Consider the following 72,089-nt stretch of genomic DNA (forward strand, 5'->3'; position numbering starts at 1 on the left):
CAACGCCCCCTACTACTCCCACCGCTGGCCAGGCCATCCCTCTACTCACCCACACCCCCTGTTATTGTGCGGCAACGGCAGCCTCACACCGCAGCAAACCAGTGAACCCTCATACTCCTCTACGCGTGGGCATCCACTGCCGCGTCTTCCCCGGCTCCGCGTCGTCCCCTTCCTAGGCCTCGCCGTCGTCCACCGCCCTGGTGCTCTCGGTGCGGCGTGGTCAACGTGGTCAAGGAACGACTTCCATCAGACGTGGACTATACGTGGAGAGGCTGACAACTAGGTCCACGGCCGCAGCAAGGAAGTGCCTCCTTATTACGCGCAAAATACTTATTCCTCCACCTGACAGCGGGGACCCACCGGACGGGCCATCGTATTTTAAAAAAAATGAATCCCCCTGACTGCTGGGACCCACCAGCTACATCTTCGCATGCAAGGAAGTGCGTCCCGGCAAAAAAATTTTTTGCCCCCCTGACTGCTCGGACCCACCAGCTACATCTTTGCAGGCAAGCAAGTGCCTGACAGTCGAGGCCCACCTGGTCGAAGCGTACACAGCGTTGTCATTCTAGTCACGAACATGTATGTACATACTGGTCGATGTAGAGGAGCGCACGTGTCGTAGTAGAGGCGCGCACGTAGCATGTACACGTACGTACATCGACCAGTGTGGAAGAAAGGAAATACGGCCACGTACGTACATGCGGGCAGGGTCTCGAACGCCTACTCGCGCATACGTACGGCCAGGGCTCGTGTACATGGCTGGGTCGGAACGGAGAAACAACAACGTCGTCGTGTTCATGGGGAGTCAATCGGCTGGGTCAGAACGGAATACATCGTCGTGTTCATCGGGAGGGCTTGAATGGAACAACCGATGGAAACGAGGCCTAGCGTACCGCAGAACGGAGGAAACGGCCTTGTGTTCGACCAGCCACGTTCGAAACGGGATCCTGTTCATCGGGAGGGGTCTGGCGTACCACAAAACGGAGGAAACAGACCTCCTATGGTCGAAATAGGGGTCCTGTTGATCGGGAGGGGTGTGGCGTACCGCAAAACGGAGGAAACAGACTTGTGTTGGAGCGCTACGGTCGAAACGGGGGTCCTGTTCATCGGGAGGGGTGTGGCGTACCAAAAACGGGACTCCACGGGATACTGTTCATCTCCACCGTCGACCCCCTCTAGCCTCCACGGGCTACTGTTCATCCACCGTCGACCTCCTCCAGCCTCCACCTGTGACTGTTCATCCACGGGCTCCTGTTCATCCAGCCTCCACCGCGCGCTACTCCACCGGCTACTGTTCAACCAGCCCTCTCCACGGGCTCCTGTTCAACCACCCCTCCACGGGCTACTGTTCATCCTGCCCTCCACCGTCTACTGTTCATCCAGCCCTCCATGGGGTGGTCCTGTTCATCCAGCCCTCCACGGGGTCCTGTTCATCCAGCCCCAACCGGCTCGATCGATCAGGGTCCTGTTCATCCAGAGGCAACACCACAGGGTCATGTTCATCCACCCCCACCGGGGACTGTTCATCCAAACCCCCCAGCAACGCTCACTGTTCATCCAGAGGCAGCATCGATCGGCTTCAGTTAGCAGCAGTAGCGAAGGAATCACTCGACCTGGTTCAGTTAACAGCCATCGATCGATCGCTCGGGTTCAGTAACGCGTAGCCTGCAGTGCAATCGCTCGGGTTCAGTTAGAGCCCAACGCCTCGCTCGGGTTCAGTTGCAGCCCAACGCCTCGCACCCATGCGCGTGCGTGTACGAGAGAAACGCGCATCGCTCGGCCCCGACCACCCACCGTAACCGGGAACACCCCGATATTTTCCTCGCCTTCGCTTCTACCACGGTTTTTTTCCATCATGGACGGCCCAAAGAATGTCATGCAGCTGCGTCTCCGGCCCGCCCAGGACGAAAAGCCCATTTTCTCTCATGATTTTTTGTCATAGAAGTAGGACCCCACCACATCTATGATGATACCGGGTTTTGTCACAATTATCGTCATAGAAGTGTCATAAGTATGATAGAAATTTTTTTCGTTCGGCCCAAAATGTCACGGATGTGTCTTTTTTTGTAGTGAATGGAGGTGGTGAACCCCATCCGATATGGTGTCTAGATTGGATCTGGTGGTTCTGGGCTCTGTGGCGGCTGGATGAATATTTCGTCGACTCCCCTAGGGTTTCTGGAATATTGGGGTATTTATAGAGCAAAGAGGGGGTCCAGGGGGCACCCGAGGTGGGCACAAGCCACCAGGGCGCGCCTGGGCCTCCTAGCGCGCCCTGGTGGGTTCTCCCCTCCTCGGGACTCCCCCCAAGTGCGACCAGGGCCCATATCTTCCTTCTGGTCCATAAAAAATCTCCACAAAGTTTTGTGGCATTTGGACTCCGTTTGATATCGATTTCCTGCGATGTAAAAAAACATGGAAAAAACAGCAACTGGCACTTGGCACTATGTCAATAGGTTAGTACCAAAAAATGATATAAAATGACTATAAAATGATTATAAAATATCCAAGATTGATAATATAACAGTATGGAAAAAACAAAAATTATAGATACGTTGGAGACGTATGAGCAAGTCAAACAAGCGCAAGAGAGACACCGCCGGTGAGGAAACAACCCCGCCGTGGAACGCAGAACTCCTCCGCCCGTTTTTCTGTTAGCTGTGTGCACGTATGTATCGCTGCCTTTTGTAATCATATGAAAACTATGGAGTCCCCGAACGATGCTCGAGGGCTGCCCTTTCCGACCAAGTTATTGTGCCTCACGCACTTGTGCAAATTTCTCTTAAACCAACCCCACCACCGGTTCGACTCGCTCGACCCGGGGGCTCGGGGGGCTGGCCGGCTTTGTCACCACCTGTCGCCTTCCTTAGCAATTCTTGGCATATTGAGGTCGCCGCGGTCCTCCACTTCGCTCTATGCTACAGAACCGGCTTCGGCTGTCGGTTGGCAAGCAAAATGAGTCAAAGCACGAGCACGCTACAAATACTAAGTTAAGGTCCGCCAGATTGCCCAACCCAGCCCGTCACCTTAAGTTGCCACACGACCGGCTGCTCACCAACCGGCTTCGCCGGATTGCCGCCAGCTGGCCCAGTGGGTGTTTCGCTCGCGCTCAACATTAGAAAAGCCCAAGCACTGCTCATCCCTCTCAAAGGCCGAACTCCTTGTCATGGACCGGAGCCCGGCCGTTTGACTCGCGAGGGGGGAGGCCCAAGAAGGGAAGCAAGCAAGAAAACGGCTTAGAAAACAGAAAGCATGGGTGCAAACATTCACGAAATATTTACATCACAATTTAAAACAGGCCCAAGGCCAGAGTTCATTACACCCAAACACCCCTGGTGGGTGGGTGGACCTGCTACCTAACAGAAATTTCTACTAAGATAAACAGGGCAGCCTCAGGCATCCCCAGCGCCGGGTCGCGCAGCTACCGGCTCCCCCTCGATGGACTCTGGGTTCATCGAGGCACCGGTGTCTTCCTCCTCGGTGTCCCGTTGTCGTAGATGCCCATCTCCTTGGAGCTACCCTCTTGGTCGTCCAGAAGCAGGCCGAAGTCGTTAACGGGCATGATTCCACCATCGTATGTTCGCTCCGGCTGGAACTCGTCGTGGAAGGCGAACCTGGTGATGTAGCTGGCCCGAGCGGTGATCCATCCGGCCTCGACCTGCAGCTGGTGCTCCACGCCGGCTCGCTGGCCCATCAGCTTATCTAGTGCCAGATCCGGATGCCAAGACATCACGAACCTGAGAGCCATCACGGCGCCGGCACGGGCGGCAGAAACACGTGGAGCCAGTCCGGGCCCGCCTCCAACCACCACGCCAGTGGCGTGAAGCTATTCGGCGTAATGGCGCCAGGCCAGAGGGCCACCGTCATCGCCGTGCCAGCCTCGGAGAGCCGCCCCATCTGCTCGCCCAAGACTCGCATACGAGCTTCGGCGGTGGTCACGATCTCCGCGAAGGTCCAGGCAACCTGCGGATCGGTCCCGGAGCCCACGACTCCCTGCAGATCTCGCTGGAAGCGGACGGCCTCCTCCCCCAGCTGGCGCGTCTCCGGGAAGGTCCCTATCAGAAAGAAAAGCAAGACAAATCAGTCACCAAGGGAAAGAAGTCGGCATTCCAACCCGGCAGAATCCAAAGAAAGCACTTATTGGATAAGGATTCTTCCTGGTGTTGGGCCTCATGCAACGTACCGCGCCGCTCCCTGGCGATGGTACGGTCACGCTCCTAAAGCATCTTCTCCAAGTTGGGACCTTGGCAAGGGCCGCCTTCAGCTCGGCGTCCTTGGCCTCGGCCGCCTTCTCGGACTCCTCACGGTGACGAGTCTTCGTCTGACGGGCCTCCTCCGCCATGGTCCCCAACGCCTTTAGGCGTTCCACCTCGGCCTGGAGCTGGCCCTTGTCGTCGGCCAGCTTGTCGCGATGCTGGCCGGTCTCGACAAGGGCCTGCTGGGCCTCCTCGACCTTGGCCGCCTCCGCCTTGAGGCGGTCCACCTCGGCCTGAAGCCGGCTTTTGTCACCTGCCAGCTGCTCCTGCCGCTGGCCGGCTTCGTCGAGCGCCTGCTGGGCCTCGTCGACCTTTGCCGCCTCTGCCTTGAGGCGGTCCACCTCGGCCTCGAGCCGGCTTTTGTCGCCAGCCAGCTGCTCCTGTAGTCGGCCAGCTTCGTCAAGCGCCTGCCGGGCTCCCGCTGCCTCCGCCTTCTCCTCCGAAACCTTGGCTGCAACGGCCGCACGACGAAGATTCAGAAACAAAGAATTACTTTAAGATTCGACCCAACTACTACGTAGTTGGCCCGAATCTCGGGGGCTACACACAGTGGGTGCGCTAGTGCACCCTCACTAAAAAGAGCACGCAAGAAAAATACCTGCGGTGACGCGGAGCTCCTCCTCCTTGGCGGCAAGCTACCCCTTGAGCTGCCGGTGCTTCTCCCGGAGTCGGTTGAAGACACAGACCCAACAGGAGTCCAGTTGCTGCAAGGAACAATGATCAGCACAAGACAGCAGTTTAAGATTCGACCGAACTACTACGTAGTTGGCCCGAATCTCGGGGGCTACACCTAGTGGGTGCGCTATCGTGCCCCCACTGAAAAAAGAAGCAGCAAGAAGGGAGAACTTCCAAACACGGCGCGCTCCAGCTCCCGCGTCCGCTCCACCTTGGACTGGCGTAGGCCTGGTTCCTGTCTGTGCGCCCTCGAAGGCGCTGGCTCACGGCGGCCATTGCCGCCTCCTCCTGGGTCAGAGGCCCGAAGAAGACCTCGATGGGCCCAGCCCGAGCCGGCTAGGATCTGACGGCCCTCTGGCCTGGGCACCAGGGCGTACTCGCCGCTGGCTGCCTCCTCCACGACCGGCGCCCTCTCTAGCGCTCTCTCCGGAACGACGACCGGAGTCGCCTGCGGCGCTGCGGGCGCCCCCTCCGGCGCCGTCCGCGCCGCCTCCTCCAAGACGGCGTCACCGCCGCCTCCTTCGACCTTCGCCCACTCGACCATGTCGGTCCGTGGCGGGGTGTCGTCATCCACGTCCACGACCTCCTGGTCGAGGTCCACCACGTCCGCATGACCACCTTGGTTGTGCTCCTCCTCCGACGACGGCATGAAGACCGTCGCCACCGGCTCCATCCCCGCCGGCATCTTGGGCCATGCAGGCTCCGTGCCGGCACGCGCCCAGCTGCTACGGCACTGACCCAAGCCTGTGCCGACGCCGCCTCCAGCTCCTCCTCGGCCCTTTTCCGGTCCCGCCAGGCCAGGCCCTCGGTGTCGGCCGGGTCCAGGCCGAGGTTCGGATCGGCCATCTCCTCGTCCAGGTCGATGGTGCTGGTCTGGGTCTTCCAGAACACTGCGCGCCCGCGGGACGTGGCATCCGCTGCCGCCAGCGCCAGGGAGATCGGCGACCTGAAACCCGACGAAGTAAACAAGCAAGAACTAAAGGAAGCCGCCCGACAACTCGGATCCGGCAGAAAGAGAATTTACCTGAGCACCGCCGGGACGGCGGGTCTTGCCAGCGTCGCTAGCGGAACGCCGTGCCTCCTCTTGGTGGGCGGTTTCGTGCCAGCCGTCGGGTTTGCCGCGTGCTTCACGGCCGGGCTCCGGGGTGCCACATTGTCCTTCCCGTGCGACCGGCTTCCCGCCGCCGTTCCCCGAGACGACCCGGCTCCAGCCGCGTCGCCGCCTCCACCCGGCACCACTGCACCAGCAACTCACGTCAACAACCCCCGCGCCGCCTCGCGCCCGGCAACTCAAGGAATATAGAATACAAACTTACCCGCGCGGCGCCCTGCGCCAGCTTCGGCGTCCGCCTTCTCCGCCCCCTCGTCGTGGGCCACGGCCTCCGCCGAGCCGGCCCGCACCACCTGCGTCGGCGCTCGGTCATATGGGTGCCGGATGGCGTTCGAAAGCACCTCCCATGTCACGTCGGGACGAACAAGAAGATGGGCGGCGGCAAAATACAGGGACCAGGGACTCACCGCCGGTACCGGGTTCACCTGACTGTAGGGGGGTTTCCCGAACTCCCAATCCTCCTGCAGCCCGACCTTGGAGATGTCGTTGACCCGGTCGGCGACCTGGTCCGCGCCCAGGCGCAGGTTCGACATCCGGTTGGGATCCTGCAGACCGGTCATCAGACCGATGATGTGGGTGCGTTGTTGCAGCGGCGGCACCTGGCGCTTGATGAAGGCGGAGATAAGGTCGGTGCCGGTAAGCCCCTCCCGCTCCTTCATCTCCGTCACGCACTGGCACAAGTTGAGCACCTCCTGTGACGGATTCCGAGGGAAATAGTTCCACTTCTGCTTCCCTTGCGGCCTCACGTCGATGAAGGGCGGCAAGTTGATGCGGTCCGCGCCAAGGTTGTGGACGTAGAAGAAGGAGTTCTGCCATTTCTTGGTAGAATCCTCCAGCGGCATCTTGGAGCAGCCCCGTTCGTCCGCTTGTAGATGACAGCGGCCCCGCAGGAGGACATCTCTCCTGCCTTCGGCCCCTGCTGCTTCAAGGCGAAGAAGTGCACCCAGAGGTCGATCGAGGGCTCGACCCCCAGGTACCCCTCGCACAGGGTTACGAAGCCGGTGAGCTGCAAGATGGCGTTCGCACCGAGATGATGGGGCTGAATCCCGAAGAAATCCAGGAAGGTACGGAAGAAGTGACTCGCAGGGAGGCCAAACTCACGCTTGAAGTGCGAGTAGAAGACGACGCGCTCCGTCCCCTCCGGCCGCGGCTCCTGCTCGCCCTCTGGCAGGTGCGCGGCAACCTCCGTCTCCCTCAGCAAGCGCCTGGTCCCGCGGAGGTACGCGATGTCCCCCATGGTGATGGAGGAGCCCATCCACGAGCCCGATGGAAGCGCCATCGAGGCGAACTGAACCGAAGGAAGAATGAAAAGAGAAGAGTGCTGGTGAAGCTCTGCTCGAAGCAGCGGGCGTCGCAGCGCGCGACGGTCGGAAGAAGCAGAAGGAGGACAAAGAGGCGGGGGAGCGCGAGCGAGAATGATTTCTGCCGCCCCCCTCCTCCCAATTTATAAGCCACGGCTCAAACAAGGGGAAGTGGGATCGTTTGCGCTTTCCCCTCCCACTTCCCCGAAATAAGTGCGCGCGTGCGCATGCAATAACTGCCTCGAGCAGGACAAACGACTCGCGGATGCCGCAATAAATCCGCGCGCGTGGGCTGAGGGCATGCGGTGGCGGGCCCCAGCCCGTCGCTGTCGGGTGGTTGGTGCGACATATGCCAACGGATGGCTTATCATTGTGGGTACCAATAAGACATCGCCGGTGCCTGGAAACGGGATGAGGCGAAGACGTGCAAGCCGGCGGATCTTACCCAGGTTCGGGGCTCTCCGAGGAGATAACACCCCTAGTCCTGCTCTGCGTGGTCTCCGCATGATCACTGGATCAGGAAAGGTAGCTACAATCGCTCCTAGAGCTGTTTGGGTTCAAGGGAGAAGAAGAACAAGGCTAGCTCTACTTCTCTCTATCTATGGTGTGTGTGCTATGCTTAGAAGCCCACCCCTTGCATGGGTGCTCCGGGGGGTTTATATAGGCCTACCCCCCGGGGGTACAATGGTAATCCAACTGGGCGCTGGTCCCAGCCGTCAGTGTCTACGCTCGCCGGCTTCTCCGCCGGCTGTTGGGTCCCGCCGACTGGTGGGTCCCGCCGGCTGCCGGCTTCTTGGTCGACAGGCCGGCCCCACCGCCTAGGGTCTTGTCGGCGGCTGCTTACTGTAGCCTCGCCTCTGATGACGAGGGCTTTGTCGAGGTAAGCGTGGCTACAGTGGGCCGCCTCGGGGGCTCTCACTATAGCCTTACCTCGTCTTGTCTCCTTAATGGGGCTCCTGCTTCGAGGAAGGGAGTAGCCGGCTTCTGGGGGCCGGCTACGCCCTTGGCCAACTGGGAAAGGCCGGGCTGCCTTCACACCTCTCTCTGGCTGAAGGGGCCCGCCGCCCGTGGGCCGTACGGGAGTCTGTTGTGGATGACGTTGAGGCTAGCATGGCTACAGTGCCGAGCCGCACGGGAGACGGCCATCCCGTACGGCCTCCTGTAGCCATGCCCGCCTCGGGCTTCGGGGGTAGTGGGCCGCACTGTGGCCACACCCCGTCTTGTCGCCGTTATGTGGGAGTAGCTTGGGTGGTTGTGGTCTCGGCCGGCTCCTTGGAGTCGGCCACCCTGTGGTTGTCCCGGGGAGAGGTTGCTGAGGCTGGGTCGCCTTCCGGGAGTCGGCTTCAGAGGTAGCCGGCCAGGGAAGGCGGTCCAATGCTTCGAGTGCTTGGAGGCCCGAAGGCCTGATAATTTTTTCAGAAGAACCAGGGGCAGTCGGTTAGGCTACCCGTGTCCATTTACTCCGACAGTAGTCACCGAAGCTGATTGGGCTTCGAGGTGGAGTAGGGGTTGAGAAGCACAATCAGCTTCCTACCTTGACAAGTCGGCAGATGGGAGCCGGCTTTAGTTGGGCGTGCCGCCTTGGTCGAAAACTCCGAAGTCGGAGGGCGGGAGCTCGCTAGCGTGTGCTCCGGGCCACGGGCCGGCCACTTGCCGTCTGCGAACCACGTGGCGTCCCTCGGCCAGAAAGCCTGCCAGCCCAAGCGCGCGACGGGACGTCGCCGCAGGGCGGGGGCCCGCCACGTCCGCGCCCGGGCCCAGGCGCGGATTCTCTGTATCCCGAAACCGCCCGCACGTCCCGTGTGGCAGTTTCGGCTCGCATTTATGCGCAATAATCGCGAGGCGTGGGGGGAGTGGGTGTAGTTAATCCCATGACTCCCCCCCACGTTCGGCTTCCCCGGTCCTGCCTTGCGAAGCTATAAGTAGGGGGAGGTAGAAGGCGGCAGACCCTCGCACGCTCCTCCTACCTCCACCATCTTCTTCGCTCTCCCGTTCTTGCGACAGCGCCTCGCCGCCGCGCCCTTCCACTACCCATTCCTCCGCCGCCGCGCTTGTTTTTGGCATGCCTCCTGCCACGGAGCAGCATGGCGGGGATTGGGATGGCTCCAACGTCCACGATGACCACGTCGAGTTTCTCCGCAACACGCGGCGGTTGCCCGGCGCGGACAAGGTGGAGGTCTGCCTCGCGCCGGCGAAGGAAATCACGCCGGAGCCGCAGGAGGGCGAGCGGGTGGTCTTCCGCTCGCACTTCTTGCGCGGCATCGGCCTTCCAGTGAGCGCCTTCTTCCGCTCCTGGCTCGAATTCTATCAGCTCCAGCCGCACCACCTCACCCCGAATGCGGTGGTGCTGCTGTCGGCCTTCGTCACCCTGTGCGAGGGCTACCTTGGCGTCCTCCCCACCCTCGAGCTCTGGGGGAGTTCTTCCAGTCCAAGCTGGGCACGCGCAGGCAGGGCGTGCCGGCTCAGACTGGCGCCTTCATCGTGTCGCGGAGGTCGGTCGCCGACAACCCCTTCCCCGTCATCCCGCTAATCCAATCGGTGAAGAAGTGGCAGAAGTCGTACTTCTACGTGCGGAACATCGCCCCACGGGGCGACTACATCAACCTGCCGGCTTACGTAGCCGGCCCACCGGCGGGCAGGCTGCCCCAGTGGTCCTTCCGGGCTGTGACTCTGACGCCGGCCGGGTCCGCAGCCGTCGCCCGAGTGCGAGTGATGACCCAGTCGGAGGGCTTGACGGGGGCTGACCTTCTGGCCGCCTTCGTCACGCGCCGGGTTCTTCCGCTCCAGAGCCGTCCTCATCTGATCTGTCAGATGAGCGGCCAGCTCGATCCGAGCCGGATGTGCACCAAGGACATGCCGCACGAGGAGGTCGCCTATATGGTGAACTACCTTGCGAATTGCAAGCTCTCCGAAGAGTGGCAATTCGGCAAGGAGCCATACAGCCGAGCCAATCCACCGCCCACGGTATGCTCTCCCTGTGTCTTCTTTTTCTCTCAACTTCGTTGCCGAGTTCCTCTTGGCCGACTCTAACTTAGTCGGCTTGTTCTTTGACAGAGTCCTCTTCTTCGGCTGGCCGGCGGGTCAGACACGGAGCGTCGATTCGTCCCCGACCGGACGGAACACGATCTGGAGGACCCCGACCTGGGGGCGGCCGGCATGGACGACAACATCGAGCCGGGTGGCGGCCAAGCCGGCGGCGAAGCAGGCGGCTCCGGGCTCGGAGTCACCTTCGACGACTGGCCGGACGACGACGAAGCCGAGGTCGTCCCCGCGCCGCCAGCCGGCTTCTGGGCGCGGCGCGGGCTCCTCCGCTGCACCGCCTGCTCGGGGCGGAGGGCAGAAGCGTCGCGCCGCCCAGGGTCTGTTTGGCAGCCGAACGAAGAAGCCCAGAGGCGGGGCGGCAGCCACCAGGCGGGAAGAGGCGGCCGCAAAGGCGGCTCGCTTCCGCAAGACGGTGAAGCAACCGCAGACCGTGTCGGCGTAAGTTCACTTTCTTTCGTATACTCTTTTTTCTTTCTTTTCTCTGGTGGTTCCTGAACCCTTGTCTTTTTCTTCAACGATCAGAGCTCCGTTGTCGCTTGAGCGGGCGGCTGCCGCCTCCGTCGTTGAGTCGCCGAGGGGCTCTGGGAGCACCACCCGCCGCGTGGACCCCCGTGCCGACCTTCAGGAGGCGACAGAAAGGAACGCGCGGGAGGCGCGGGCGGAGCGAGAGGCGCGGGAGGCGGAGGCACGGAGGGCGGCCGCCGCCCAGGCGGCACGGGAGGAGGAGGCGGCGAAGGCACTCGCCGATGCCGCAGCCAGGGCCCAAGCAGAGGCTGCGGCCGCGGCGGCGGCGGGGGAGGTTTTGATGGTCACCCCGCTGCGCGTCATGGCGCCTGGGGACATGGAGCCCTCGCCAGAGGGAGCCAGCGGCGACCAGCCAGGGCTGGGGGGAAGCGACGACGTCATCATCCTGGAGAGGGCGCCGGTGCCGACCCCGCCAACTGGGGCGGCTCAAGGCGGCCGGCCTGATCCGCCGCCTGCACAGTCGGCGGGGGGCGAGCCGGCCGCGAGGGCTGAGATGGCGGTCCGGATTCCGTCGAGCCGGCGCGCGGGGAAGGCCGCGTCGGAGCCACAGAAGGCCGCGTCGGAGCCGCAGCCGGCCGTGGGCTCCAGCTCGTCGGCCCGGGATGCGGAGGCGGCCAGCGCTACCTCGGGGTGGACGCCAGGCGGAGGGACGGCCGTGGTGAACGTGGCTGCACAGGACGTCCGGACCCGGCTCCAGGGCCAAGCTGCGGCGCTGAGGCAGTTCACCGACGAGTTCCTCGCGACGCGGGCGGCCATCCGGGTTAGTATTCCCATCTTGCTTCTTCTTGATCTTGATTTCTTCTTGATCTTGATTTCTTCCGTGGGGGCGCGTCAGCGCACCCACTGGGTGTAGTCCCCGAGTTCCGAGTCGGCTGCTGAGCAGGCGGCTTGGAACTTCTTGGTGGATTTGCCTTTGCTATTTTTGTTCTTACTTCGGTCTTCTGTCCATCTTGCAGGACTACCACAACCTTCGAGCGGCCGCCTTCAACTCCCAGGCTCGGGAGCTGACTCAGAAGACCGCCGACCTTACTGAGAGCCGAGGTACGTGCTTTGTTCTTTATCTCATGTGGGGGCGCGTCAGCGCACCCACTGGGTGTAGTCCCCGAGATTCGGGCCGACTGCTGAGCAGTCGGGTCGGATCTTCCTTGACGACTTCTTACTGTTCTTCTTTTTCTGCCGTCCCTGCAGCGGCCAACGCCAGTCTGAGGGCACAGCTGGGAGAGTCTCAGACTGCCCTTCGTGCCAAGGATGCCGAGCTCGCCGCCTTGGTGCAGGAGCGCGACCGCCTGGTCAAGAAGCTGGCCGACCAGGAGGAAGGCCACAAGGCGGCCCTGAAGGTGGTGCAGGACCGCGAAGCCGCCCTCCAGGCCGAGTACGAGACGGAGGCGGCTGGCTGGGCTGAGGCCAGGCAGACTCTGGTCTCTGGCTATGGCCAGATCGAAGATCTGGTTGACGGTAAGCCGCCTACCTCTTCGTCCTTTCTTGCCATCTGCCACTTTGGCTCTTTTTCTGATTTTGGTGTTCTTTTCTTCCTTTCTTCTTCTTTCTTGCGCAGAGTATTTCCCTGGCTATTCTACTGCCGCCAACCAGACCATCGAGGCCCGTCGCCAAGCGTGAAGGCAGGCTGGCTTTGAGATCTCGCCAACCGCCGGCCGCTCGCTGGAGGAACAGCTCTTGGCGATCCAGGCCCGCATCCAGCCGGCTCACCGACTGCTCCGCCGGCTTCAGCGAGCCGGGGTGCAGGTCTTGGCCGCCCTCTGGCCCGGCCAAGTGGTTCCTCGCACCCCCAGTCGGACTGCCGACTGGCTGGAGGTGGCAGTCGGCCGCTTCGAAGCTTGGAAGGCCTCGGCGGCTCGCTCCGGTGCCAGGCGGGCGCTGGAGTTCGTCAAGGCCTGGTACCCCGGCCTGAGCCTGGACCAGCTGGCTACCTGGCGGCAGCAAGCCGACACGGAGCTGGAGCCGGCGCGGCCGGCCATCATCCGGCGGGCTTCGGCAATCGCCGACTACACCGACACCAGCGTCTTCGCCCCCGAGGTGGACGACAACGGTGTCGCCCAGCCGGAGGAGTGGTTCGGTCTGAACCCGGCGGACGGCGAAGACTCGGCGGAGGAGATCGACTCCAGCGACGAGGGTGAAGAAGAGGAGGAGGAGGGTGAAGACGCCGAGCCGGCTGGTGGAGCAGCCGGCCAGCCTCAGCCTGACCGCACCTCCAGCACCACGTCGCGCGCGAGTGCGTCGCCTGCCGTGGGTGGTGATCAAGCCGAGACCCGCTAGGCGGCCATTCCTTCAGCCGGCGAGGCCGCCTTCACCGACCAGCTCGGCCTCCGCATCGCGCCTTAGTCTGCTTCTTTTGTTTTCCTGTCTAGTTACTTTTGGAACAAAGTTTGGTTAAGTCTGCACAATTCCACCCACTGGGTGTATTCGAACTTATGTCTGTTGCCAAGCCTGTTGGGGGCTTTATGTGTATATATAACTTATGCATTTGGCCTTTCCTTGTACTTTTGCTTTTTATCCTTCCGCTGTTTCCTTTGCCGCCCTCCCTTGGTTGCCGCCTCCCCAGTCCAACAGTTGCTCTGCAATCTGTAGCTGGAGGAGTGCTTGGCCGATTGGGGGGGGAAGTACTTTAGCTTTGCTGGACTAAAGCTAAGTTTTTAGGAAGCCGGCCAGCCGGCTGTTTTTGACAGCCGGCAGGCATGTTTGGAGGCCGTCTCTTTGCTATATAGGTTCGTTGTTCCTTAGCCATTTTTCGTGTGGGCATCCTTTCTGCCTTGCCTCTTGCTAGTCGGACAGTCGGTTCTTCGAGCTGCGACTTTCAACAAGAGAGGACTCGGGAGCCGGCACACTACTTTTCTGACTTTAGGTAGAACTTTCAATATAGCTCAAGGCGGCCAGTCCCCGGGCCGACTAGTCGAACCCGGTGCCAGACAAGAATTCAAATGTAATAATACATTCATGGATATGACACTTGTCATTCATAGATAAACAAAGGCAGTCCCCGAGTACTGTTCGGGGGGCCTGTTGGTTTGTACTTAATACAAAAGGGGAGCGTGATACATACTGCTTTTCAACTGTAAAATCGTCTTAGGAGGTTTGCGTTCCATGGTCGCTCCGACTCCTTGCCGGAGTCGTCTCTCTTGCGTGCTCTTGGTTTTTGCGCGTCGATCAAGTAGTAGGAGTCGTTGCCGAGTGCCTTGCTGACGACGAAGGGGCCTTCCCAAGGGGCCGAGAGCTTGTGCTGGCCGGCTGTTCGCTGGATCAGCCGGAGCACAAGGTCGCCCTCTTGGAAGGATCTTGGCTTGACCTTGCGGTTGTAGTAGCGACGCAGCCCTTGCTGGTAGATGGCGGACCGGCTGAGTGCTAACAGCCGGCCTTCTTCCAGTAGGTCGACGCCGTCTTCTCGTGCTTCCTTGGCCTCCTCCTCCGTGTACATGGTGATCCGAGGCGAGTCGAACTCGATGTCTGTTGGGATGACGGCCTCGGCACCGTACACGAGGAAGAATGGAGTGAAGCCGGTTGACTTGTTGGGTGTAGTGCGCAGACTCCAAAGGACAGCCGGCAGCTCCTCGAGCCAGCAGCCGGCCGATCGCTCCAGTGGTACAACCAGTCGGGGCTTGATGCCGGAGAGGATGAGTCCATTTGCTCGCTCGACCTGGCCGTTTGACTGCGGGTGGGCAACGGACGCTAAGTCCAGTCGGATGCCCTGCGTCGCGCAGAAACGTGCCAGTGCTCCTTTGGCGAAGTTCGTGCCGTTGTCGGTGATGATGCTGTGCGGCACGCCGTACCGAGTAGTGATGTCGGTGATGAATGTCACGGCAGTCGGCCCGTTCAGCTTCTTAATCGGCTTTGCTTCGATCCACTTTGTGAACTTGTCCACAGCGACCAGTAGATGTGTCAAGCCGCCGCGGGCTGTCTTGAAAGGGCCCACCATGTCCAGTCCCCAGACGGCAAAAGGCCAGGTGAGGGGAATGGTCTTGAGTGCAGAAGCCGGCAGGTGTTGCTTGGAGCTAAAAACTTGGCATCCTCTGCAGCTCTTGACTATTTCTTTAGCATCCTCCAAGGCAGTCGGCCAGAAGAAACCATGGCGGAAAGCCTTGGCCACAAGTGATCTTGAGGCTGCGTGGTGGACGCATTCGCCTTGGTGGATGTCTTTGAGGATTGCCACTCCTTTTTCTGGCTCGACGCAACGCTGGAAGACTCCAGTGACGCTGCGCTTCACAAGCTCTCTGTTGATTATTGTGTATGCTGCGGCTCGTCGTTGCACTAGTCTTGCTGAGATCTCATCAGCCGGCAGCTCTCTGCTGACTAGGAACTTGAGGATGGGCTGGGCCCATGAGGGAGCTGTGACTTCTTCTTCTGTTAATGTGGCCACCATGACTCGGGTGGGTGGGTTGGGGTTGAGTCGGCCACTGCTTCTTGTGTCGTTGCAGTCCCCGGGCCAACTGCTGCAGTCCCCGGGCCGGGTTCTGAAGTCCCCGGGCCGGGTGCAACTACGGCAGTCCCCGGGCCAGTTGTCGAAGTCCCCGTGCCGCCTGCGGGATTTCTCCAGTCGGATCCGGCTGTATCTGGCGCAGGCGGTACGAAGATGGAATCCGACTCTGGAGACGGCTTGATGGACGGCTTGAGGAGGCGCTGGAGGGAGACGCCAGTCGGTATGGCTTGTCGGGTGGAGCCGATCCGTGCTAGGGCATCTGCTTGGTCGTTGTCGGCCCTTGGCACGTGAAGGAACTCGCACCCTTCGAAGTATCCGCTTATCTGCTGGACGAGGAAACGATAGCTCGCCATGTTCGCGTCCTTGGCGTCCCAGTCGCCAGACGATTGCTGGACCACCAAGTCTGAGTCGCCGTAGCACAGGATCCGGCGTATGCCGAGTTCTTTGGCTAGCCGGAGCCCGTGTACGAGCGCCTCGTACTCGGCCACGTTGTTGGAGGCGGCGAAGTGGATCTGCAGCGTGTACTTGAGCTTGTCGCCTTTGGGAGAGGTGAGGACGATGCCGGCTCCCAAGCCGGTGCGCATCTTGGACCCGTCAAAGTGCATCCGCCAATGGGTAGAGTCGGGAGCCGGCGGTAGGTACTGGGTCTCGGCCCAGTCGACGAGGAAGTCGGCCAATGCTTGCGACTTGATGGCGGTGCGGGGTTGATAGAAGATTGTGTAGGGCGCCAATGCAATGGCCCATTTGGCCACCCGGCCGGATGCATCCCGGCTGCCTATGATCTCGGCGAGCGGGGCAGTGCACACGACCGTGATGGGGTGCTCTTGGAAGTAGGGCTTCAGTTTCTTGGCAGCGAAGTACACCCCATAGCACATCTTCTGGTAGTGCGGGTAGTTTTGCTTTGAGCTGGATAGCACTTCGCTGAGATAGTACACCGGCCTCTGGACTAGCTGGGCTCGGCCTTCCTCCGGGCGCTGGACCACAACAACAGTGCTGACGACTCGGCTAGTCGCGGCGATGTAGAGGAGCATGGGCTCCTTCTCAGTCGGCGCAGCCAGGACAGGCGGAGTGGTCAGCATTTTCTTCAACTCATGGAAGGCTTGGTCGGCTTGATCATTCCACTCGAAGTGAGTGGACTTCTTCATGAGTCGGTACAAGGGGAGAGCCTTCTCTCCTAGTCGGCTGATAAAACGATTCAGGGAGGCTAAGCAGCCAGTGAACTTCTGCACATCTCGCAGCTTGGTGGGAATCTCCATCCTCTCGATGGCCTTGATCTTGACGGGGTTGCATTCGATGCCGCGCTCGGAGACCAGGAAGCCCAGCAGCTGGCCGGCTGGCACTCCGAACACGCACTTCTCAGGATTGAGCTTGATTTGGAATCGGCGCAAGTTGGCGAATGTTTCTTTCAGGTCTTCCAGCAAGGTACCGCGCTTCTCTGTCTTCACCACAATGTCGTCTACATAGACGTGGGCATTTCTGCCGAGTTGTTTCAAGAGGCATTTCTGCATGCAACGCTGAAAAGTGGCACCGGCATTTCTCAAGCCGAATGTCATTGTCAGGTAGCAGAAAGCTCCAAAGGGTGTGATGAAGGCAGTCTTCAGGCGGTCAGCCGGGTCCAACTTGATCTGATGGTACCCTGAGTACGCATCCAAAAAACTTAACAGCTCGCATCCGGCTGTGGAGTCTATCACTTGGTCAATCCGTGGCAGAGCAAACGGATCCTTTGGGCAGGCCTTGTTCAGACTGGTGTAGTCTATACACATACGCCACTTGTTATTCTTCTTCAGAACCAGAACTGGGTTGGCAAGCCATTCTGGAAAGAACACTTCCATGATAAAGCCAGCGGCAAGGAGCCGGGCTATCTCTTCTCCCACAATTCTTCGCTTCTCTTCTGACAGTCGGCGGAGGGGTTGCTTGACCGGCTTCGCATCAGCTCGGACATGTAATTTGTGCTCGGCGAAATCCTTCGGGACACCCGGCATGTCCTTTGGGGACCATGCAAAGATGTCTCGATTCTCACGGAGGAAGTCGACGAGCTCGCCTTCCTATTTACTGTCCAAGTTCGCCCCAATGACAGCGAACCTCTCCGGGTTCTCCGGGTCCAGAGGTATCTTCTTTGTCTCTTTGGCAGGCTGGAAGGAGCCCTGCGCATCACAATCCTTGGGGTTGGGGGACAGGGCCGGCTGCTTGCCGGCCATGGCCACAACCCGTTCCAACATCTTCTTCTCTTCTGCCACCACGAGGGACTCGGCCAGCCGGCTACTGGCCATGGCGCACTCGATGGACTTCTTGTAGTCGCCGGCTACCGTGATGATCCCCTTCGAGCTCGGCATCTTCATCTTCAGGTAGGCGTAGTGGGGCACAGCCATGAACTTGGCCAGAGCAGGTCGGCCAAGCAGTGCATGATAGGGGCTCTCCAAATCCACTACCTCGAACCATATTGCTTCTCGGCGGAAATGATCTTTGTCTCCGAAGAGAACATCCATTTTGATCTTGCCGATTGGGGAGCAAGACAGGCCGGGGACGATACCATGGAAGACGGTGCGGCTCGGCATGAGCTGCTTCGCTTTGATGTTCAGCTTCTCCATGGTATCGCGGTATAGTATGTTGATACTGCTTCCGCCGTCTATCAGGACGCGGGAAAATCTGGCAGCTCGCCTCTCCGTCGTGAGGGTGACGTCCAAGACCATTGCATAGGAGCCAGGAGAGGGCATCACCTCTGGGTGGTCGGCCTGGCTCCAGCTGATTGGCTTTTCTGACCAGTGCATGAACTCGGGGGCGCTAGTGGTGACTGCATTCACTTCTTGATGCTGTCGGCGTCGGCTGCGCTTGTCGTCGGCTTGACTAGACGTAGGCGGCATGCTCTTCGGGGAATTCGTCTTGGATGTGCCGACTGCCGGCCGAGCCGCCGGCTGCTGGGGGGCTGTAGGCGGCGGGCCGGGAGGCGGAGGCGGCAGCATCCCCTCGCCCTTGGTGATGCGGGTGAGCCAATGGCATTTCCGAGTTGTGTGATTGGACGGCTTTGCGCCGCTGTGGAATTTGCAGGGGGCATCAATAGCCTGTTCGTACGAGAAAGCCGGCTGCCAAGGCGGCCGGCCACCCTTCTTCTTGGGAGCAGGCCGTTCTTTGGGCTGCTCATCTTCAACGGTGGCCACCTGCCGACTGGAGGAAGTCGGCATGGGGGCCTTGCGCTTGTGGTCGTTCTGGTAGGGGCGCCGATTAGGGTCGCCAGCCGGCGTCTTGGGAGCCGGAGCAATCACCTTCCCCGAGGCGTCTACTCGGAGTTCGGTCTTCATTGAGGAGTCGGCGGTGGCGTACTTGTCCGCGATGACCAGCAACTCGTCGAGGGTAGCCGGCTCGTCGCAGAGGAGTCGGTGCTTGAGGAGGGTGCCCTCTCGGCACCCGGCGGTGAAGTACTCGATGGCCTGGACCTCATGCACTCCCTCGCAGGAGTTGCGGAGCTCGGCCCACCGCGTGAGGTAGTCGCGGGTCGACTCGTTGGGCCCTTGGACGCAGAGGGAGAGCTGGCGAGGCTTGGGAGGCCGCTTGTAGGTGCTGGTGAAGTTGCGGACGAAGACTTCGGTGAAGTCCAGCCAACTGTTGATGCTGTAGGGCTTGAGGCTGTTGAGCCATGTGCGCGCCGTGCCTTGCAGCATGAGGGGGACGTACTTCACGGCGACGCGCCGATTGCCGTTGGCTATGCTGACGGCCGTGGAGTAGTCGATGAGCCAATCTTCCGGCTTCACCGAGCCGTTGTACTTGGGCGTGTCTCTGGGGAGCGAGAACCCTTTGGGGAAGGGCTCGTCGCGGATGCGGGGGCCAAAGCATGGCGGGCCGACATCGTCTTCTTCTTCTAACGCCAAGGATCGAGCAAGGCGGTCGATCCTGTGGCGGGCGTCGTTCTCGCCGACTCCTTCTCGGCGGCCGAGTCGGTCGCCAAGAGTCGGGTGTGTGATAGGCGGCGGAGTGAGGCGTCTTTCTCTTCGAGGCGGGGGAGGAGGCAGATTTCCTTGGTGCTCTACTGCTCGAGGGCGGCCCTCCGCGTCGCGCTCGATGGTGATGCGAGTCCGGCTGCGGCTAGCAGCCGGCTCCTTGTCTTTCTTCTGGCGTGCGCCGCTCGCAGTCGGCGAGCGGGACGTCGCGGCGTGCTCCCGGCGCGGGGGATGACTATCAGCACGGGCGCCGGCTTCGTGCCGTTCTGCAGCCGCGTCGATCAGCTGCTGGATCCGTCTTGTCATGTAGGGGAGCTCGTCGGCTCCCAGCCCATTGAGCTCTTCTGCGGCCGCCTGGGCGGCTCGCAAATTTTCGAGCGGGGTGGCGTAGACGGGGCGATCTGCCCCCAGCATGCTGGAGACAGCCGCGCCGCGCTTCTGGACGAAGCCGGCTCGGCTCGGGCCGCTAGGCGGCGGCGTACCGAAGGCGGCGCGGTCGACTTCGCGCTGGTGGGCCTCGGTGAGGCGTCTCATGGAGGCTATCTTCTGGCCCTCCGCGATGAGGGCGAGGCGGCGTGCCTCCAAGGTCTCGGCGTCGGCCGGGATGGGGACGGAGAGGTCGTGCATTGCCGCTTGCAGGGCGTCGTGGGCGTTCTCGCCCGAGTTGGCGACGTGGCTGATGACCAGCACTTCGGTGACAGCGCTGCTGCCGCTGTCAGCTCGAGGGAGGGGGTCGTCGAAGACCACCACGTCGGAGGGGTAGGCGTCAAGCGATGCGGTGTCGGAGTCGACAAGCATCGGGTCGGTGGAGCCGACCGACTCCATGTCTGCAGCAGGCTCGCTGGAGACGTGAAGCTGGTCGAGGAGGCTGACGAGGCGGTTCTCGGGGTAGTCGTGCCTGCGTCGGACGCAGGCTCGTCGGAGATGCGAGTCTCGCCGAGCAGATCGGCGAGGCAGCTCGCTGCGCAGGCGTCGTCGACGCCTTGCAGCGCGTCGAGGCAAACGCCATCGGGCGCAGCAGGCTGGCTGCGCTCGCGGGGGAGGAAGAGGGTTCCCGTCCAGAACAGGTCTCCGGACGACGGTGCACCTGGCCCCACGGTGGGCGCCAAATGTCGGGTGGTTGGTGCGACATATGCCAATGGATGGCTTATCATTGTGGGTGCCAATAAGACATCGTCGGTGCCTGGAAACGGGATGAGGCGAAGACATGCACGCCGGCGGATCTTACCCAGGTTCGGGGCTCTCCGAGGAGATAACACCCCTAGTCCTGCTCTGCGTGGTCTCCGCATGATCACTGGATCAGGAAAGGTAGCTACAATCGCTCCTAGAGCTGTTTGGGTTCAAGGGAGAAGAAGAACAAGGCTAGCTCTCCCTTCTCTCCATCTATGGTGTGTGTGCTATGCTTAGAAGCCCACCCCTTGCATGGGTGCTCCGGGGGGTTTATATAGGCCTACCCCCCGGGGGTACAATGGTAATCCGACTGGGCGCTGGTCCCAGCCGTCAGTGTCTACGCTTGCCGGCTTCTCCGCCGGCTGTTGGGTCCCGCCGACTGGTGGGTCCCGCCGGCTGCCGGCCTCTAGGTCGACAGGCCGGCCCCGCCGCCTAGGGTCTTGTCGGCGGCTGCTTACTGTAGCCTCGCCTCTGATGACGAGGGCTTTGTCGAGGTAAGCGTGGCTACAGTGGGCCGCCTCGGGGGCTCTCACTGTAGCCTTACCTCGTCTTGTCTCCTTAATGGGGCTCCTGCTTCGAGGAAGGGAGTAGCCGGCTTCTGGGGGCCGGCTACGCCCTTGGCCGACTGGGAAAGGCCGGGCCGCCTTCACGCCTCTCTCTGGCTGAAGGGGCCCGCCGCCCGTGGGCCGTACGGGAGTCTGTTGTGGATGACGTTGAGGCTAGCATGGCTACAGTGCCGAGCCGCACGGGAGACGGCCGTCCCGTACGGCCTCCTGTAGCCATGCCCGCCTCGGGCTTCGGGGGTAGTGGGCCGCACTGTGGCCACACCCCGTCTTGTCGCCGTTATGTGGGAGTAGCTTGGTGGTTGTGGTCTCGGCCGGCTTCTTGGAGTCGGCGTCTTCTTGGGCCGGCTTCCTTGGAGTCGGCCACCCCGTAGTCGTCCCGGGGAGAGGTTGCTGAGGCTGGGTCGCCTTCCGGGAGTCGGCTTCAGAGGTAGCCGGCCAGGGAAGGCGGCCCAATGCTTGGAGAGCTTGGAGGCCCGAAGGCCTGATAATTTTTTCAGAAGAACCAGGGGCAGTCGGTTAGGCTACCCGTGGCCATTTACTCCGACAGTCGCCCTGTCCCGTCGCGCGCGTGGCCTGTCAGGCCCCTCCGGCTCCCGAGCGACATGTGGCGCCCGTCTAGAGCCCCAAGGATTACCTCAATATTCGACGGACGCCTCGGTTTCCCGCCCGCGCCGGGGTGCCGCGATCCGGCTTCTGGAAGCCGGCACACAGCGGGTGTTGCCGGACCCGGCGGTCGCAACCTCGCCTCCTCAGGGGCGAAACTGCGAAGGCCCTCCCGCTCGAAGACGGCGGACCTTCACAGCTTTGGGGACTACTGTCGGGGGATGAACCCCAGGCAGGCAACGGAACCCGGATCCTTTTCAAAAACATTGGGGCCAGCAACGGCCCTCAATCCGGCTCGCACTTGGCCGGGTTGCTCAACCCGGCCAAGTCCCTCGACCCAGCCAAAGTCCTCAACCCGGCCCCAACGGCTGGCGCAAGACGGCCAAACCCGGCATGACCAAGACTTCTCCAACAAGCCAGCCCTCCCTTGGCGTGTTCCTCAACCTGGCCACGGGTCAGCTCCCGTCCCATCCCGACCGTACGATGGGACGAGTGTCCATTCAGGGATGAGCGAGGCAACAGTGCTCCACCAACTCCTCTGGTCAGCCGAGGCGAGGCAACAGTGCCCCACCTACCCTGCTGACCAGGGCCGACATGGCTACAGTGCACCTATCATCACTGCTGACGCCAGCAACCGGTGACCTGGCGGTGCGCCATTGTAGCGGACTCGACCCAGCCACTCTGTGACGATCGACAAGACGGCAAACAGTGCCCCCTGGCGCACGGGGCCCGCGCCCGGAGAACCCGGCGAGCCCTGACACCCAGCGGGTCCCAGCGCCGGCTTCCCGGACAATGACAACTCGGCCCCACGGCCTTGTAACATTACCATTGTATCCCTGGGGGGTTGACCTACAAAACCCCCCAGGAGCCCTCATGCATACGGGCACGATGACGAGAACCATAGCGAACACCAGATCAACTAGACTAGCCACACACCAGGAGAGGGGCCAGCCTAAGCCTTGGCCCGCCTTCCTTCTTCCTCCATATAGCTCTAGGAGCAACTATGTACTGTTACATATAAACCACACTCGCCAGGACTAGGGGTGTCATCTCTCCAGAGAGCCCCAGACCTGGGTATGTCTTGCGTCCCTCGCTCGCTCATGCCGACCTCACCTCTGGAGCCCACCGGTGACCTCGAGCCTCCTCCTCTCTTTAGCCATCCCTTGGCATCTGCCGTGTGCCCACCACGACATAATCCTTCAAAAGAGAAGAAAACTTGTTTTCCCTTTGTTTGGCAGGAAATCACAATTATGGAAGGAAACCAAGGAGGATTGCTATGCATCAAGTCAAATGGAGCAACTTCCATGTGGAGAGCCATGCCACCAGGTGCATCAGAGCAAAAGACGGCCTTTCATATGACCGCAAGCGCTCGTATCAGTGGCCGTATGAGGTACTAGCAGCTCCACCACGTCTATACAAGACACTTTTGTGAAGGAACCTAGGGAGTGATGACCCACAAGTATAGGGGATCTATCGTAGTCCTTTCAATAAGTAAGAGTGTCGAACCCAACGAGGAGCAGAAGGAAATGACAAGCGGTTTTCAACAAGGTATTCTCTGCAAGCACTGAAATTATCGATAACAGATAGTTGTGTGATAAGATAACTCGTAACGTGTAATAAGTAACAAAAGTAACTAAGGTGCAGCAAGGTGGCCCAATCCTTTTTTAGCAAAGGACAAGCCTGGACGTACTCTTATATAAAGCAAAGCGCTCCCGAGGACACACAGGAATTACTGTCGAGCTAGTTTTCATCATGCTCATATGATTCGGGTTCGTTACTTTGATAATTTGATATGTGGGTGGACCGGTGCTTGGGTACTGTCCTTCCTTGGACAAGCCTCCCACTTATGATTAACCCCTCTCGCAAGCATCTGCAACTACGAAACAAGAATTAAGATAAATCTAACCATAGCATGAAACATATGGATCCAAAGAAGCCCCTTACGAAGCAACACATAAACTAGGGTTTAAGCTTCTGTCACTCTAGCAAGCTATCATCTACTTATTACTTCCCAATGCCTTCCCCTAGGCCCAAACCATGGTGAAGTGTCATGTATTCGACGTTCACATAACACCATGATAACCCACAAGTATAGGGGATTGCAACAGTTTTCGAGGGTAGAGTATTCAACCCAAATTTATAGATTCGACACAAGGGGAGCCAAAGAATATTTGCAAGTATTAGCAACTGAGTTGTCAATTCAATCACACCTGGAGTTTAGTAATCTGCGGCAAAGTGATCAGTAGCACAGTAATATGATAGCTTTAATAGTAGTGGTAGCAGCAACAGTAACGGTAACAGTGATAGTAATAGTTTTGCAGCAGTGACAATAGTAACAACAGCAGTAGTAACTTAGCAAGATCAATATGTATAAAATCGTAGGCATTGGATCGGCGATTTGTTGGATGATATTCATCATGTGACAGTTACAACCTAGGGCGATACGGCACTAGCTCCAGTTCATAAATATAATGTAGGCATGTATTCCGTAAATAGTCATATGTGCTTATGGAAAGAACTTGCATGACATATTTTGTCCTACCCTCCCGTGGCAGCGGGGTGCTATTGGAAACTAAGGGATATTAAGGCCTCCTTTTAATAGAGAACCGGAACAAAGCATGAACACACGGTGAATACATGAACTCCTCAAACTACGGTCATCATCGGGAAGTGTCCCGACTATTGTCTGGGGTTGCCAGATCATAACATGTAGTAGGTGAATATAACTTGCAAGAACGGATCTAGAACATAGATATAATGGTGATAACATAAACGGTTCAGATCTGAAATCATGGCACCCGGGCCCAAAGTGACAAGCATTAAGCATGGCAAAGTCATAGCAACATCAATATCAAAACATAACGGATACTAGGGATCAAGCCCTGACAAAACTAACTTGATTACATGATGAATCTCATCCAACTCCTCACCTACCAGCGAGCCTACGAAGGAATTACTCATTACTGGTGGGGAGCATCATGGAATTGGTGATGGAGAAGGGTTGGTGATGACGAAGGTCGAAGATCCCCCTCTTCGGAGCCCCAAACGGACTCCAGGTCTGGCCTCCCGATGAAGAACAGGAGGTGGCAGCAGCTCCATCTCATGAAACGCGATAATTCTTTCTCCCTCATTTCTTTCTAGAAATATTTTATTTTATAGCGTTGGTTTCAGGGTCTGCGGGGCCACCAGGTGGTTCTTGGCTCCAGAAATTCTCTTTTATTGAATAAAAAATCCTAGCAAAGTTTTGTTCCAATCCGAGAACTTTTATTTCTGCACAACAACAACACCATGGTAGTTTTGCTAAAAACAGTGTCAGTCCGGGTTAGTTTCATTCAAATCATGCAATTAGAGTCCAAAACAGGAGGAAAAGCGTTAGGAAAAGTAGATACGACGGAGACGTATCAACTCCCCCAAGATTAAACCTTTGCTTGTCCTCAAGCAATTCAGTTCATAAACTGAAAGTGAAAAAGAAAAACTTTTACGAACTCTTTTGCCCTTGTTTACATAAATAAGCTTATGTAGCACCCAGGTTTTCAGCAAAGATCATGACTAACCATGTCAACAATAACTCCTAGAAATTATATTAACTCATATCAATGACATAATCAGCTAGCGAGCAATAATAAGATATCTCAAACGAAAACACGTTATCAAAATAACCATGATATATTATGACAATAGTGGTATCTCGCTAGCCCCTTCTGAGACCGCAAAACATAAATGCAGAGCACCTCCAAAGTTCAAGCAGCGACCAAACATTGTAATTCATGGTAGAAAAGTCCGGTCATGATGCACCCAACATTAGCTACACACAATGCATGAGCATGACAATAGTGCTCTCGGGTTCTGGCGCTTATTTGAGAAGGTGATGACACAACATAAAAGTAAATGGATAGTCCCTTCACAGTGGGAGGCAGTTATTTGCACCGGTGCCAGAGCTCAAGTTTTTTAAAACAAAGGTAAATGAAATTTTGAGAATTGCACCCTTCTTGTTTACTTCGCGACCATTAGTTATCGGTATCTTCCATGTTAAACACATTAGTGGCGGTTCCCAAGCGATAAAAGTAAAGGTTTACTCCCCCTCCACCAACAATCACACTCCACGGCTTTTCCGAAACAACGGGTGCCGTCCATACCAACAATAGTCCCGGGGGAGTTTTGTTTAATTATTTGCAATTTGAGTTCATGACTGGGAATCCCTATTACCGCCCCTCTCGTGCAACGATGAATGAATAAACACTCATCATGAGAATAACCCGCTTAGCATGGAAGATACTGACTACCTCCTGTCGCTCTATGAACAATCCAGGCACACAAAAAAAGGATAATTATTTGAAGTTTTTAGAGGTGGCACATGCAAATTTACTTAGGACGACAGGGTAATACCGTATATAGGTAGGTATGGTGGACTCATCTGGAATAACTTGGGTTTCAGGTTTTTGATGCACAAGCAGAATTCTCACTTAGTACAGGTGAAGGCTAGCAAATAGGTTGAGAAGCGGCCAGCTAGAGAGCGAAGACGGTCATGAACATGCATTATGCATAAGTAACATTGGATACTAGCATGAGTAGGATATGAACACCAGGAACATAAATATCATAGAGGCTATGTTGGTTTTGATTCAACTACATGCATGAACATGTGCCAAGTCAAGCCACTCGAACATTCAAAGGAGGATACCATATCATCATACTACATCACAATCATTTTAACACAATGTTGACATCCAAGATAAATCATTATTCACTCCTAGCTACTTATGCATGGCATGAGAAACTATAATCTCTAATTGTCATTGCAAACATGTTTGATCATAATAGGCTAAATCATGGATACTAGGTTAAACATATTAAAAAACAGAACAAGTCGAGTTCATACCCGTTTCTCTCTGCCACCGCCAGTTCATCAAATATCGTCATTATTGCCTTTCACTTGCATGACAGAATGATGTGAAAATAATAATAGTGCAAGAGTGCCATGGACTAAGCTAGAATCTGCAAATATTTTATTCAAAAGGAGAAGACAAGGTAATATGCGCTCTTTGTTAGATCAATAATAATGCATATGAGAGCCACTCAAAATTTTCATTGTGGTATTCTCCTCGGTATGACTCAATAGAAAGAAAAAGAAATTCAGAGAAACACACTAACATGTTTTTGGACTTTTTGATTTTTCTGAAAGAAAGCAACTTAAAGAAGCAAAAACAAAAACGGGAAAAACTATTTACACGGGAAAGCTCCCAATAAACAAAAGAAGAACAAGGAAATCTTTTTCGGTTTTCTTTTTAGTGCTACAACAATTTAAACCAGGATGGAAACCGAAAAGAAACAAGAAATATATTTTTGGATTTTCTCAAAGTTTTTCAAACACACAAGAAGAAAGTGAGAAAAATAAATTTAGCATGGATAATACAATGAAAAAGTGTGGACACCGACAATGTGAATGAAATGTGTGAACATGAATGTAATGTCGGTGGGCATACGTACTACCCCAAGCTTAGGCTTTTGGCCTAACTTGGTAATCACCACTCGAAGAAACCATGGGGTCCTATGTTGAAATGCTGAGGAACAGGCACCTGAGGATTCCACTGCTGAGGCTCTGCCTGTGCCGCAGCTAGGTTGTTCCGGTAAGTGACAATGTCTTCATGCATGATCCTGTATCCACCCTTGGCAATAGGAACAAACAAAGAAGGTGCAGGCAATGGAATAATATCACGAGTGTTCTCACTAAAAACCAGGTTATATGGAACATCCATAGTGGTGGTCTCGCTATCAATAAAATGGTGGTGTGCCATAGCTTCGCGATCTAGGTAAACCTTGGGCAATCGATAATCATGCTGGCGTATCTGGACGTTAAAGTGAGTCGCCAAGCAAGTAGCATAAATGCCACCATGTATTTTACCCTTGGATCTATTAATGCAGAGGTGACGTGCCACAATAGCTCCCAAGCTATAAGTGTTGTCGCCATAAAGTGCACGGCGTAAAACAACAAAGTCGCAGACACTTCGCAATGAAAATGGCAAAATAATGCATAGTAGGAAAATCTAAGCTAGTGGTTGTGACACTCGACACCCCTCTCTCATCCCCCACTGTCAGAGTGCGGTAATAACCATGAAACTCTGCAGGCCTAGGCTCAACTAAATCGTCGTCAGAAGGGATCATGCAAATATCACAAAATTCAGTAAGTGGTATCTGATGGGTTTCAGCATATAAATTAAACTGCACCTCAGGGGGATTATTCCTAGGAAGGAAATGAAAAATTTGCACAAAGGAATTTGTGAGGACATGATACTGTTCACATTCAGATGCGATGAAGTCGGTGAGGCCTGCATTAGCAGCATATTGTGCAAACTCCTGAAGGATTCTGGCCCCTTCCATGAACGGGTTAAGCGGTCATTCGCACGGCCGTACCTCCCCCATTCTCCGGGTATGGAGATCACTGTCAAATGACTCCCCAAGAACTCCCTTGGAGGTCTTCTTGGAAGCAAACTTCTTAAAGATACTCATCTTTTTCCTATGAACAAAATTCTGAAATTTTTAGTTCACCAAATTTTTCTCAACAAAATTTCACAAGATTGAAAGCTACTACTCATAAGGATGCATATAGGCCAAAGCAAGCATGCAAACTACTTAGAACTCAAATAATTCAACATGCAAGCTCATCTACAGCAGCACCAAGAGTAACTAATTATTCAAAGTATAAATCACTAAAGCAAAAACTAATTGGACAAACGGGGGAGTCACATACCAAGCAACAATCCCCCGAAACAGTTTAAGAAATGGAGATTCGAGCAAAGAGATCGAAATCCGCGGGTTCGAGAGCAAGAACACGAGATAGAGAGCAATGGTGATTTTTTTCTGGAGGTAGGTGGTGATGTGGGATGAAGAGATAAGTGAGGGGGCTCACGTGGGGACCACAACCCACTAGGGTGCGCCTGGGGGTCCTGGCGCGCCCAGGTGGGTTGTGCCCACCTGGTGCACCTCCCTCTGATGTTATTTGCACCTAAAATTCTTAAATATTCAGAAAAAATCATATTAAATATTTGGAGCATTCTGAGAACTTTTATTTTTGGGTCATTGTTTATTGCACAGGAAATTTAGAAAACAGATAAAACATGGCATTTTATTTTATTTAACTAATAAAAAAACAAAAGGCAGGGACAGAAGGTAGTGCTCACTAAATTCATCAACTTCATACCTCTCAAAAATGATCAATTAATAAGGTTGATCAAGTCTTATTAACAACCACTTTCGATTAGCATGAAACCGAAGAACTTTAGTAAATCACTAAGTTACCTCAAACGGAATATGAATGTCCCCAGCAATAAGCATTTCATATTTCTCTTTAACAGTAGGTAGAGGTAGTTGAAAACTTCCAATGGTGATTGTCGGAGATTTTTCAATAACATTAATACCATTCACTTGGAATTGTTTCTTCGGAAAGTGCACTGTATGCTCATTACCATTGATATGAAAAGTGACCTTGCTTTTATTGCAATTGATAACAGCCCCTGCAATATTCAAGAAGGGTCTGCCAAGGATAATCAACATGTTGTCGTCCTCAGGCATCTCAAGTATAACAAAGTAAGTCAAAATAGTAACATTAGCAACAACAGCGGGCACATCCTCACAAATACCGATAGGTATGGTAGTTGATTTGTCAGCCATTTGCAAAGATATTTTAGTAGGTGCGAGTTTATTCAAATCAAGTCTTTTATATAAAGAGAAAGGCATAACACTAACACCAGCTCCCAAATCACATAAAACAGTTTTCACGTAATTTCTTTTGATGGAGCAAGGTATAGTTGGTATTCCTGGATCTCCAAGTTTTTAGGTACTGCATGTTTAAAAGTATAATTAGCAAGCATGGTCGAGATTTCAGCTTCCGGTATTTTCTCTTATTGGTGATGATGTCTTTCATGTACTTTGCATAAGGAGGCATTTTTAAGATATCAGTCAAGCGAGTACGCAAAAAGACTGGCCTAATCATTCCAGCATTCTTCATCATCTTTCTTTTTAGTTGACTTAGGTGGAAAGGGAATAGCTTTTTGAACCCATGGTTCTCTTTCCTTACCATGTTTTCTAGCAACAAAGTCTGTTTTATCATATCTTTTATTCTTGGGTTGTGGGTTATCAAGATCAACTGCAAGTTCTATCTCAACATCATTGTCTGGTTATTTATTATTTGTTTGATTATCTTCCCGGACCTCATCATTATATTTTTCATTATACGAAGGTGAGTGTTCACTACCAGATTGAGTTTCAGCATCAGAGATAGAAACTTCATTATCATTATCAGGAGGTTTTTCTACTTCAGGTTCACTAGAGGCATGCAAAGTCCTATCATTTTTCTTCTTCTTTTTCTTTTTAGAAGGACTGGGTGCATTAGTGTTAACCCTTGAGAGTCTTGTTCAATTCCTTTTGGGTGTCCCTCAGGATAAAGTGGTTCCTGAGTCATCCTACCTCCTCTAGTCATTACTCTAACAGCATGATCATTGATATTAGTATTCATTTCCTCTAACAGCTCTCTTTGAGATTTAGCAACTTGTTCTAACTGAGTTTGAACCATAGAAGCATGCTTCCCCACACCTCTAACATCATTTGAGATTCTAAATAACAATTCACTCAAGCGAGCAATCATATCAGAATTGTATTTCAATTGTTTCATAACATTTGCATTGAAGTGATCTTGCTTTCTAATGTAATTTTCAAACTCATAAAGGCATTAGCTAGGATGCATATTGTGAGGATTATCATTATCATTGAATTTCATTAGAGAATTTACCTCTACCACCTTAGGTGGTGGTGGTGTATCAAGCCCATGTATTTCTTCAATAGGAGGCAATTTTTTGACATCCTCAGCTTTAATACCTTTTTATCTCATAGATTTCTTTGCCTCTTGCATATCTTCGGACTGAGATATAAGATACCCCTCTTCTTCGGAGTGGGTTTAGGCGGTGGTTCAGGAAGAGTCCAATCATCATAATTTTTCAATATGTTATTCAATAATTCCTCAGCTAGCCCAATAGTTCGTTCCCTGAAAACACAACCAGCACAACTATCTAGGAAATCCCTAGAAGCATCGATTAGTCCATTATAAAAGATATCGAGTATTTCATTTTTCTTAAGAGGATGATCTGACAAAGCATTAAGCAATTGGAGAAGCCTCCCCCAAGCTTGTGGGAGACTCTCTTCTTCAATTTGCACAAAGTTCAATATTTTCGGTAAGGTAGCGTGTTTCTTATGAGCAGGGAAATATTTTTCAGAGAAGTAATAAATCATGTCATGGGGACTACGCACACTGAAGGAAATATGCCCTAGAGGCAATAATAAAGTTATTATTTATTTCCTTATATCATGATAAATGTTTATTATTCATGCTAGAATTGTATTAACCGGAAACATAATACATGTGTGAATACATAGACAAACAGAGTGTCACTAGTATGCCTCTACTTGACTAGCTCGTTGATCAAAGATGGTTATGTTTCCTAGCCATAGACATGAGTTGTCATTTGATTAACGGGATCACATCATTAGGAGAATGATGTGATTGACTTGATCCATTCCGTTAGCTTAGCACTCGATCGTTTAGTATGTTGCTATTGCTTTCTTCATGACTTATACATGTTCCTATGACTATGAGATTATGCAACTCCAGTTTACCGGAGGAACACTTTGTGTGCTACCAAACGTCACAACGTAACAGGGTGATTATAAAGGTGCTCTACAGGTGTCTCCAAAGGTACTTGCCGGTAACGAGATTGAACTAGGTATCGAGATACCGACGATCGAATCTCGGGCAAGTAACATACCGATGACAAAGGGAACAACGTATGTTGTTATACGGTCTGACCGATAAAGATCTTCGTAGAATATGTGGGAACCAATATGAGCATCCAGGTTCCGCTATTGGTTATTCACTGGAGACGTGTCTCGGTCATGTCTACATAGTTCTCGAACCTGTAGAGTCCGCGCGCTTAACGTTACGATGACAGTTATATTATGAGTTTATATGTTTTGATGTACCGAAGGTTGTTCGGAGTCCCGGATGTGATCACGGACATGACGAGGAGTCTCGAAATGGTCGAGACATAAAGATTGATATATTGGAAGCCTATGTTTGGACATCGGAAGTGTTCCGGATGAAATCGTCATTTTTCCGGAGTACCGGGAGGTTACCGGAACCCCCCGGTAACTTAATGGGCTTTAGTGGGCCTAGGTGGAAGAGAGGAGAGGAGGCCAGGGCAGGGCCGCGCGCCCCTCCCCCCCAAGTCCGAATAGGACAAGGAGAGGGGGGCGGCGCCCCCCCCTTCCTTCCTCCCCTCCACCTTTTCCCCCTTCCACTCCTAGTCCAACATGGAAAAGGGGGGAGTCCTACTCCCGGTAGGAGTAGGACTCCTCCTGGCGCGCCTCTCCCTTAGGCCGGCCGAACCCCCCCCCCCCTTGCACCTTTATATACGGGGGCAGGGGGGCACCTCTAGACACACAATTGATCAACGATCTTTTAGCCGTGTGCGGTGCCCCCCTCCACCATATTACACCTCGATAATATCGTAGCGGTGCTTAGGCGAAGCCCCGCGTCGGTAGAACATCATCATCGTCACCACGCCGTCGTGTTGACGAAACTCTCCCTCAACACTCGGCTGGATCGGAGTTCGAGGGACGTCATCGAGCTGAACGTGTGCTGAACTCGGAGGTGCCGTGCGCCCGGTACTTGATCGGTCGGATCATGAAGACGTACGACTACATCAACCGCGTTGTGTGAACGCTTCCGCTTTCGGTCTACGAGGGTACGTGGACAACACTCTCCCCTCTCGTTGCTATGCATCACCATGATCTTGCGTGTGCGTAGGGAATTTTTTGAAATTACTACGTTCCCCAACAGTGGTATCAGAGCCTGGTTTTATGCGTTGATGTTATGCACGAGTAGAACACAAGTGAGTTGTGGTCGATATAAGTCATACTGCTTACCAGCATGTCATACTTTGGTTCAGCGGTATTGTGAGATGAAGCGGCCTGGACCGACATTACGCGTACGCTTACGCAAGACTGGTTTCACCGTTGCGAGCACTCGTTGCTTAAAGGTGACTGGCGGGTGTCTGTCTCTCTCACTTTAGTTGAACCGAGTGTGGCTACGCCCGGTCCTTGCGAAGGTTAAAACAGCACCAACTTGACAAACTATCGTTGTGGTTTTGATGCGTAGGTAAGAACGGTTCTTGCTAAGCCCGTAGCAGCCACGTAAAACTTGCAACAACAAAGTAGAGGACGTCTAACTTGTTTTTGCAGGGCATGTTGTGATGTGATATGGTCAAGACATGATGCTATATTTTATTGTATGAGATGATCATGTTTTATAACCGAGTTATCGGCAACTGGCAGGAGCCATATGGTTGTCGCTTTATTGTATGAAATGCAATCGCCATGTAATTGTTTGACTTTATCACTAAGCGGTAGCGATAGTTGTAAAAGCAATAGTTGGCGAGACGACAATGATGCTACGATGGAGATCAAGGTGTCGCGCCGGTGACGATGGTGATCATGACGGTGCTTCGGAGATGGAGATCACAAGCACAAGATGATGATGGCCATATCATATCACTTATATTGATTGCATGTGATGTTTATCTTTTATGCATCTTATCTTGCTTTGATTGACGGTAGCATTATAAGATGATCTCTCACTAAAATTTCAAGATAAAAGTGTTCTCCCAGAGTATGCACCATTGCGAAAGTTCTTCGTGCTGAGACACCACGTGATGATCGGGTGTGATAGGCTCTACGTTCAAATACAACGGGTGCAAAACAGTTGCACACGCGGAATACTCAGGTTAAACTTGACGAGCCTAGCATATGCAGATATGGCCTTGGAACACGGAGACCGAAAGGTCGAGCGTGAACCATATAGTAGATATGATCAACATAGTGATGTTCACCATTGAAACTACTCCATCTCAGGTGATGATCGGACATGGTTTAGTTGATTTGGATCACGTAATCACTTAGATGATTAGAGAGATGTCTATCTAAGTGGGAGTGCTTAAGTAATATGATTAATAGAACTTAAATTTATCATGAACTTAGTACCAGATAGTATCTTGCTTGTCTATGTTAATTGTAAATAGATGGCCCGTGCTGTTGTTCCGTTGAATTTTAATGCGTTCCTTGAGAAAGCAAAGTTGAAAGATGATGGTAGCAATTACACGGACTGGGTCCGTAACTTGAGGATTATCCTCATTGCTGCACAGAAGAATTACGTCCTGGAAGCACCGCTGGGTGTCAGGCCTGCTGCAAGAGCAACACCAGAAGTTATGAACGTCTGGCAGAGCAAAGCTGATGACTACTCGATAGTTCAGTGTGCCATGCTTTACGGCTTAGAACCGGGTCTTCAACGACGTTTTGAACGTCATGGAGCATATGAGATGTTCCAGGAGTTGAAGTTAATATTTCAAGCAAATGCCCGGATTGAGAGATATGAAGTCTCCAATAAGTTCTACAGTTGCAATATGGAAGAGAATAGTTCTGTCAGTAAGCATATACTCAAAATGTCTGGGTATAATAATCACTTGATTCAAGTGGGAGTTAATCTTCTGGATGATAGCGTCATTGACAGAATTCTTCAATCACTGCCACCAAGCAACAAGAGCTTCGTGATGAACTATAACATGCAAGGGATGAATAAGACAATTCCCAAGCTCTTCGCAATGCTAAAGGCAGCGGAGGTAGAAATCAAAAAGGAGCATCAAGTGTTGATGGTCAATAAGACCACTAGTTTCAAGAAAAGGGGCAAAGGGAAGAAGAAGGGGAACTTCAAGAAGAACAGCAAGCAAGTTCCTGTTCAGGAGAAGAAACCCAAGTCTGGACCTAAGCCTGAAACTGAGTGCTTCTACTGCAAGCAGACTGGTCACTGGAAGCGGAACTGCCCCAAGTATTTGGCGGATAAGAAGGATGGCAAGGTTAACAAAGGTATATGTGATATACATGTTATTGATGTGTACCTTACTAATGCTCGCAGTAGCACCTGGGTATTTGATATTGGTTCTGTTGCTAATATTTGCAACTCGAAACAGGGGCTACGGATTAAGCGAAGATTGGCTAAGGACGAGGTGACGATGCGCGTGGGAAATGGTTCCAAAGTCGATGTGATCGCGGTCGGCACGCTACCTCTACATCTACCTTCGGGATTAGTATTAGACCTAAATAATTGTTATTTGGTGCCAGCGTTGAGCATGAACATTATATCTGGATCTTGTTTCATGCGAGACGGTTATTCATTTAAATCAGAGAATAATGGTTGTTCTATTTATATGAATAATATCTTTTATGGTCATGCACCCTTGAAGAGTGGTCTATTTCTGTTGAATCTCGATAGTAGTGATACACATATTCATAATATTGAAGCCAAAAGATGCAGAGTTGATAATGATAGTGCAACTTATTTGTGGCACTTCCGTTTAGGTCATATCGGTGTAAAGCGCATGAAGAAACTCCATAATGATGGACTTTTGGAATCACTTGATTATGAATCACTTGGTACTTGCGAACCATGTCTCATGGGCAAGATGACTAAAACACCGTTCTCCGGTACTATGGAGATAGCAACTGATTTGTTGGAAATCATACATACAGATGTATGTGGTCCGATGAATATTGAGGCTCGTGGCGGATATCGTTATTTTCTCACCTTCACAGATGATTTGAGAAGATATGGGTATATCTACTTAATGAAACATAAGTCTGAAACATTTGAAAAGTTCAAAGAATTTCAGAGCGAAGTTGAAAATCATCATAACAAGAAAATAAAGTTTCTACGATCAGATCGTGGAGGAGAATATTTGAGTTACGAGTTTGGCCTACATTTGAAACAATGCGGAATAGTTTCGCAATCACGCCACCCGGAACACCACAACGTAATGGTGTGTCCGAACGTCGTAATCGTACTTTATTAGATATGGTGCGATCTATGATGTCTCTTACTGATTTACCGCTATCGTTTTGGGGTTATGCTTTAGAGACGGCTGCATTCACTCTAAATAGGACACCATCAAAATCCGTTGAAACGACACCTTATGAACTATGGTTTGGCAAGAAACCAAAGTTGTCGTATCTTAAAGTTTGGGGTTGCGATGCTTATGTGAAGAAACTTCAACCTGATAAGCTCGAACCTAAATCGGAGAAATGTGTCTTCATAGGATACCCAAAGGAGACTGTTGGGTACACCTTCTATCACAGATCCGAAGACAAGACATTCGTTGCTAAGAATGGATCCTTTCTAGAGAAGGAGTTTCTCTCGAAAGAAGTGAGTTGGAGGAAAGTAGAACTTGATGAGGTAACTGTACCTGCTCCCTTATTGGAAAGTAGATCATCACAGAAACCAGTTTCTGCGACACCTACACCAATTAGTGAGGAAGTTAATGATAATGATCATGAAACTTCAGATCAAGTTATTACTGAACCTCGTAGGTCAACCAGATTAAGATCCACACCAGAGTGGTACGGTAATCCTATTCTGGAGGTTATGTTGCTAGACCATGACGAACCTACGAACTATGAAGAAGCGATGGTGAGCCCAGATTCCGCAAAATGGCTTGAGGCCATGAAATCCGAGATGGGATCCATGTATGAGAACAAAGTATGGACTTTGGTTGACTTGCCCGATGATCGGCAAGCCATTGAAAATAAATGGATCTTCAAGAAGAAGCCTGTATTTACAAGAAAGTGAGTGGGAGCTCAGTAGCATTTCTGATATTATATGTGGATGACATATTGCTAATTGGAAATGATATAGAATTTCTGGATAGCATAAAGGGATACTTGAATAAGAGTTTTTCAATGAAAGACCTCGGTGAAGCTGCATATATATTGGGCATCAAGATCTATAGAGATAGATCAAGACGCTTAATTGGACTTTCACAAAGCACATACCTTGACAAAGTTTTGAAGAAGTTCAAAATGGATCAAGCAAAGAAAGGGTTCTTGCCTGTACTACAAGGTGTGAGATTGAGTAAGACTCAATGCTCGACCACTGCAGAAGATAGAGAGAAGATGAAAGATGTTCCCTATGCTTCAGCCATAGGCTCTATCATGTATGCAATGCTGTGTACCAGACCTGATGTGTGCCTTGCTATAAGTTTAGCAGGGAGGTACCAAAGTAATCCAGGAGTGGATCACTGGACAGCGGTCAAGAACATCCTGAAATACCTGAAAAGGACTAAGGATATGTTTCTCGTTTATGGAGGTGACAAAGAGCTCATAGTAAATGGTTACGTTGATGCAAGCTTTAACACTGATCCGGACGATTCTAAATCGCAAACCGGATACGTGTTTACATTGAACGGTGGAGCTGTCAGTTGGTGCAGTTCTAAGCAAAGTGTCGTGGCGGGATCTACGTGTGAAGCAGAGTACATAGCTGCTTCGGAAGCATCAAATGAAGGAGTCTGGCTGAAGGAGTTCATATCCGATCTAGGTGTCATACCTAGTGCATCGGGACCAATGAAAATCTTTTGTGACAATACTGGTGCAATTGCCTTAGCAAAGGAATCCAAATTTCACAAGAGAACCAAGCACATCAAAAGACGCTTCAATTCCATCCGGGATTTAGTCCAGGTGGGAGACATAGAAATTTGCAAGATACATACGGATCTGAATGTTGCAGACCCGTTGACTAAGCCTCTTCCACGAGCAAAACATGATCAGCACCAAGACTCCATGGGTGTAAGAATCATTACTGTGTAATCTAGATTATTGACTCTAGTGCAAGTGGGAGACTAAAGGAAATATGCCCTAGAGGCAATAATAAAGTTATTATTTATTTCCTTATATCATGATAAATGTTTATTATTCATGCTAGAATTGTATTAACCGGAAACATAATACATGTGTGAATACATAGACAAACAGAGTGTCACTAGTATGCCTCTACTTGACTAGCTCGTTGATCAAAGATGGTTATGTTTCCTAGCCATAGGCATGAGTTGTCATTTGATTAACGGGATCACATCATGAGGAGAATGATGTGATTGACTTGACCCATTCCGTTAGCTTAGCACTCGATCGTTTAGTATGTTGCTATTGCTTTCTTCATGACTTATACATGTTCCTATGACTATGAGATTATGCAACTCCCGTTTACCGGAGGAACACTTTGTGTGCTACCAAATGTCACAACGTAACAGGGTGATTATAAAGGTGCTCTACAGGTGTCTCCAAAGGTGCTTGTTGGGTTGGCGTATTTCGAGATTAGGATTTGTCACTCCGATTGTCGGAGAGGTATCTCTGGGCCCACTCAGTAATACACATCATTATAAGCCTTGCAAGCATTGTGACTAATGAGTTAGTTGCGGGATGATGTATTACGGAACGAGTAAAGAGACTTGCCGGTAACGAGATTGAACTAGGTATCGAGATACCGACGAACGAATCTCGGGCAAGTAACATACCGATGACAAAGGGAACAATGTATGTTGTTATGCGGTCTGACCGATAAAGATCTTCGTAGAATATGTGGGAACCAATATGAGCATCCAGGTTCCGCTATTGGTTATTGACCGGAGAGGTGTCTCGGTCGTGTCTACATAGTTCTCGAACCCGTAGGGTCCGCACGCTTAACGTTACGATGACAGTTATATTATGAGTTTATATGTTTTGATGTACCGAAGGTTGTTCGGAGTCCTGGATGTGATCACGGACATGACGAGGAGTCTCGAAATGTTCGAGACATAAAGATTGATATATTGGAAGCCTATGTTTGGACATCGGAAGTGTTCCGGGTGAAATCGGCATTTTTCCGGAGTACCGGGAGGTTACCGGAACCCCCCGGTAACTTAATGGGCCTTAGTGGGCCTAGGTGGAAGAGAGGAGAGGAGGCCAGGGCAGGGCCGCGCGCCCCTCCCCCCCCAAGTCCGAATAGGACAAGGAGAGGGGGCGGCGCCCCCCTTCCTTCCTCCCCTCCACCTTTTCCCCCTTCCTCTCCTAGTCCAACATGGAAAAGGGGGGAGTCCTACTCCCGGTAGGAGTAGGACTCCTCCTGGCGCGCCTCTCCCTTAGGCCGGCCGAACCCCCCCTTCCACCTTTATATACGGGGGCAGGGGCACCTCTAGACACACAATTGATCAACGATCTTTTAGCCATGTGCGGTGCCCCCCTCCACCATATTACACCTCGATAATATCGTAGCGGTGCTTAGGCGAAGCCCTGCGTCGGTAGAACATCATCATCGTCACCACGCCGTCGTGCTGATGAAACTCTCCCTCAACCCTCGGCTGGATCGGAGTTCGAGGGACGTCATCGAGCTGAACGTGTGCTGAACTCGGAGGTGCCGTGCGTTCGGTACTTGATCGGTCGGATCGTGAAGACGTACGACTACATCAACCGCGTTGTGTTAACGCTTCCGCTTTCGGTCTACGAGGGTACGTGGACAACACTCTCCCCTCTCGTTGCTATGCATCACCATGATCTTGCATGTGCGTAGGAATTTTTTTGAAATTACTACGTTCCCCAACACACACAACCAGGAGCAAGAGTATTGTAGAAAGCTTTAGCATCACCCTTTAATGAGAACATAAATAATTTGAGAATATAATAATAGCAAATTTCCTCACCATGAGCAAAAAGGATGGCTATGTCATTCAACTTAGTAAGATGTGCCACAACAGTTTCAGTTTCATAACCATGGAAAGTATCAGATTAAACCAAAGTAACTAAATCTGGGTCGACAGAGAATTCATAATCATTATCGTCAACAAAGATAGGTGAAGTAGAAAACTGAGGATCACATTTCATTTTAGCATTCAAAGATTTTTCTTTATACTTGCATAATAATTTTTCAAGATCATCTCTATCCTTACAAGCGAGAATATCCCTAGTTGCCTCCTCATCGATAACATATACCTTTGGCAATTCATATCTAGCAGGGCTAGTTCTAATAGGTGTTTCAAGATTTTCAGTTCCAAGCTCTTCATCAGTTTCAACATTCTCAAAAGCTTTAGTTCTAGCAAGTTGTTCATCAAGAAATTCACCTAGTGGCACATTATCATCAAGCAAGGTAATAGCATCATCAAAAATATCTTTCATAGCAGAAGTAGCATCATCAATAACTTGCGACATATCAGGATTAATAGCATTTGTGGTGTTGCAAGTTTACTTATAACAGAAGGTGAATCAAGTGCGGAGCTAGATGGCAGTTCCTTACCTCCCCTCATCTTAGAGGGAAAAATCTTAGTCTTAGCAAGTTACAGATTCTTCATAGTGACGATTTGATAATAATACCAAGTGACTCAACAAATATAGCTATGCTCCCCGGTAACTGTGCCAGAAAAAGGTCTTGATAACCCACAAGTATAGGGGATCGCAACAGTTTCCGAGGGTAGAGTATTCAACCAAAATTTATAGATTCGACACAAGGGGAGCCAAAGAATATTTGCAAGTATTAGCAACTGAGTTGTCAATTCAATCGCACCTGGAGATTAATTATCTGCGGCAAAGTGAGCAGTAGCACAGTAATATGATAGCTTTGATAGTAGTGGTAGCAGCAACAGTAACGGTAACAGTGATAGTAATAGTTTTGCAGCAGTGACAATAGTAACAGCAGCAGTAGTAACTTAGCAAGATCAATATGTAGGAAAATAGTAGGCATGGGATCGGTGATTTGTTGGATGATATTCATCATGTGACAGTTACAACCTAGGGCGATACGACGCTAGCTCCAGTTCATAAATATAATGTAGGTATGTATTCCGTAAATAGGCATACGTGCTTATGGAAAGAACTTGCATGACATGTTTTGTCCTACCCTCCCGTGGCAGCGGGGTCCTATCGGAAATTAAGGGATATTAAGCCCTCGTTTTAATAGAGAACTAGAACAAAGTATTAACACACGGTGAATACATGAACTCCTCAAACTATGGCCATCACCGGGATGTGTCCCGACTATTGTCACTCCGGGGTTGCCGGATCAGAACACATAGTAGGTGACTATAACTTGCAAGATCGGATCTAGAACATAGATATAATGGTGATAGCATAAATGGTTCAGATCTGAAATCATGGCACGCGGGCCCAAAGTGACAAGCATTAAGCATGGCAAAGTCATAGCAACATCAATCTCAGAACATAATGGATACTAGGGATCAAGCCCTAACAAAACTAACTCGATTACATGATGAATCTCATCCAACTCCACACCGACCAGCGAGCCTACGAAGGAATTACTCACTCCCGATGGGTAGCATCATGGAATTGGCGATGGAGAAGGGTTGGTGATGACGAATATCAAAGATCCCTCTCCCTGGAGCCCCAAACGGACTCCAGATCTGGCCTCCCGATGAAGAACAGGAGGTGGTGGCGGCTCCGTCTCGTGAAACCCGATAATTCTTTCTCCCTCATCTTCTTCTGGAAATATGTGATTTTATAGCGTCGGTTTAAGGGTCTACGGGGCCACCAGGTGGTTCTTGGCTCTAGAAATTCTCTTTTATTGAATAGAAAATCCTTGCAAAGTTTCGTTCCAATCCAAGAACTTTTATTTCTGCACAAAAACAACACCATGGTAGTTCTGCTGAAAACAGCGTCAGTCCGAGTTAGTTTCATTCAAATCATGCAAATTAGAGTCCAAAACAAGAGGAAAAGCGTTAGGAAAAGTAGATACGACGGAGTCATATCACACCACTAGAGGAGAAACAACATACATCTCATCAAAATATCGAACGAATACCAAATTCACATGATTACTTATAACAAGACTTCTCCCATGTCCTCAGGAACAAACATAACTACTCACAAAGCATATTCATGTTCATAATCGGAGGAGTATTAATTATCGTTAAGGATCTGAACATATCATCTTCCACCGAATAAACCAACTAACATCAACTACAAGGAGTAATCAACACTACTAGCAACCCACAAGTACCAATCTGAGGTTTTAAGACAAAGATCGGATACAAGAGATGAACTAGGGTCTGAGAGGAGATGGTGCTGGTGAAGATGTTGATGGAGATTGACCCCCTCTCTATGAGAGGATCATTGGTGATGACAATGGCTTCGATTTCCCCCTCCGAGAGGGAAGTTTCCCCGGCAGAGCAGCTCCGCCGCAGCCCTAGATTGGTTCTGCCCAAGTTCCGCCTCGAGACGGCGGCGCTTCGTCCCGAAAGCTTCCTCCTGATTTTTTCTAGGTTAAAACACACCATATAGCAGAAGATGGGCACCGGAGGCCTACCGGGGGCCCCACAAGGTAGGGGCACGTCCAGGGGGTAGGGCGCGCCCCCCACCCTTGTGGATGGCTGGTCGCCCCCTCTGGTGCTTTCTTCGCCCAATATTTTTTATATATTCCAATATAATTCTCCGTGAAGTTTCAGGACTTTTGGAGTTGTGCAGAATATGTCTATAATATTTCCTCCTTTTCTAGTCCAGAATTCCAGCTGCCGGCATTCTCCCTCTTCATGTAAACCTTGTAAAATAAGGGAGAAAAGGCATAAGTATTGTACCATAATGTGTAATAACAGCCCATAATGCAATAAATATCAATATAAAAGCATGATGCAAAATGGACGTATCAACTCCCCCAAGCTTAGACCTCGCTTGTCCTCAAGAGAAAGCCGAAATTGATAAATATGTCCACATGTTTAGAGATAGAGGTGTCGACAAAATAAAATACGGACATGAAGGCATCATGATCATCTTTAGAACAGCAACATATATTGTCATATAGTTTCTTATGCTAAAGTAACAATTCATTCACAAGGTAAAGTATGAATCAGAAACTTTATTGAAAACTAGCAAACTATGATCTCAGTCATTGAAGCAATTGCAATTTATCATAACACCGAAAAGAGTCAATATAAGAGCTTTTTAGCAAGTCCACATACTCAACTATCATTTAGTCTTTCACAATTGCTAACACTCACGCGATATTTATGGGTTCAAATTTTCAATCGGACACAGAGAAATATAGGGGCTTATAGTTTTGCCTCCCAACCTTTTACCTCAAGGGAAATATCAACAATAATACTTTGTGATAACCCACATTCGAGTCGATATATATATATATATATCTAGATCTCTCCAACACATAGTGCTTGCCAAAGGAAAAAGTGTAAAAAGGAAAGGTGATGATCACCATGACTCTTGTATAAGGGTCGAAGATAAAAGTAAAATATAAGCCCTTCGCAGAGGGAAGCAGAGGTTGTCATGTGCTTTTATGGTTAGATGCACAAAATCTTAATGCAAAAGAACGTCACTTTATATTACCACTTGTGATAAAGAACTTTATTATGCAGTCCGTCGCTTTTATTTCTCCCATATCACAAGTTTGTATAAAGCTTATTTTCTTCACACTAATAGATCATACATATTTAGAGAGCAATTTTTATTGCTTGCACCGATGACAACTTACTTGAAGGATCTTACTCAGTCCATAGGTAGGTATGGTGGACTCTCATGGCAAAACTGGTTTAAGGGATATTTGGATGCACAAGTAGTATCTCTACTTGGTGCAAAGGATTTGGCTAGCATAAGAGGGAAAAGGCAAGCTCAACATGTTGGAGGATCCATGACAATATAACTTCTATTCAGATATAAGGAAGCATAACCCATTATGTTGTCTTCCTTGTCCAACATCAACTTTTTAGCATGTCATATTTTAATGAGTGCTCACAATTACAAAATATGTACAAGATAGTATATTTATATGAGAAACCTCTCTTTCTTTATTACTTCCTATTAATTGCAGCAATGACCAAAACTATGTTTGTCAACTTCCAACAAATTTTATTCATCATACTCTTTATATGTGAAGTCATCACTCTCCATAAGCTCACTCTATGATCTTTTTATTTCTTTCTTTCTTTTATTTAATTCCCTCAAGATCATAGCAATAAAGTAAAGCCCTCAACTCAAAACTACTCTTTATTATACATAGCTCACGGACTCGATTACAAAGAGGAAACAAACTCAAAGCTAGATCTTACTAAAAACTTTATTCTACTAGATCAAGATATATCCAAAAGGATCGAACTATGAAAAACGATAAAGGTAAAGATGTGATGGTGATACGATACCGGGGCACCTCCCCCAAGCTTGGAAGTTGCCAAGGGGAGTGCCGACACCCATGTATTTATGTCTCTTTCTTTGGAGGTGGTGATGATGGAGTTGTTGATGATGTAGGCTTGTCCTTCCTCCTCAACTTACGCTTGAGGGTGAAATTTTCCTCCTTCAGATCATCAATCTCCTGCTCTAGTATTAATATCTTTCAGCATAGTTCTTGCTTATTCTCCTGCAAAAGATGAAAGGAGATAAACTCGATCTTAGGTTTCTTTGCCTTATTAGGGAGGCTTGACTTTTTGAACTCCACGTGCATGTCCCCAGGTTGGGATAGTGGGATTTCCTCTTCATCTGATCTTGTCTCCTCCTTTCCCTTTGTGTCATAGTCTTCTTCTTCTTCCGTGATCCATCCATAATGCTCCACATCTCCATAAGCCTTTGGGTTGGCAATATAATCAGCGACATAGCTCTCTCCCTCAGAATCTTGGGATGACATATTTTCAGATCTGCCAGACAAAACAACACGAAACAAGAACAGGGGGGTTTTGTCGTGGTACAGTGGTCAAAACCTTCGGGAGATTATATAATGATGTTTTACCGACCAAAAGAGGTATTGTGCAAGAAAACGTAGTCCGGAGGGTACACGAGGTGGCCACAAGGGTGGGGCGCGCCCATGGGGTAGGGCGCGCCCTTCTGTCTTGCCACCTCCTCATGCGCTCTTCGGACTACTTTTAATTTTCCAATTTTTTTAAATATTCCACAACAGAGAAAAATTGCCATTGGAAACGTTTTGGAGTTGGTTTACTTACCCTACCACATACCTATTCCTTTCGGAGTCTGAAACGTTCTGGAAAGTATCCCTTATGTACTCCTCCGATGTTATGGTATTAATAACATTGGTCTCAACATTTATGGGAGTACCTGAAATATAATGTTTGATTTTTTGAGCGTTTACCACCTTTAGATTTGTGCCTTCGGCATTGTTGATTTTGATGGCACCGGAACGATAGACCTCCTCGATAATGCAAGGACCTTCCCATTTAGAGAGAAGCTTTCCTGTAAAAATCCTTAAACGAGAGTTGTATAGCAAAACATGATCACCTACATTAAAATCATGCTTTTGTATCCTTTTGTCATGCAATCTTTTAACTTTTTCTTTAAACAACTTGGCATTCTCCTAGGCTTGGGTCCTCCATTCATCAAGCAAGCTTATGTCAAATAACCTCTTCTCACCGGCAAGTTTAAAATCATAGTTGAGCTCTTTGATTGCCCAATAAGCTTTATGCTCTAGTTCAAGAGGTAAATGACATGCTATTCCATAAACCATTTTATACGGATACATACCCATAGGGTTCTTATAAGCGGTTCTATAAGCCCATAAAGCATCATCAAGTTTCTTAGACCAATTCTTTCTAGATCTATTGACAGTCTTTTGCAAGATCAATTTAATTTCTCTATTACTCAGTTCTACTTGACCACTAGACTGAGGGTGATAAGGAGATGCAATTCTATGATAAACATCATACTTAGCAAGCAATTTATGGAAAGCACCGTGAATAAAATGTGAACCACCATCAGTCATCAAATATCTAGGGACTCCAAACCTCGAAAAAATAACTTCTTTAAGCATGTTAATAGAAGTGTTATGATCAACAATACTAGTTGGAATAGCTTCTACCCACTTAGTAACATAATCGACAGCAACTAAAATATGTGTATACCCATTAGAGGAAGGAAAAGGTCCCATATAATCAAAGCCCCAAACATCAAATGCTTTAATAACAAGTGAATAATTCATAGGCATTTCCTGACGTCTACTAATATTGCCAATTCTTTGACATTCATCACAAGACAAGACATACTTACAAGCATCCTTGGCCAATAAAAACCAGATTGTAATACCTTGTGTGCAGTTCTATCTCCAGCGTGCACTAAAAAAAAGACACATCCGTGACATTTTGGGCCGAACGAATTTTTTTTCTGTCATGCTTATGACACTTCTACAATGATAATTGTGACAAAACCCGGTATCATCAGAGATGTGGTGGGCTCCTACTTCTATGAAAAAAAATCATGACAGAAAATGGGCTTTTCGTCCTGGGCGGGCCGGAGATGCAGCTGCATGACATTCTTTGGGCCATCCATGACGGAAAAAATCGTGGTAGAAGCAAGGGCGAGGAAAATATCGTGGAGTTCCCGGTTACAGTGGGTGGTCGGGGCCGAGCGATGCACTATGGTTTGCGCGTTTCTCTCGTGTACCCGCGTGTATGCGAGGCGTTGGCTAACTGAACCCGAGCAATCGCACATTACTAAACCCGAGCGATTCATTTGCTACCGACTGAACCCGAGCGATTCATTCACTGCTGCTGCTAACTGAATCCGAGCGATCCATCACTGCTGCTGCTTACTGAAGTTAATCGAGCCTCCGTGCGTGACATAGCCAGCCGGTGTTGGGTTGCCTCTCGATGAACAGTGACTGTTGCTATCGTGCGTGCGGTACGTAGAACGAGTCGAGCCGTTGTGAGTCGAGCCGGTTGGTTGGCTGTGGATGAACAGTTCCCGGTGGGGGTTTATGAAGAGGAACCCGTTGCCGCTAGATGAATAGGACCCTGAGGAGGCCGCCGCACCCCAGCTGGTTGGGGGTGGATGAACATGACCCCGTGGAGGCTCTATGAACAGTAGCCAATGGAGGCTGGATGAACAGTACCCGTGGATGAAAAGTAGCCCGTGGAGGCTGGAGGAGGTCGACAGGTGGATGAACAGTAGCCCGTGGAGGCTGGAGCGGGGCAGTAGACGGTGGATGAACAGGACCTCGTTTCGGCTGCAGGCGCTCCAACACAAGTCCGTTTCCTCCGTTTTGAGGTACGCCACACCCCTCCCGGTCAACAGGACCCCGTTTCGACCGTAGGCACTACAACACAAGTCTGTTTCCTACGTTTTGCGATACGCCAGACCCCTCCCGATGAACAGGATCCCGTTTCGACCGTGGTCGGTCGAAAATAAGGCCGTTTCCTCCATTCTGCGGTACGCCAGAACCCGTTTCGGTTGTTCCATCCAAGCCGGTTGGCTCCCGTTTAATAGGACGCATTCTGACCCAGTCGGTTGCCTCCCGATGAATAGGACGTTGTTTCTCTGTTCCGACCTAGTCGGTTCGCTGCCCGATGAACAGGATGCCATTGATGCCATCCATTGCCTCTCCATGTACACAAGCCCTGGTCGCCCGTATATATGCGCGAGTACACGCTCGAGACCCCGCCGTATGTACGTACGTGGCCGTATTTCTTCCCCTGTGGTTGTACTTACGTGTATAGGACTTAGACGGGACTGTGTGAACTGCTATGTTGGGTGCTCTATAATGACACGTGCCGCTACTTATTCGGCCACGGTTCATACTTGTAGAGAGACCAATCGACCAGTATGTACGGACACATTCGTAACCAGACACACAATGCTACATATGCTTTGACCGGGTGGGTCCCAGCGGTCAAGGAGGATAAGGACACACTTCCTTGCGTGCGAAGATACAGCTGGTCGGTCCCAGCTGTCAGGGGGAGGAATCATTTTTTTTGCGAGTAATAAGGAGGCACTTCCTTGTGTTCGAAGATGTAGCTGGTGGGTCTAGATGTCAGCCTCACCGCCTAAAGTCCTCTTTCGATGGCTGTCCTTCGTTGACCATGTTGACCACGCCGCGCCGAGAGCACCAAGGCGGTAGCTGGTGAGTTGACTGCTTCGGCTGTGGTGTGAGGCTGCCGTCGCCGGAGAATAACAGGAGGAGTGGGTGAGTATAGAGGGATGGCATGGCCAGCGGTGGCAGCACAGCCGGACACAGGAGGCAGGAGCAGGCGGCACGGCCGGCGCTGGTTTGGGCGGTTGGAGCAAGAAGACCAGAGGTTGAAGAAGCATGACGGCCGTTGGATGGACATCGTACGGTCACTGCAGCTAGAATCGTTTATATTGACTAAGTTGACAAAGCCCTTGGTACGCGTCAACTTAGTAGGCCCACGGGTCAGCCTCTGAAACGGTGCGCCCTAGATGTCAGGGGGAGGAATCATTTTTTGGGCGGCTGAAGCAAGAATATCCGAAATAGAAGAAGAAGCACGACATCCATCCAACGGCCACTGCTGCTAGAACCGTGTGTTGACTATAAGTTGACAAAGCCTTGCGTACGCGTCAACTTAGTAGGCCCACAAGTGTGTGGCAGAGAACATATAGCCCATTTGCGATTTGTAAGAATGTACAGCCAATTTTTGAATTCTAATGGAATTTACTACAGCCCATTTAAACTTTGTTAAAAGTACACCCATTTTCTAGCTAGGACAACGATTAATAATTTCAACCAACCGCTCAAAACAGAATTCAATAAAATTTCCAACATTTTGATGGGATCCGAAATATTTTATCCTGAAATTTCTTGTCAAATTAAATATAATTAAAAATAAATTTGTATTACGTAAAAATTCAATGAATTATTGCACGCGCAACAAGTAATGAAATAAAAAAATTCAAAATCCAAAAATATTTTTTTAACTAATTACGTGTTTGGTGCATTTTTTATTGTTACTGCCCAGTTTTTGTAATTACATCACATTTATTATTTCTTAAAGCCCATTTTCTTGTTAAGCCTAATGCATCCCTCCTAGGAAAGATTTGCAGCCCAGCGGGGCGGAGAATAACAAGTTGACCCGGATATTGTGTACAACTGTCGGCCCAGTTGCATTGCTGACGTTCAAAAAAAGGCATGTGTAGTACAGTACAACTTTACATGGCTACTCAGCCCACATTTAGCGACGCTGGAAAGGCCCAAATAAGGCTTCTGTACAACTTTTGGAAGTCACTGAGCTCAATTAATAACTTAAGAAAAAAGTTAGAGTACAATGGAACCTAATTAAAAGTTGTCACGAGCGAAGAAATAATTCAGCGGTCCCACTTGCGCGCGCGCGTGTGTGTGTGTGTGTGTGAGAGAGAGAGACCCATCGGTCGATGCTCATAAATACATCTTTCATCCATATGCATTGTTGATGCTCAGTAAAACTTATATAGTTGACACAATCATATAGAACATCATAGCACAATGAACTTGCATACAAAACTTTCACGCAGGCGGCACAATCAGGGTGGAAGCAGTGGATCGCTACGAGTAGGGCTATGTTGAAACCAACGAACTTGTACATAACGGTTCATCGTCTTTATCAATGACGGGGAAATATCTTGAATGTTGTGCAAAGAAAACAGACAGACAACACAGTAAGTTTTGCTAGCACATTAAGTTGACGTACAACCCTTTCTAAAAAAAGTTCAGGTACAAAAATAGAACAGGTCACAATCAAATGTACTGGCACATCAGTGCTTCACACCGATAGCTCGGATTTAACTAGTATCTGAGATGATTCAGTTGTTACCTCAGATTAGAGCACATCCAGGTAGCCAGCCCTGCCTCTTCTCCCGAAGAAGCAGTGGCCTCTGCCGCACGATGGAGTAGGCCCTGTGCCATCCATCGTTCCGAGCAACACGGGGAAAGTCTGATGTTGACTCCTGTAATGGATGTCGTCGACGGACCCTGGCACCAGCGGCGGCGGCAGGACTTCGATTGATGGATTGACCACTTCTTCGACATGCAAGAACACTCGATACACGTACATCCCTAACATGGTCCACGGCGGCCTTGGTGGCGACGAATAGTACAACCCCGTTTCCTGCACCGTTATCTCAAGACCAATCACCTTCGGTATGGTGGACGGCTTCTTCATCCATGCCATAACCGTCAGAGCCCAGCTGTCTGGAGGCACAAACATACTTACGAGCTCACCTCCAAGGTCATTGATAAGCTCATTCATGGACTCGTTGTTCCAAGCACATCGACGCATGTCGTGGAAGGTAAGCTTTGCTAAAAACTAAAGCTCAGAGGGCACCAAGCCCCATCCTGGGTGCCACCGATCAAAGCTCACCAGCGCGCCATGGTAGAACAAACGCCGGGAAGATTAGAACACACGACTGCAGTCGAAAGTTGTTTGGAACCTGACGAAGAAATCAGCCGTTGGCGGACAGACTTCGACGAGCAAGTCACTTATTTGGATGTCGTGCGCAATGCCAAGAGCTTTGACAAGGTCGTCCAGCGAGACGGGAGGCCGGTCGCCGTTGATGGTTACCATCAGCACTTTGCCAGCAAACTGGTCGTCAAGCACCGCCATGCCACTGTTGAGCGACAGCACGCAGCGCCCGAAGGCAGGACGGACCTCAGGATCCCCGGCTCGGAGATCTGCATTGACCGGCAACATGATAGTGCGCTTGAGTACAGGGAGTACAGGAGGGGGATTTGGGGGAACTGGAGTAGGAATCGAGATTCCAGACGTGGGGAGGGCGGGAGATTGGGGATGAAAAGGTAGCATGAATTTCGAACACGCACCAATATGCTCTCGGCGCGCAAGTGCACGAAAACACCGGTGGTGCCCACATGTCGGCCTAAGATTCCTTATCTTTCTTTTTTTGAGAGCCCGGCCTTTTTTGAGGATCTTTTGAGAGCCCGGCCTGAGAGTCATAATTGACCTGTTTGGCATTGTGTTACTACTCGGCCCATATTCAACGACACCTCACTGGCCCGAACAAGTGTACATCATCGAAAAGACACTGAGCTCAAATTATAACTTGAAAAAAAGGAGATATACTCTGAACACTGGAGAATGGTGATGCCCTCATTTAGCCCACCAGCAGTTCGAGACAATAAACAGTTCAAAACAACGATATATACAACATTCAAACACTGACTAGTGACTACTAGTGACATAAACAACAAGACATGATAGTTCATAAGAAGTCTTGATACACCACCAAAATGCACCCATCTGCAGTGCTCAAACTCTCGTGATCCATACGAGAATGACATTCTAAATAGAGGCAACTATTAGATAGTAAGAGTGACATAGACGAGGATGACCAAATGACAAGGAATATGCATAACAAAAGAGAGAACTACCCATCCAGAACAAGCAGCAAAGACAACAAGTCATTCGAAGAGGGATGATCCAACACCATCATAATTTGCAGCCCCGCTTCAGCGACTAGTGATCTGGAGACACCAGTACTCCACCCTTTCGACGCAACAACCCAATTACCTATCAACCTGAAGGCTTAAACCACATCACTGCGTGTCAGACTTGAGACATCCAAGGATGAAAGTTAGTCCAGATGCCTTTGTCATTCTCACCTTCTTTTGGCTACAGGTTGTATCGTTGACAATCAGGGGAGTTTGCTCCCGAAGTCCTAGGGCTCGCTGTGTAGACACAGTTTTCCATAGCAAACAGAGCCTCTCTGCCATCAAGGTCCTTGCCAACGGTGATCTCCTGGTTAATCAGATAATTGAGTCCGAGAAACAGAGAGTTTGAACCAAGGCTGTTTACCCACCTCCAAATCAAAAATTCTGAAGGCCCCAACAAGCTGGTATCCTGCTCATAGACGTAACAGCCACTGTCCGGATACTCACATATTTCATGGTGCTAGTACACAGTGGGGTTTTTGCAATATAACTTTTCAGGCTCATGTGTGCGAATGATCATCAGTCTTTTGCCGTCATCTGATCGAGTGAGGAACCAGTTGTGCTTCCTTGTTTTTGGCAAAGGCGGTGTGATTACAAAGGGTAGTAACCGTAGGGACACTGCATCATATCAAAAAGGACAGGCATTGTTAATGTGCGCACCCCACCCCCCTGGCGGTTGATGCCCTTCTTCGGCCGCAAGAAAGCTAATTTTTAGGAAAAAATCACGGAGAAGATTTCAGTCCAATCTGAGTTACGGATCTCCATATATATACGAAACGGTGAAAGGGCAGCCGAACAGAACACAGAACAGAGAGAAATAGAGAGACAGATCCAATCTCGGAGGGGCTCTCGCCCCTCCCATGCCATGGAGACCAAGGACCAGAGGGGAAACCCTTCTCCCATCTAGGGAGGAGGTCAAGGAAGAAGAAGAAGGAGGGGGGCTCTCTCTCCCTCGCTTCCGGTGGCGCCGGAGTGCCACGGGGGGCCATCATCATCACCGCAATCTTCACCAACAACTTCACCGCCATCATCACCAACTCCCCCCCTCTATGCAGAGGTGTAACCTCTCTCTTACCCGCTGTACTCTCTACTTAAACATGGTGCTCAATGCTATATATTATTTCCAATGATGTATGGCTATCCTATGATGTTTGAGTAGATCCGTTTTGTCCTATGGGTTAATTGATGATCGTGATTGGTTTGAGTTGCATGTTTTATTATTGGTGTTGTCCTATGGTGCACTCCATGTCGTGCAAGCGTGAGGGATCCCCGCTGTAGGGTGTTGCAATACGTTCATGATTCGCTTATAGTGGGTTGCGTGAGTGACTGAAACACAAACCCGAGTAAGGGGGTTGTTGCGTATGGGATAAAGAGGACTTGATGCTTTAATGCTGTGGTTGGGTTTTACCTTAATGATCTTTAGTAGTTGAGGATGCTTGCTAGAGTTCCAATCATAAGTGCATATGATCCAAGTAGAGAAAGTATGTTAGCTTATGCATCTCCCTCAAATAAAATTGCAATAATGATTACCGGTCTAGTTATCGATTGCCTAGGGACAAATAATTTTCTCGTAACAAAAAGCTCTCTACTAAAACTAATTTAGTTGTGTCTTTATCTAAATAGCCCCTAGTTTCTATTTACGCTCTCTTTATTTTCTTGCAATCTTATCCAACAACACCTACAAAGTACTTCTAGTTTCATACTTGTTCTAGGTAAAGCGAACGTCATGCGTGCGTAGAGTTGTATCGGTGGTCGATAGAACTTGAGGGAATATTTGTTCTACCTTTAGCTCCTCGTTGGGTTCGACACTCTTACTTATCGAAAGAGGCTACAATTGATCCCCTATACTTATGTGTTATCAAGACCTTTTTCTGGCGCCGTTGCCGGGGAGCAATAGCGTGGGGTGAATATTCTCGTGTGTGCTTGTTTGCTTTATCACTAAGTAATTTTTATTTGCTTTTCTTAGTTGTTCTTTATCTTTAGTTATGGATATGGAACACGAAATACCAAAAAAATTAGGTGTACTTGCTACTCATGGAGATGGGGAACCTCCTAAAACCCTCGATGATCATTAGGTGAAAGATATTATGTACTACTTTGATAATCCTGAGAAAACCCCATTCAACTTTATAATGGGAGTAACGTTGGATCAACGTGAATACTTTAAGGATTATCGCTTGACTCAAAAAGGGAAACTATTATGGAATCAAATTTATATGTTATATTGGTATGAGGCAACTATGCTTGAGATATGATTATACTTGTTGCTCTAGGATGAAGTCTCCACACCTTCCCTTTTCATGCGAATTTAATGATAATGAAACCTTGGCTTCTTATGCTAGAGGTATATATGATTACTATGATGTGGAACAAATAGAAGAATTTGTTGCTTTTATGGGTGCTTATGAAATTGAATCTATGTTCAAAGAGTTTGAAAATCTTTATGATGCTGTTTATAGACCTGAAAATTTAGCTATCCTTAAATATTGCTATGCCAATTATGAATTCAATTCCGATATTGATGCATTTATTGAGAAAGTCTCCGCTGTCCAAGAAGAGACTAATATTTTGCAGGAGTCTATGGAAGAAGAAATTGATGAAACTGTGAGCTCATTGGATGAAAATGATGATGAGGAGAGCGAAGAACAAAAGGAGGAAGAGCGGAGTAGCTACCCGTGCCCACCTTCTAATGAGAGTAACTCTTCAACTCATACATTGTTTAATTTCCCTTCGTGCTTACCGAATGATGATTGCTATGATGACTATTATGATCCTGTTGATTCTCTTGAAATATCCCTTTTTGATGATGCTTGCTATGCTTGTGGCCAAGATGCCAATATGAATTATGCTTATGGAGATGAAATTGCTATAGTTCCTTATGTTAAACATGAAATTGTTGCTATTGCACCCACACATGATAGTCCTATTATCTTTTTGAATTCTCCCGACTACACTATATCGGAGAAGTTTGCACTTATTAAGGACTATATTGATGGTTTCCTTTTATCGCTGCACATGATGATTTTGATGAATATAATATGCATGTGCTTGCTGCTCCTACTTGGAATTATTATGAGAGAGGAACTATATCTCCACCTCTCTATGTTTCCAACACGATAAAATTGCAAGAAACTGTTTATACTATGCATTGGCCTTTACTTTGTGTGCATGAATTGTTCTTTTATGACATGCCGATGCATAGGAAGAGAGTTAGACTTCGTTGTTGCATGATATATTTTGCCTTGTGCTCACTACTAAATGCCAAATCATTGCTAATTAAAATTGGCTTTGAAATACCTTGGGATCCGGGTGGATTCACTAGTTGAGCACTATATGCCTAGCTTAATGGCTTTAAAGAAAGCGCTGCCAGGGAGACAACCCGAAAGTTTTAGAGAGTCATTTATTTCTGTTGAGTGCTTTTATATAGTTTAAAAACAAAAAAATAAATAGGGGAACCCGAAACTTTTCAAAAAGAAAAGCGAAAGTGAGAAAGACGACCATTGTTGAAGTGGGAGCTAGCCTTGAACTTTGTTCATGCTCACGGAAACTTTGTGAATCTTGATTACAGAAACTTTTCAACAAAAATAATTATCCCCTTGTACAATTCCATTGTATTATAAAAATAATGTGCCAAGGTTTGCCTTTAGGATGTTTACAATGCTTGTTGGTTTGTACGGTGCAGGACAGAAACTTTGGCTGTAGTGCTCGATTTTACATTTTTTACTGTAGGGTCAAATGGTTCTGATTCTTTTTGCACTGTCTTTCTATACAAATTTTTTATTTTTCCTGATTTTGGTAGAATTTTTGGAGTACCATACGTATGGTGAATGTTCAGATTATTACAGACTATTCTGTTTTAGACAGATTCTGTTTTTGATGCATAGTTTGCTTTTTTTGATGAAACTATCGATTTATATCAGTGGATTAAGCCATGAAAAAGTTATATTACAGTAGACACAATGCAAAAAAAAATATTAATTTGTTTTCAACAGTACTTAGAGTAGTGATTTGCTTTATTATACTAACGGATCTTACCGAGTTTTCTGTTGAAGTTTTGTGTGGATGAAGTGTTCGATGATCGAGAAGGTCTCGATGTGAGGAGAAGAAGGAGAGGCAAGAGCTCAAGCTTGGGGATGCCCAAGGAACCCCAAGTAAATATTCAAGGAGACTCAAGCGTCTAAGCTTAGGGATGCCCCGGAAGGCATCCCCTCTTTCTTCAACAAGTATCGGTATGTTTTAGGATTCGTTTCATTCATGTGATATGTGCAAATCTTGGAGCGTCTTTTGCATTTAGTTTTCATTTTTATTTTATGCACCATGCTGGTATGAGATTGTCCTTGGTTGATTTATAGAATGCTCATTGCACTTCACTTATATCTTTTGAGTATGGCTTTATAGAATGCTTCATGTCCTTCACTTATATCATTTGAAGTTTGGATTGCCTGTTTCTCTTTACATAGAAAACCGCCATTTGTAGAATGCTCTTTTGCTTCACTTATATTTGTTAGAGCGTGGGCATATCTTTTGTAGAAAGAATTAAACTCTCTTGCTTCACTTATATCTATTTAGAGAGATGACAGGAACTGGTCATTCACATGGTTAGTCATAAAATCCTACATAAAACTTGTAGATCACTGAATATGATATGTTTGATTCCTTGCAGTAGTTTTGCGATATAAAGATGGTGATATTAGAGTCATGCTAGTGGGTAGTTGTGGATTAGTAGAAATACTTGTGTTGAGGTTTGTGATTCCCGTAGCATGCACGTATGGTGAACCGTTATGTGATGAAGTCAGAGCGTGATTTATTTATTGATTGTCTTCCTTATGAGTGGCGGTCGGGGACGAGCGATGGTCTTTTCCTACCAATCTATCCCCCTAGGAGCATGCGCGTAGTACTTTGTTTCGATAACTAATAGATTTTTGCAATAAGTCTATGAGTTCTTTATGACTAATGTTGAGTCCATGGATTATACGCACTCTCACCCTTCCACCATTGCTAGCCTCTCTAGTACCGCGCAACTTTCGCTGGCACCATAAACCCACCATATACCTTCCTCAAAACAGCCACCATACCTACCTATCATGGCATCTCCATAGCCATTCCGAGATATATTGCCATGCAACTTCCATCACCATCATATACATGACTCGAGCATTCATTATTATATTGCTTTGCATGATCGTAAGATAGCTAGCATGATATTTTCATGGCTTGTCCATTTTTTGATGTCATTGCTACGCTAGATCATTGCACATCCCGGTACACCGCCGGAGGCATTCATATAGAGTCATATCTTTGTTCTAGTATCGAGTTGTAATATTGAGTTGTAAGTAAATAAAAAGTGTGATGATCATCATTATTAGAGCATTGCCCCAATGAGGAAAGGATGATATAGACTATGATTCCCCCACAAGTCGGGATGAGACTCCGGACTAAATAAAAAAAGAGTCCATAAAAAAGGCCATAAAAAAGAGAAGAAAAAAATGAGAGAAAAAGAGAGAAGGGGCAATGTTACTATCCTTTTACCACACTTGTGCTTCAGAGTAGCACCATGTTCTTCATATAGAGAGTCTCTTGAGTTATCACTTTCATATACTAGTGGGAATTTTTATTATATAACTTGGCTTGTATATTCCGATGATGGGCTTCCTCAAACGCCCGAGGTCTTCATGAGCAAGCAAGTTGGATGCACACCCACTTAGTTTTCAGTCTGAGCTTTCATACACTTATAGCTCTTAGTGCATCCGTTGCATGGCAATCCCTACTCACTCACATTGATATCTATTGATGGGCATCTCCATAGCCCGTTGATACGCCTAGTTGATGTGAGACTATCTTCTCCTTTTTGTCTTCTCCACAACCACCGTTCTATTCCACCTATAGTGCTATGTCCATGGCTCACGCTCATGTATTGCGTGAAAGTTGAAAAGGTTTGAGAACGTCAAAAGTATGAAACAATTGCTTGGCTTGTCATTGGGGTTGTGCATGATTTGAATATTTTGTGTGGTGAAGATGGAGCATAGCCAAACTATATGATTTTGTAGGGATAACTTTCTTTGGCCATGTTATTTTGAAAAGACATGATTGCTTTATTAGTAGGCTTGAAGTATTATTGTTTTTATGTCAAATGATAGACTATTGCTTTGAATCACTCGTATCTTAATATTCATGCCATGATTAGATACATGATCAAGATTATGCTAGGTAGCATTCCACATCAAAAATTATCTTTTTTATCATTTACCTACTCGAGGACGAGCAGGAATTATAGTCGTACGTCTTCACGATCGCCCGATCCTTAGTACCGAACGTACGGCACCTCCGCGTTCAGCACACGTTCAGCTCGGTGACGTCCCGCGAACTCACGATCCAGTAGAGCTTGAGGGAGAGTTTCGTCAGCACGACGGCGTGGTGACGATGTTGATGAAGCTACCATCACAGGGCTTCGCCTAAGCACCGCTATGATATGACCGAGGTGGATTATGGTGGGGGGGCACCACACATGGTTGGGAGAGGTCAATGATCAACTTGTGTGTCCTAGGGTGCGCCCCTGCCCCCGTATATAAAGGAGCAAGGGGGGAGGCCGGCCAGCCCGTGTAGGGCGCGCCAGGAGGAGGAGTCCTCCTAGTAGGAGTAGGACTCCCCTTTCCTACTCCTACTTGGAGGAGGAAAGGAAGGAGGAGAGGGAGAAGGAAGGAGAGGGAGGAAAAGGAGGAAAGGGGGGCCGACCCCCTTGTCGGTGTAAAAATCAGCGGATCTCGGGTAGGGGGTCCCGAACTGTGCGTCTAGGATCGATGGTTACAGGAGACAGGGGACGCGATGTTTACCCAGGTTCGGGCCCTCTCTATGGAGGTAATACCCTACTTCCTGCTTGATTGATATTGATGAATATGAGTATTACAAGAGTTGATCTACCGCGAGATCGTAATGGCTAAACCCTAGAAGTCTAGCATGTATGAATATGGTAATGAGTGTATGTTTTCCGGACTAACCCCTCCGGTTTATATAGACACCGGGGGGTGGATCTAGGGTTACATAGAGTCAGTTACATAGGAAGGAATCTTCATAGTTGATCGCCAAGCTTGCCTGCTGATACGTCCATTTTGCATCATGCTTTTATATCAATATTTATTGCATTATGGGCTGTTGCATCATCCTTTTATATCAATATTTATTGCATTATGGGCTGTTATTACACATTATGTCACAATACTTATGCCTATTCTCTCTTATTTTACAAGGTTTACATAAGGAGGGAGAATGTCGGCAGCTGGAATTCTGGGCTGGAAAAGGAGCAAATATTAGAGACCTATTCTGCACAACTCCAAAAGTCCTGAAACCTCACGAAAGTTATTTTTGGAAATAATAAAAAATATTGAGCGGAAGAAATACATCAGGGGGGCCTCCACCTGGCCACGAGGGTGGGGGGCGCGCCCTACCCCCCTGGGCGCGCCCCCCTGCCTCGTGGGCCCCCTGTTGGCCCTTCGGTGCCCATCTTCTGCTATATGAAGTCTTTCGTCCAAAGAAAAATCATAAGCAAGCTTTCGGGACGGGACTCCGCCGCCACGAGGCGGAACCTTGGCGGAACCAATCTAGGGCTCCGGCAGAGCTGTTCTGCCGGGGACACTTCCCTCCGGGAGGGGGAAATCATCGCCATCGTCATCACCAACGCTCCTCTCATCGGGAGAGGGCAATCTCCATCAACATCTTCACCAGCACCATCTCCTCTCAAACCCTAGTTCATCTCTTGTATCCAATTCTTGTCTCTAACTCTAGGATTGGTACCTGTAGGTTGCTAGTAGTGTTGATTACTCCTTGTAGTTGATGCTAGTTGGTTTATTTGGTGGAAGATCATATGTTTAGATCCTTTATGCATATTAATACTCCTCTGATTATGAACATGAATATGCTTTGTGAGTAGTTAAGTTTGTTCCTGAGGACATGGGAGAAGTCTTGCTATTAGTAGTCATGTGAATTTGGTATTCGTTCGATATTTTGATGAGATGTATGTTGTCTATCCTCTAGTGGTGTTATGTGAACGTCGACTACATAACACTTCACCATTATTTGGGCCTAGAGGAAGGCATTGAGAAGTAATAAGTAGATGATGGGTTGCTAGAGTGACAGAAGCTTAAACCCTAGTTTATGCGTTGCTGCGCAAGGGGCTGATTTGGATCCATATGTTTCATGCTATGGTTAGGTTTACCTTAATACTTTTGTTGTAGTTGCGGATGCTTGCAATCGAGTTTAATCCTAAGTGGGATGCTTGTCCAAGTAAGGACAGCACCCAAGCACCGGTCCACCCACATATCAAATTATCAAAGTACCGAACGTGAATCATATGAACGTGATGAAAACTAGCTTGACAATAATTCCCATGTATCCTCGGGAGCGCTTTTCTCTATATAAGAATTTGTCCAGGCTTGTCCTTTGCTACAAAAAGGATTGGGCTACCTTGCTGCACTTTATTTACTTTTGTTACTTGTTGCTCGTTACAAATTATCTTATCACAAAACTATCTGTTATCTATAATTTCAGTGCTTGCAGAGAATACCTTGCTGAAAACCGCTTATCATTTCCTTCTGCTCCTCATTGGGTTCGACACTCTTACTTATCGAAAGGACTACGATAGATCCCCTATACTTGTGGGTCATCAAGACTCTTTTCTGGCGCCGTTGCCGGGGAGTGAAGCGCCTTTGGTAGGTGGAATTTGGTAAGGAAAAATTTATATAGTGTGCTGAAATTTACTGTCACTTGTTACTATGGAAAATAATCCTCTGAGGGGCTTGTTTGGGGTATCTTCACCCCGACCAGTAGATCAAAGAGTTGCTCCTCAACCTACTGAACCTACTGAAGATGAAAATGTCCACTTTGAAATTCCTTCGGGTATGCTAGAAAAATTGCTAGCTAATCCTTTTGCAGGAGATGGAACTAAGCATCCTGATGAGCACCTAATATATGTGGATGAAGTTTGTGGATTATTTAAGCTTGCAGGTATACCCGGTGATTTTATTAAGAAGAAGTTCTTCCCTTTATCTTTGAAGGGAGATGCATTGACATGGTATAGGCTATGTGATGATACGAGGTCATGGAACTACAAACGATTGAAATTGGAATTTCATCAGAAATTTTATCCTATGCATCTTGTTCATCGTGATCGCAATTATATATATAATTTTTGGCCTCGCGAAGGAGAAAGCATCGCTCAAGCTTGGGGTAGGCTTAAATCAATGTTATATTCATGCCCCAATCATGAGCTTCCAAGAGAAATAATTATTCAAAGTATTTATGCTCGGCTTTCTGATAACAATCGCATCATGCTCGATACTTCTTGTGCTGGCTCTTTATGATGAAGACTATTGAATTCAAATGGGATTTATTGGATAGAATTAAACACAACTCTGAAGATTGGGATCTCGACGAAGGTAAGGAGTCAGGTATGACACCTAAGTTTGATTGTGTTAAATCTTTTATGGATACCGATGTTTTCCGTAAGTTTAGCACTAAATATGGACTTGACTCTGAGATAGTAGCCTCTTTCTGTGAATCTTTCGCTGCTTATGTTGATCTCCCTAAGGAGAAGTGGTTTAAATATCATCCTCCCATAGAAGTAAAAGTAGCTGCACCTATTAAAGTTGAAGAAAAGACTATGACTTATAATGATCCTATTGTTCCTACTTCTTATGTTGAGAAACCACCTTTCCCTGTTAGGATAAAGGATCATGCTAAAGCTTCAACTGTGGTCCGTAAAAGCAATATTAGAACTTATACACCTCCTGAGAAAATCAAAGTTGAACCTAATGTTGCTATTGTTAAAGATCTCTTGTCTGATAATATCGATGGGCATGTCATTCATTTCTGTGATGAAACTGCTAGAATTGCCAAACCTTGTGCTAAAGATAAACATACACCTGTGGTAGGCATGCCTGTTATTTCTGTGAAAATAGGAGTCATTGTTATCATGGCTTATGTGATATGGGTGCTAGTGCTAGTGCAATACCTATTGACTTATACAAAGAAATTAAGCATGATATTGCACCTACTGAGTTAGAAGATATTGATGTCACAATTAAACTTGCCAATAGAGATACTATTTCTCCAATGGGAATTGTTAGAGATGTTGAAGTCTTGTGTGGGAAAACTAAATATCCTGCTGATTTTCTTGTTCTTGGCTCCCCACAAGATAGCTTTTGTCCCATTATATTTGGTAGACCCTTCTTGAATACTGTTAATGCTAAGATAGACTGCAAAAAGGATGTCGTTACTATTGGTTTGGGTGATATGTCTCATGATTTCAACTTTTCTAAATTTAGTAGACAACACCGTGAAGAGGAATTGCCTAGTAAGGACGAAATAATTGGTCTTGCTTCTATTGTCGTACCTCCTAGTGACCCTTTAGAACAATATTTGCTAGACCATGAAAATGATATGTTTATGAATGAAAGAAGGGAAATAGATGAAGTATTCTTTAAACAGGAACCCATCCTGAAACACAATTTGCCTGTTGAAATCATAGGGGAGCCTCCTCCACCCAAGGGTGATCCCGTGTTTGAGCTCAAACCGTTGCCTGATACTCTTAAATATGCTTATCTTGATGAGAAAAAGATATATCCTGTTATTATTAGTGCTAACCTTTCAGAGCATGAAGAAGAGAGATTACTGAAAACTCCGAGGAAGCACCGTGCTGCTATTGGATATACTCTTGATGATCTTAAGGGCATTAGTCCCACTCTATGTCAACATAAAATAAATTTGGAGGAAGATGCCAAACCAGTTCATGATCATCAACGACGGCTGAATCCTAAGATGAAGGAAGTGGTAAGAAAAGAAATAGTAAAGCTCCTTGAGGCAGGTATAATTTATCCCGTTGCTGATAGTCAGTGGGTAAGTTCTGTCCATTGTGTCCCTAAGAAGGGAGGTATTACCGTCGTTCCTAATGATAAAGATGAGTTGATCCTGCAAAGAATTATTACAGGTTATAGGATGGTAATTGATTTCCGCAAATTAAATAAGGCTACTAAAAAAGATCATTACCCCTTACCTTTTATCGACCAAATGCTAGAAAGATTATCCAAACATACACATTTTTGCTTTCTAGATGGTTATTCTGGTTTCTCTCAAATACCTGTGTCAGCCAATGATCAATCAAAGACTACTTTTACTTGCCCTTTTGGTACTTTTGCTTATAGACGTATGCCTTTTGGTTACGTAATGCACCTGCTACCTTTCAAAGATGCATGGTGGCTATATTCTCTGACTTTTGTGAAAAGATTTGTGAGGTTTTCATGGATGATTTCTCCGTCTATGGATCCTCTTTTGATGATTGCTTAAGCAACCTTGACCGAGTTTTGCAGAGATGTGAAGAAACTAATCTTGTCTTGAATTGGGAAAAGTGCCACTTTATGGTTAATGAAGGTATTGCCTTGGGGCATAAAGTTTCTGAAAGAGGTATTGAGGTTGATAAAGCCAAGGTTGATGCTATTGAAAAGATGCCATGTCCCAAGGACATCAAAGGTATAAGAAGTTTCCTTGGTCACGCCGATTTTTATAGGAGGTTCATTAAGGACTTCTCAAAAATTTCTCGGTCTCTGACTAATTTATTACAAAAAGATATACCATTTGTCTTTGATAATGATTGTGTAGAAGCATTTGAAATACTTAAGAAAGCATTGATTTCTGCACCTATCGTTCAGCCACCTGATTGGAATTTACCTTCTGAAATTATGTGTGATGCTAGTGATTATGCTGTAGGTGATGTTCTAGGGCAAAGAGTTGATAAGAAATTAAATGTTATTCAATATGCTAGCAAAACTCTAGACAATGCTCAAAGAAATTATGCTACTACTGAAAAAGAATTCTTAGCAGTTGTATTTGCATGTGATAAGTTCAGACCTTATATTGTCGATTCTAAAGTAACTATTCACACGGATCATGCTGCTATTAAATATCTTATGGAAAAGAAAGATGCTAAACCTAGACTTATTAGATGGGTTCTCTTGCTACAAGAATTTGATTTCCATATTGTTGATAGAAAAGGAGGTGAGAACCCCGTTGCAGACAACTTGTCTAGGTTAGAGAATGTTCTTGATGACCCACTACCTATTGATGGTAGCTTTCCTGGTGAACAATTAAATGTCATAAATGCTTCTCGTACTACTCCATGGTATGCTGATTATGCTAATTACATCGTTGCTAAATTTATACCACCTAGTTTCACATACCAGCAAAAGAAAAAGTTCTTCTATGATTTGAGACATTACTTTTGGGATGACCCACATCTTTATAAAGAAGGAGTAGATGATGTTATTAGACGTTGTGTACCTATGCATGAACAGGAACAGATCCTACGCAAGTGTCACTCCGAGGCTTATGGAGGACACGACGCGGGAGATAGAACTGCACATAAGGTATTGCAATCCGGTTTTTATTGGCCTACTCTCTTCAAGGATGCCCGTAAGTTTGTCTTGTCTTGCGATGAATGTAAAAGAATAGGTAATATTAGTAGACGTCAAGAAATGCCTATGAATTATTCACTTGTTATTGAACCATTTGATGTTTGGGGCTTTGATTATATGGGACCTTTTCCTGCCTCTAATGGATACACACATATTTTAGTTGTTGTTGATTACGTTACTAAGTGTGTAGAAGCTATTCCAACTAGTAGTGCTGATCATAACACTTCTATTAAAATGCTTAAAGAAGTTATTTTTCCAAGGTTTGGAGTCCCTAGATATTTAATGACTGATGGTGGTTCGCATTTTATTCATGGTGCTTTTCATAAAATGCTTGCTAAATATGATGTTAATCATAGAATTGCATCTCCTTATCACCCACAGTCTAGTGGTCAAGTAGAATTGAGTAATAGAGAGCTCAAATTAATTTTGCAAAAGACTGTTAATAGATCTACAAAGAATTGGTCCAAGAAACTTGATGATGCATTATGGGCCTATAGAATTGCATATAAAAATCCTATGGGTATGTCTCCGTATAAAATGGTTTATGGAAAAGCATGTCACTTACCTCTCGAACTAGAACATAAGGCATATTGGGCTATTAAAGAGCTCAATTATGATTTCAAACTTGCCGGTGAGAAGAGGTTATTTGATATTAGCTCACTTGATGAATGGAGAACCCAAGCTTATGAAAATGCCAAGTTGTTTAAAGAAAAAGTTAAAAGATGGCATGACAAAAGGATACAAAAGCGTGAGTTTAATGTAGGTGATTATGTATTGCTATACAACTCTCATTTAAGATTTTTTACAGGAAACCTTCTCTCTAAATGGGAAGGCCCTTATGTTATCGAGGAGGTCTATCGTTCCGGTGCCATAAAAATGAACAACTTCGAAGGCACAAATCCGAATGTGGTAAATGGTCAAAGAATCAAACACTATATCTCAGGTAACCTATAAATGTTGAAACCAATGTTATTGAAACCGTAACCCCGGAGGAATACATAAGGGACACTTTATAGAACGTTTCAGACTCCAAAAAGGAATAGGTATGTGGTACGGTAAGTAAACCGACTCCAAAACAGATTTTATGGCAATATTTCTCCGTTTTGGAATATTTAGATAAATAGAAAAATAAGAAGCAGTCCGGGAAGGACACGAGGCCTCCACGAGGGTGGAGGGCGCGCCCTACCCTCCTGGGCACGCCCCTCTACCTCGTGGGCACCTCGTGTGCTCTCCGGACTTCGTTTTCTTGCACGTTACGTATTTTGGTCGGTAAAAATTCATTAGATAATCTCCCAAAGGTTTTGACTCCTGTATCACGCAAATATCCTCTATTTTTGTTTCGAGCTGTTTTTCTAACAGATCTAGATCGTCATGACGTCTCCAAGTGCCCCCAAGGACAAGTTCTTCGAGAAGGTCATCAACCCCTACCTCGCGGAGGTGCTGCAACACCCTCAAACCATTGAGATGCGTGAGGGGGTGCTGCACATCCGCGATGTTGAGGGACCACGGAGGACCGGAAGCGTGGAGACAAGGCTTGAAGCAATGGAGCAACAAGTTTTCAAGTGCCAGGAGATGGTGGAATGTGGACTTGACTCCAATCACATAATGATCACGGAGTTCACCAACAACCACAAGTTGGATGCCAAGGACATTGGTGAGGCCATCTTCAAGCTTCACGAGAAAATCGAGCACCTCCAAGCCCAAATCTATGACCTGCCAAACCAAAACTGTGAGTATGAATATAGATTCAAGAGGATGAGTTTGGCTGCAGATTTAAGGATCCCGGAGACTCGATCATCCTTCTATGATGGTGAGCCTATGCCTTGGAAGATGGACGACAAGCCTACATCATCAACAATCCCTTCACCAGCAAAGGAGACATAATCATATGGGTATGGGCACTCCCCTTGGCAACTGCCAAGCTTGGGGGAGGTGCCCCGGTATCGTATCACAACCACATCTCCTATCTTTACCGTTTTTCTTAGTTCGATCCTTTTAGTAGTATCTTGATCTAGTAGAATAAAGTTTCGGTATAATCTAGTTTCGAGTTTTGCTTTATGATCTCTCTATGTAATCGAGTCCATGAGCTGTATAATAAAGATTAGTGTTGAGTCAAGGGCTTGATTATCTTTCTATGATCTTGAGTGAATAAAAAGAAAGAGAAAAGAATAAAAAGAAACAAAGAGATCATATTGATCTTATTGAGAGTGATGACTTCACATAGAAAGAGTATGATGACTAAAAATTGTTTAGAGTTGACAAACATAGCTTTGGTCATCGTTGCAATTAATAGGAATTAATAAAGAAAGAGAGGTTTCGCATATAAATATACTATCTTGGACATCTTTTATGATTGGGAGCACTCATTAAAATATGACATGCTAAAGAGTAGACGTTGGACAAGGAAGACAACGTAATGGGTTATGTTTTCTTATATCTGAGATAAAATATATTGTCATGGATCATCCAACATGTTGAGCTTGCCTTTCCCCCTCATGCTAGCCAAATTCTTTGCACCAAGTAGAGATACTACTTGTGCTTCCAAAAACCCTTAAACCAGTTTTGCCATAAGAGTCCACCATATCTACCTATGGATTGAGTAAGATCCTTCAAGTAAGTTGTCATCGGTGCAAGCAATAAAAATTGCTCTCTAAATATGTATGATTGATTGGTGTGGAGGAAATAAGCTTTATACGATCTTGTGATGTGGAAGAAATAAAAGCGACGAACTGCATAATAAAGGTTCATATCACAACTGGCAATATAAAGTGACGTTCTTTCGCATTAAGATTTTGTGCATCCAACCTTGAAAGGGCATGGCAACCTCTGCTTTCCTCTGCGAAGGGCCTATCTTTTATTATTACCTTCTATCTTATGCAAGAGTCATGGTGATTTTCACCTTTCCTTTTTACATTTTATCCTTTGGCAAGCACAGGATGTTGGAAAGATCCTGATATATATATATATATATATATATATATAATTGGATGTGGGTTAGCATGAATTATTATTGTTGACATTACCCTTGAGGTAAAAGGTTGGGAGGCCAAACTATAAGCCCCTATCTTTCTCTGTGTCCGATTAAAACTCCGTAACCACAAGTATTGCGTGAGTGTTAGCAATTATGAAAGACTAAATGATAGTTGAGTATGTGGGCTTGCTAGAAAGCTCTGACATAGACTCTTTCTGATGTTATGATAAATTGCAATTGCTTCAATGAGTGATATTATAGTTTGTTAGTTCTCAATAAAGTTTCTGATTCATACTTTGCATTGTGAATAGATTATTACATGAGCATAAGAAATCATATGACAATATCCATATATGTTGCTGTTATGAGAATAATCATGATGCCCTCATGTCCGTATTTTATTTTATCGACACCTCTACCTCTAAACATGTGGACATATTTATCGTTATCGGCTTTTGCTTGAGGACAAGCGAGGTCTAAGCTTGGGGGAGTTGATACGTCCATTTTGGATCATGCTTTTATATCAATATTTATTGCATTATGGGCTGTTATTACACATTATGTCACAATACTTATGCCTATTCTCTCTTATTTTAAAAGGTTTACATAAGGAGGGAGAATGCCGGCAGCTGGAATTCTGGGCTAGAAAAGGAGCAAATATTAGAGACCTATTCTGCACAACTCCAAAAGTCCTGAAACCCCACGAATGTTATTTTTGGAAATAATAAAAAATATTGAGCGGAAGAAATACATCAGGGGGGCCTCCACCTGGCCACGAGGGTGGGGGGCGCGCCCTACCCCCTGGGCGCGCCCCCCTACCTCGTGGGCCCCCTGTTGGCCCTCCGGTGCCCATCTTCTGCTATATGAAGTCTTTTGTCCGAAGAAAAATCATAAGCAAGCTTTCGGGACAAGACTCCGCCGCCACGAGGCGGAACCTTGGCGGAACCAATCCAGGGCTCCGGCAGAGCTGTTCTGCCAGGGACACTTCCCTACGGGAGGGGGAAATCATCGCCATCGTCATCACCAACGCTCCTCTCATCGGGAGAGGGCAATCTCCATCAACATCTTCACCAGCACCATCTCCTCTCAAACCCTAGTTCATCTCTTGTATCCAATTCTTGTCTCTAACTCTAGGATTGGTACCTGTAGGTTGCTAGTAGTGTTGATTACTCCTTGTAGTTGATGCTAGTTGGTTTATTTGGTGGAAGATCATATGTTCAGATCCTTTATCACTACTAGAAAAAGGCCCGTTTGTCCCGGTTCATAAGGCCCATCTGTCCTGGTTGGGGAACCGGTACTAATGGGTCGTTACTAATGCCCTAGGCCTTTAGTCCCGGTTCTTATACAAACCGGGACAGATGGGCCTCCACGTGGCCGCTCCGGCGAGCCCAGGAAAGAGGGCCTTTGGTCCCGGTTGGTAGCACCAACCGGGACCAATAAGCTTCCACGCGTCAGCATTTCAGTGGCTGGTTTTTTTTAAAGGAGGTGGTTTAGGGGTTTTGGGGGTTAATTTAGGTTGGTATAGGTAGCTAATAGAGAGATGTGTCCTCTCTTATCTTCGTGCTACTACTACTGCTATGCCTAAACATGACTTAGATTGAAGTGAGGCAACATGTGGTGCATGTCGAAAGTAATACTAATCCTAACTTGATCAAGTTTGGATTGTACTACTTTCGACATGCACCACATGCATGTCGCCTTCACTTCAATCCAATCCATGTTCATTTCGTCCATAGATATATAATAACTCTTCATGCTTGCATCATGCATCATCATAATAACAAGTCCTACTAATCATCATCATACAACTTCTACTCGTTATTAATAACAAGTCATACGATCATCATCCTGATAGTCATCGAACCAACCCTACTTTGTTCTTAGCACATGATCATCAGTATTAGGTAGGACCTAAATACCCTCTTTAAGGTAAAATAGCATAAAACAATATAGACCCTGACTCTCCATTATGGAGAATGGAGATCATCCTGTCTCCAATTCTTGCGCTTCGCTTCCTTTTGCTTCCAAGAACCTCCTTACAACTGTCCATACATTTTTTTTTCATTCTCTGATTAGCATGTCTCCACTTCTTTTAGAAATCCGGTATGGACAGTTGAGATTCGTAGGATGACCTGGATATATGTTCAAAACACGAAGGCTGCCATTCTGATACATCAAATGAGGCACACAATCCTCTGGGATTCTTTGTTGAAAAACATAGTAATAACTTCATAGTTAGCAATGATGTACTAGTTTTAGAAGTATGCAAAAGATGCACGGATGTCGTAATAGTAAAATATCTTACCAGGGTATCTCAATGGTAGTTACCGTAGTTCAACACGTGCACTAGTGGCACTATTGACCATAATGTTGAGGAGTTTGATTGTATGTATTGTAATTCTCAACATGAGTACAAAATCCGACCAGATGATTTTTCTCCTGATAAGTTAATTCGGAGCCATCGGTGTAGTGGGTTTTGTCTACCATGTTACGCACATTGTTTGAACAATCAAAATAAGCTGTCAATGAAAATAAGCTATCAACTATTTTGAAATAAACAATATAAATTAGCTAATAACTATGTTTGAGAAACTCACATAGTGGTAGAACTGGAGGCGTATCAACAAGGACCCAAATGTCCATATTGTCTTGCTCGATTTCAGGATCACCAAGATCCATGGTGACAAGCATACCCTCAACAAAACCATACATCTTGCAAAATGCTTCCCAATTTTTGCAACCAAAATGGGTAACGCTCTCAGCATTATACAGATTTACTTCAAAATCCACATCATGATGGGTCCTTAGGTGAATTTTCTTCGTTTCAAAATTTTCATGGTCTTCAAAATCCATCTTCTCCAAGACATAGCGTCTTGCATGGCATGGGATAAGCTATACTCGAATTGTAAAAGATGAAAATTACACGTTGAAATAGTTGAAGCCATGCTTAATTACGAAAAAACACTTGTCGCCGTTGCGTACCGTTTCAACATCGAAGGTCTCCTCGAGCTTAATGCTGAAGCGCCGATCATCGTCCAGGTGAGGCCTGTCGCACAAACCTCGATCGTCGTGGCACCACCCGCACTCCCCCGGGAGACTTTCGTCATCCGATGATGACATTTCCTACGTTCATAATTCAAAGATTAAACTTGTACAATTAAATATATGTACTACAAAAACTAAATTAGACCATTATTATTCATCACGGGTTGACTATCGGTTTGTCGAGTCTTTTCTTGAAAACTCTCAGCTCACGTGGTGTATACATTCGACCGTTGGTGATGGTCGCTCCTCCATTTGTCCCCGAGTGCATTACACCAAAATGTCTAGCACACGGGAACGAAGGAGAAGCGACCCCCAAGACAACAGTCGGGATTCATCGTCCTCTCATATATATATGGTCGAACTCTCCCTCACTGATTCCTCTCTGACATTTGCGACCGTCGGTGATGGTAGCTCCTCCTTTCGTTCCCGAGTGCATTACACCAAATTGTCTAGCACACGGGAACGACGGAGAAGCTACCCGCACGACAATAGTCGGGATTCTTCGTCCTCTCATATATGGTGGAGACTCGACAGACTTAAAGTCAACCCAAAATATCGTTTAATTATCTTTCTAAAAGAGGATTTGGCTGGTCTCACCTCGATGTCGGAGGGGGTCGGTGACGGGGACGACGGCGGGGATGATGGAGGGGCCGGGGGCTCCTAGATTTCTGTGAAAACTAAAACCCTATAAGCTATCAACTAAGCATATGCATATGCCTTGCATAGTGCTCTCCAATTTTAGCATTCAAAGTAGGAGTAGTTTTCCAATTTGAGCATTCAATAGGCAAAATCAAATCGCAAAATAAAGTAGTATTCAAATTAGGATGCATTCAATTATAAGCAAAACTACATCATCTCCATGCGTCCGTACATCGTCGAATATTATCACTAATACACCTAGAATACTATCATACATATCGCCAGTACAGCTAGAACCGTAGCGCCCGACGGGTATCGGCGCGGGCGGTGGACACCCAAAGGGAAGGAACCATCACAGGATCATAGCTCCAGTGAGATCCCTGAAGAACCTGCCAGGTATTGTCGAACCTGCCCTCCAACGCAACCATGTAGCGACGGACGTGCTGGTCCTCCTCGCTGACACGCTGACGTACCACCTCCGCGGTGTCCGGAAGCCTCGGCACCGTCACTGGCCCACGCGACCGCCACCAAACAAGGATCGGGTCAACGATGGGCTGGCTCCTCACCGACCTACGCCCCCGGAAGGTAGCACCTCCCAAAACCAGCCCGGCGGAGCCCAGTCCCGGACATGGCCCCTCTGATCAAGCCGGCCTCCTCCGCCGAGTTGACGACGAGGATGCGGGATAGGCATCGTCGATGTCGATGCGGCAATAATTGCTTTAACTAAAAAACAAACTAGTTCTATTAATTTCCTTACTATAAAACTAGCTAGCTTAACTAGTTCTATTATTTTTCTAACTAATTCTATTAAACACTTTCTAAGTAGTACTTACTAAAAGTTATCGGGGAGGGGCGTACGTATATCGACAACGACATTACCAATAAAAAAATAAGAAGAGGAAGAAGAAGAAAAAAAAAGAGGAGAAGAAGAAAGGAATAGAGGAGGAGATCGAAGAAAAAAAAGAAAAAAAAAGAGGAGAAGAAGAAGGAATAGAGGAGAAGAAGAAAAAAATAGAATAATATATTATTCTATTTCTTCTTCTTCTCCTCTATTTCTTCTTCTTCTACTCTTTTTTTTCTTCTTTTTCATCTTCTTATTTATTTCTCCTCTTCTTCCTCTCCTCTTCTTCTTATTCTTCTTCTTCTTATCCTTCTTCCTCTTCTTATTTTCATTTTTCTCTCCTTCTTTTTCTTCTGAATATGAACATACATAAATGACTTTGATCATACACAATTTTCAGATTCCTACACAATATGAACATATACATAAATTGACAAAGAAAATTCTATGAACAAAAAAATCATAAAAATTCTATGAACAAAATTACAACAGAAAAAATCATGAAAATTCTATGAAAAAATTGATATATTCTTTGCATATATATGAACATACAAACATTTGCATATTCAATTATAATATCACCCCAAAAAATCTAAACTACACATCTAAATTACAACAACTAAATTAACTACACATCTAACTACACATCCAAATTAATACACTAAATTACAAATCTAAACTACACATATAATAGCTAGGGGGCGCGGCAGCAGCGGCGGCGGCCATTACAGGGAGGAGGAGGGGATCGGGGCAGCGCTCACAGGGTGCGCGGCGACGGCGACGAGGAGGCAGCGTCGGGGCAGGGGCGGCGCGGCGCAGCGACAGCGTCGGGGCGGGGCGGGACGGCGTCGGGGCGTGGCGCAGGGGCGCGGCCGGCGACGGCGTGGGCTCGAGGGCGGCGGACGGCGTCGGCGTGGGCTCGGGGGCACGGGCGACGCCGACGGCGGCGGGCAGCCTGGCGGCGTCGAGGAGGTCGGCGTCGTCGGGCGGCAACTGGCGATGAAATCTGAAAAAATGCTAAGGGCTGGCTTATATAGGAAAGGCTTTAGTACCGGTTCGTGGCACGAACCGGTACCAAAGCCCACCTTCAGTCCCGGTTGGTGCCACCAACCGGGACCAAAGGCCTCTTTTCAACAGCCCAAAGGGCAGGAAGCACAGGCCTTTGGTCCCAGTTGGTGGCACGAACCGGGACTAAAGGGTGGGCATTGGTACCGGTTGGTGCCACGAACCGGTACCAATGTATGCCTTTAGTACCGGGACTAAAGGCCTTGTGCTGCCCGCATCACGGCACGAAAGTTTAGTCCCACCTCGCTAGCTGAGGGAGCTCGAGAGTGGTTTATAAGCCCCACTCCCGCTGCCCTCTCGAGCTCCTCTCAAATGCAGGCTTTCGGGCCTAAACACACTGTATCTGCCTGTGGGCCTATTGGGCCTTCTACGGGCCTGAATCCTGGCCCATGGTTGGG

The sequence above is a fragment of the Triticum aestivum genome, chromosome 1D (genome assembly GCF_018294505.1).
Source record: "Triticum aestivum cultivar Chinese Spring chromosome 1D, IWGSC CS RefSeq v2.1, whole genome shotgun sequence".
Classification (NCBI taxonomy): Eukaryota; Viridiplantae; Streptophyta; class Magnoliopsida; order Poales; family Poaceae; genus Triticum; species Triticum aestivum.